Source organism: Taudactylus pleione, unplaced genomic scaffold (genome assembly GCF_031769625.1).
Source record: "Taudactylus pleione unplaced genomic scaffold, aTauple2 ptg001301l, whole genome shotgun sequence".
NCBI lineage: Eukaryota > Metazoa > Chordata > Amphibia > Anura > Myobatrachidae > Taudactylus > Taudactylus pleione.
The window spans coordinates 799,605-871,693 of record NW_028285701.1 but is presented as its reverse complement, the minus strand read 5'-3'; positions in this window follow the sequence as shown (position 1 = coordinate 871,693).

The window sequence follows — 72,089 nt, the reverse complement described above, 5'->3', positions numbered from 1 at the left end:
ATGCCCCCAATAGTAATGCCTCAGTAGTAGTACCCCTTGAGTAATGCCCTCAATAGTAATGCCCCCAGTAGTAGTGCCCCCTGAATAATGCCCCCAGTAATAGTGCCCCCAATAGTAGTGCCCTAAGTAGTAGTGCCCCGAGTAATGTCCCCAGTAGTAGTACCCCTGAGTAATGCTCCCAATAGTAATTCCTCCAGAAGTAGTGCCCCCTGAGTAGTGCCCCCAGTAGTAATGCCACCAGTAGTAGTTCCCCCAGTAGTAGTGCCCCCAGTAGTAATGCTTCCAGTAGTAGTGCCCCCTGAGTAGTGGCCCCAGTAGTAATGCCCCCAGTAGTAGTTCCCCCTGAGTGGTGCCCTCAGTAGTAGTGCTCCCAGTAGTAATGCTTCCAGTAGTAGTGCCCCCTGAGTAGTGGTCCCAGTATTAATGCCCCCAGTAGTAGTTCCCCCTGAGTAGTGCCCTCAGTAGTAGTGCCCCCAGTAGTAATGCCCCCAGTAGTAGTGCCCCCAGTAGTAATGCCAACAGTAGTAGTGCCCCCAGTAGTAGTGCCCCCAGTAGAAATGCTTCCAGTAGTAGTGGCCCCAGTAGTAGAGCCCTCGGTAGTAGTGCCCCCTGAGTGGTGCCCTCAGTAGTAGTGCCCCAGTAGTAATGCCCCCAGTAGTAGTGCCCACTGAGTAGTGCCCCCAGTAGTAATACCACTAGTAGTACCCCCTGAGTAGTGCCCCCAGTAGTATTGCCCCCAGTAGTAATGCTCCCAGTAGTAGTGCCCCCTGAGTAGTGGCCCCAGTAGTAGTAGTGCCCCAAGTAGTAGTGCCCCCTGAGTAGCGCCCTCATTAGTAGTGCCCCCAATAATAATGCACTGAGTAGTAGTGCCCCCTGAGTAGTGCCCCCAGTAGTAATTCCCCCAGTAGTAGTGCCCCCTGAATAGTACCCCAGTCAGGCCCGCCGAGAGCCGCGGTGGGCCTGGGTAAAGGGTACGCAACCTAATCACTAGAGGCGAGGCCACGCCCCCTTTGAGGAGAAAAAAATAGTTTTGCAGCACCGCGAAGGTGCTGCGCACTGGAGAGGGGGGTGCTCTGATCCCCCTTAGCCCGGCACATAACCAGTGGGGGGCGCGATCAGCTTGATCGCTCCCCCCACAGGCATAGGAGACTGCTGTGGCTGCTTCATAGCAGCCGCGAACAGTCTCCCAGTGCAGCCCAGCACACAGCAGCGTGTGCTGGACTGCTGTGATGAAAGAGGGGGGAGAGCGGTACTGGACCCGGGCCCCTCCAGCAAGCCCGGGCCTGGGTAAATTGTACCTCCTCTCAACGGGAGGTTTCTGTCCTCCCTGAGCTCGCCTTAGGACACCTGCATTATGGTTTGACAGTTGTACCGCCCTAGTCAAACTCCCCACCTGCCGCTCCCCCCCCTTTTGGCACCCCTGTCCCCAGTAGTAATGCCCCCTATAGTGAATCCGCTTAACAAAAGAAAAAACTAATACTTACCTTAAGCCCCGCTCCCGCGTCCACTGCCATCTGGTCCGCGTGGCTGCTCCTCTAACTATGAGTGGGCAAATTTACCGCACGTGTCACCACCCACACCCATTGCCCCGGACACCCCCCTCATTACCATACAAACACCCCCGCATCGGTAAGGGGGGGTATCGATAACACAATTTGTGTGGAATTGCATCATCATGGCCCCGCCCCCTGCTACACAATGCTGTTAGCACTATTGTGAAGAGGGGGTGGGGCGACAATGATGCATTTTCATGCCCTGCTCTGCCCACAATACTGCATCATCTCCCTACCACACCCTCCCCATTTGCCTTGCCAAGCCCCTTTCGCCAGCCAGAAGCCAGGCTGCCCCCTGAATGTATGAATATAAGACATGGGCATAATTCTGAAAAGTCCTACTTCACCTGTAACCCTGTGGTACTATTTGCTAAAGTGCAGGTTTTTAGAAGTAGAGATGTTGCCCATATCAACCAATCAGGTTCTAGTTAACATTTAACTAGCACCATCTAGAAGATAATAGCTAGAATCTGATTGGTTGAAATGGGCAACGACTCCACTTCTAAAAACCCACACTTTAGTAAATATACTGCAAGGAGTGGGAGACTACTGTTGCTCCGTATATGGGGTTTCGGAATGACTGGGGAGTCCTCTGCTTAGGATGTGTTCCACACAGGGACTGGGAGAAGTTAATGTAAGGAATGAAGGAACATTTTTTTAATGTTGTCTGAAGGTGTCTTCAGTGCGGAACTGTAACCAAAAACCACAATCAGTTATCCCCCAATAACTGTGAACTATTTAAATTGGAACATACTCTACATATACAAAAACAGACTTATACATACAACATGCACCATGAAAGGTGTCACGTTACATAGCTTCAGCGTAAGGAAATATTCAACAAGTATAAATTTAGATTCTGTAAGTTGTTTCATGGAAAATGCCATGGTTTGTTTTTTATCCAGTAGAACCTTCTTGAGACCTGCTGACATGGGAAATGAAGCCGCCATTTATGAAGCTCTATGTTGTCGAGTTGCAGAGCACAATCTCCTTTGGTGACATCTTGATTCGCACCTAAATTTTCACTTGTGCAAAAATAATCTAATTTCGCGTCGTAAAGAAAATTTATGAAGTGGATTGGGGGAAGTGTGATTTTTTAATGTACTGTTCCTTAGTTTGCACTACAGAAAATGCACAGCTATTTTCAAAAAAAACCTCGACTTTTGCACCAGCTCAGAGCTGGCAGGGATCAGAACTTGCCCCTATACTTATGATAAGGAAGACCGGTGAAGTAAAAATGGAAAAAGAGAAAATTAGGGGGTGCTCCTTAATATATAACCTCTGCAATGTTTCCATTTACCAAAAATAAAATAAAAATGTATTTTATGTTTTATTTCTAATAATAAATAATATATAAATTAAGTTGTCGCACATAGAAGTCTGTATCATTTTGACCACTACAAATAGACTGAAAAAAAATTACAGCAAAACTAAAATAACGACTAGATATTATTATAATTATTATTATTATTATTAATAATAATAATAATAATAATAATAATAATAATAATAAAATTACTGGCTAAATTCACAGGACACCAATAAAGACTAAAATAAAATATTTATGTTTTAGTTGGTTGAAACCACAGTAATAAAAAAACACTGATGATAAAATATATAAAAAAAAGAGAACTGTTATTTGTTTATTACCAATGACTTTTGCCAGCATATTTCATTGTGTATTACAACTGGGAAAAATATAGTAATAAAACTAAACAGGGTAGTAACATAGATAGTAACATAGAGAGATATGAGTGTCCTGCTTGCAAGCTTACAGTCTATTGAGATTCGAGGAAGAGAATCTTACAAAACAGCACCAATAGAATTAAGATATCTGTCAGTCTGGATATTAGCGGGTGTGGCCAAGTGCTTAGTGGAGTGGTCACACCCACTTGTGAATACAGTGTGAGGGCTCACTACAGAAGCTTTGCACAGCCATTTGTACCACCGCCCACAAAGTTGCACCAATGATAGAAGGATGCACTTTGCAAAATCTATTTGAAGTTCTGCGAGGAAGTGGATTTCTAAGTAGCAGAGAGGCTTCAATGACTTTTGCTAATAACAGTCCCGATGACCCCTCACTCTCTCATCGTAGTGAATATGTGGTCTTGCAATGTGGCGTGTAGGTCAGGGGCGTGCTGCATAAATTTCCTCAACTGTGTATTTGGCAGGTGCTTTATAAACAGAACAAGAGTAAAACATATTCTTTGATCTGCATTATCCTTCTGGAATTACTAAGAAAATGTTCATCAATTTGCATTTCAGTAGTTCTGCGGCCATATGGCCACGGTCGGCTGAAATTGCGTAAGAACCTCAAGTCCTGCAGTAGAACAGTGATCTCTTGTTGACCCCGATTGTTTGCAAAATGAAAACGAGCCCTTTTTTGCATTACGCAATCCACATAGTCCTGTCTTTAGAGCTCCTCCAAACTCCCAGCACACAATTATCAAACCTTCGTAGATCTTAAACAGGAGATTCAAAAAGCATTCCAGGCACTTCTCTCGTCCAGGCTCCCTGTTACATAGCTGTCAGCTCATATGGCAATGCGTCCCCTGACTATCTGCACAAAGCTGGATTACTGGACTCTGTTTCCAATATAAAAGAGACAAAATATCTCATACGTATTTTGATGTAAAACAGCACCTCGGAGCCGCCCGCGTGCAAGTCAGTATAACTAGCTCTCCGCTCGTGTCAAGGGAGCCGGCTAACCGAAGAGGTTGGCGCGGATGGCAGAGATAGCAAAATATAGATTTGTTTCAAGATGTCAAGTAGAAAAGAAACTTGGCAATACGAGACAATATGGCTGTCTAAAAATGTAAATCGAATTTCTCCCCCACCATAAAACCTTGTTTGTGAGAGAATGTAAAATACTATTAAGACTAGCGAAAACTATTTATAGATATATATATATTTAAAATCCATTATCTAGTATGGTTCTTTACAATAGAAATTATATCCTTCCACTAAACCATCCCTCCCTCTCCCCATTAACCTCTCACGGTTTCCTACCCTCAGATTTGGGGGGAGTTCTCCTGCCTCCTGGGAAAGCGTGGCACTCTTTGCTGCCCTGCCCCTCCTTCTCTGAGCTGATACAACTTGGACCTTCCCAATGACAGTTGGTAAAAGTTGGTACGTACAATGTGCACTTGCTCTGACCCTCCCTGATTATGAATTAGTTAAAGCATCGACTTTGACTCACTTCACTCAAAGGTTTTGGACTGGTGAGAGAAGTTATTAGTCTTTGTGTATCACTGTATAATTAACTTTAATAAAGATATTATTTAAAGAAATAATAAAATAGAAATTTATTTCAAATGCAGAGGTGTCCTTGCCGATTGCGCTACAAACATGCGCACGCATCGCGCCATGCGATTACCCCGCACAGCAGCGTACGCTACCGTACGCTATGTTGCGCACTGCGATCACACCATGCAATCCTATGGAGTTGTGGGTGCGGATGCAGTGCGAGTATCCACTCGCAGGTGCACGCCTCGCTCCATGCGTGGCGTGATTTGCCGTGTACGTGGCAAGGAGGGAGCAGGACACATCTGTACCCTCATAATCCTCTACTCTCTGACAGGAGAGCCTGTTGAAAACCAAGTGTCAAAGTGTCTTGCCAGCCAGTGGCTTCTGGGAAGGCCTGCTAGAACTTGTAGTTCTGCAGATGCTCCAGTTACAGTTACATAATTACTTAAACCAATAATTCAGACAATGATTTGGACAGTCAATTTTTAGACCAAATCGGCTTCAAATTGCCTTCTGTGATTTAAACATGAATCTTAATCTCGGAGCAACTGACTCTGGACCTGATTCAGACCTGCTCGCTAGATGCGATCGCTTGCACCCAGTGTATGCAAATTCAGCTAAGTGATGGCATGGCAGTCGCTCGCTCGGAAAGGCATAAGCACGCCCACTTTGTTTTGGCGAGCGATCACTTTGTCTCTATAGACGCCCTTTAGCTTATGAGGAGATGCCCACTAGTGCACGTCATCTCCAGGAAGTGTATTAAAACATTGGTACATCGAGGACAATCGGAAGGTCTCGCAGCGCTTGTGGTTGCCTTACCCTACAGCAAGTACTGCGAGGACTTCAGTGTAAAAAACAGGCATGTGACGTGTACTATGACACTGTCTGTTAATTATGTATGCCTCTGAAATGGCGTTGAAACACTCAGGCAAGCCTGCGTTCGCAACTCCACTCCCCCATTATTAGTGTCCTTCCCCTTTTACCACCCACAAACAGCCTCTCCTGTCACTCAATACACTGGGCTGTCTGTGCTTGGGTGAGCGAGCGGATTCCGATCGCTCTGAGTAGTTTGCGCACGCGCAGAGCGAAGTGTACGCATGTACGGTCGCTTACCATCGCTGGGGAGCGGCTCTGAATGAGCTCCCGTATCCAACTCTGTCACTCAAATACAGTATGTTTAAGCCCTCCTGCTACATTCACTAGTACAACGCTGATTACACTACAGTCTCTCAGGGAATATTAAAGTGCCAGTGGCCATGCACAGATTTTGCATTCAGAGAGATACCTTCTCACCGCACCAGAATAACGGTACAACCCACAACCTGAAGTGCATCAAATCAAGGGAGTTTGACAATCTAATAGTTTGAGCTCTTACATGAGCCTCTCACAATCCATCGCATCTCATGACTTTGACAACTAAACTGCGTACATAAACGTCCACTGTTCTTAATATCCTTGAGGTGTCCCCACATCCAGACATTGGCTCCTGACATGGAGGAGAAGCATCGGTTGCTGCTGTGGAGTGGATGAAATCTCATGACAAAAATTATGGGGCCTACTATATTTATTACAGTAAACTAGTATGCCCGTGGCGAACATTTAGCCAATTTGAACCCAGAACATACGTATGGAAAATTCTTCACTTTTGTAGTCCCCACCCCACACCCTAACCTTAACCCTCCCCGTTAGTGCCTAAACCTAAACCTCCCCCCTAGGGGTGACTAACCCTAACCTCCACCTCCAAAAGCTAACCCCAAACCTGCTATGCTGCCTAAACCTAACACTCCCCCCCCAGCGGCAACTAGCTAAGACGCCCCAGAGTTGCCTCATTCAGGATGGCGTCCTCCTGGACACCAGCATCGGGATTAAGATAGGTGTCGGTATTTTGCCGCCTATCTTAAGTCCCGTGTCTGGCTTCCCCCATCGGGATTTAGATCTGCTAACGATGTCACAATAAATGATGTGTCTGAAACATGACCAGCTAAGCCACGCCCTTTTGTGTGGTTTGGGGGGATTTTTTTATTGTCACATTTTGCCAATTTGTAAGTGCGATGATATATTTGGCCATGGACTCTGACGCAAAATGGAGCGTTTCCAGGGGGTATTGCAAGCTGAGCCCCTATAGATGCAAAAGATATTTGAAACTCCACTATTCATTTCTAAGGCACTCCATCACTGTGCGAGGGCTGCACATCATCGTCTGCATTGCCGCAGTGTCCGGCACTTAGTGATGTTCTCTGCATTATATGGTGTTCACTGTGATGTTGTCTGCATTATATGATGGTTACTGTGCAGTTCTCTGCATTATATGGAGGTTACTATGATGTTATCTGCATTATATGGAGGTTACTATGCTGTTATCTGCATTATTTAGCAGTCACTGTGAAGTTTTTTGCATCATATGGTGGTCAATGTGATGGTCTCTGCATTGTATGGCATTTACTGTGATGTTTCCTGCATTATACAGCAGTCATTTTATGTTCTCTGTATTATATGGTGGTTACTGTGATATGTTCTGTATTATATGGGGATCACTGTGATGTTCTCTGCATTATATAGTGGTCACTGTGATGCTCTCTGCATTATACAGCAGTCACTTAGATGTTCTCTGCATTATGACAGTCACTGTAATGTGCTCTGCATTATCTGGTGATAAGTGACACTCTGTGATACTAGGGCTAATTCATGGTGAAGTGGCCAGTGAGATAAACCTGTATGCAGATAGCATGGTGTTCATTTGCTCTAGTTTACACTGGCACACCAAAGAGAATTTATAAAGCCTCCTAAGTTTGTCCATAAAGGGATAAAGCAGTGTATATGGCAGTCACTGCAATACTCTCTGTATAGTATAGGGGTCACTGCAATGCTCATAGACATTGAGGATAGAGACAGGTGAGACTACAGGCTCTATTGAAAAGTGTAGATAGCTCAGTACCACAGAATAAATGCGGCAGATGCTGTCACCTCAATGTAATGAGACTAATTATGAATTTTGCCCTCACCATACATACATTTCAGTATTTACAATTTTGACAGTTGTACCCAAGCTAACCAAGGACGACTACTATCTACAGGTGTGGGGAGGGGAAACGGGTGGCGAGCTGTGTTCAAGGCTCGGATGACAGAATTCCCAGCTTTACTCCTGCATAAAAACACTTTCTAAGCACTGTACAGTTATTCTATATAAATGATTCAGCACAGTCATACACAGTCTGGTGCGTTACATTATCGTAAAATAGTGGCTTCAGCCTGACCTGTTTACGGTCAAGTCAGGCTGAATGGACCAGATATGCATCTCAGCCGCTATAGGTACCCAGATTCATAACACACAGGTGTTTCTAAGGCACAATGTGGGGATATATGTTTATAATATTTAGCAAATTTGTTTTTCTAGCTCCACCACCTGCTTTGCTGGTCACAACCCCATTATACAGTGAGTACTACATACAGTGTCATCATAGTTTCATAGAATCATTTTTTATAACAATTTCCATTAAAGGGGTTATAGATGGCAGTGGGTGGTTACACTGGTTATAGATGGCTGTGGGTGGGTACATTGCTTATAGATGGCAGTGGGTGGTTACTTTGCTTATAGATGGTAGTAATGATTATATTAGTAATAGATGGCAGAGTGGGAGGGGTTACACTGGTTATAGATGGCTGTGGGTGGTTAATTGGTTATAAATGTTAGTGGGGGTTACATTGGCTATAGATCGCTGTGGGGGTTACATTGAATATAGATGGCAGTTGGTGGTTAATTGGTTATAGATGGTAGTGGGGGTTACATTGGATATAGATGGCAGTGGGTGGTTAATTGGTTATAGATGGTAGTGGGGGTTACATTGGATATAAATGACAATGAAGTTACATTGGTTAAAGACGACAATGGAGATGTCAGGTTGCGGCCTAGGATCGGCCGTTACTCATCTCAGTGCCGGTTTCCCCTGATCTCTAGAGCAGTCAGATGCCAGGTGCAGTGGCGAGTGACTCACTGAGGATTATACCTGGGGTCTGCTAGAACATCCATGTGCTCACTCCATGATGTGGTTTCTGCAGTTGCCGTCATGGATGCAGCCATGACAGTCTGTTTTCACCTGACTAACCCTTTACCCAATGGTAGCATTGGTTACTGTCAGCTGACAGTGTCCTCCAATGGACTGCTACCTTAGGGTATAGAACTGGGCTCCGGACAATAGGAAGTTGCCTGTACAATGACGTTACTTCCAGTGTAAACTTGCTGTTGCAGCGTTCCAGGTTCCAAGCTCCGTTCCTTCTAGTAACTTCTTCCTACTGTCGTGTTTACCACGGTGTGTGTACTCAGAACGTCTTCTGAGTACAATCTGTTAGAGTCATCTCCTGTGCTAGCTCTGCAACTGAATCCTCAGCGTGTGTACTTAGGGCCTGATTCAGAGATGGACGCTCTGAACGAGCGCTCGCTCTGAATCAGAGCATTTTTTTGTTTGTTTGTTCGGCCTCCTGGCCGCTCGCATAGCTGTGGGTGACCACCCACAGCTATTGCAAGCGGCCAGGTTGATGATCGCGATGGTCAAGACCATCGCGACCATCGGGTTTGCGACGAGACCCTTGTGGTAGGGTTTCGATGCCGCAAGCCCCAGAGAGCTTCTGGCTCTAATAGAGCCGAAAGCTCTCCCACTGACATCACTGGTGATGTCAGTGGGGCCACCCCCAAAGGCAGGCAATCCTTCGGGAACGCCTCCATTTGGCCAGCCACACCCCCTGCCCACCTACCAAACAGGGAGAGCTGTCAATCACCATCGACAGCTCATCCCCTTTGGTGCGAGACCCGGAGCGACGGAGCACTCGTCGCTAGCCGGGTCTCGCGCATGCGCACGATGGAGCCGGCTCCGTTGGGCACATGCCCAGTGGGCAAACATCGACCTGGTTGCAAGCGCTCAGCGCTTGTGACCAGATCTGAATCAGGCCCTTAGTACCATCTTGTGATACCAATCTTCTGTGTCAGTGCTGTGTCTGAAGCCACAGTGTGCGTGCTTAGTACATCATCCATGTACCATCTACTAAAATCATTCTCCAGTGCCAGCTCTGCATCTGAAGCCATCGAGTGTGTACTCAGTATATTATCCAAATACTATCTCCTAGTGCTAATCTCCTGTGCCCGCATTGCGACTGGAACCACTAAGTGTGTACTCAATACACCACTTCAGTACAAACCTCCGATATCTATCTCCTGTGCTTTCCTTGTGATAGTGTTCTTCCATTTTTACCACTTGTGCCGGATACCTGACCAAAGGGCTGCGGCCTTCTTACTGGGTGCAGCTTAAACCCAAATCCTGCTTGGAGGGGTCACTGGTGAACACCTCCTAGTAAGTTAGACTCCATGCCTTTGGTCAGGTCTCGCCAACATCGGTTACTGGTGGATGAAGAAGTCACTAATCCAGGCCCTTCGCCTCCTGTTCCCTCCTCAACCGATTTTTAATCCTGTGGCAGAGAATCACCTTAGCCAGATCGTGACAGGGGAGTTACATTGGTTAGAGATGAAAACTGGAGGTTACATTGGTTATAGATGGATGTGGGGGGTTATATTGTATATAGATGGCTGTAGGGGGTTATATTGGATATAGTTGGAAGTGGGTGGTTACATTGGTTATAGATGACATTTGGAGGTTAAATTGGTTATAGATGGATGTGGGGGGTTACATTGGTTATGGATGACAATTGGAGGTTACATTGGTTGTAGATGGATGTGGGGGTTACATTGGTTATGGATGACAATTGGATGTTACATTGGTTATAGTTGGATGTAAGGGGTTACATTGGTAATAGATGACAATTGGAGGTTACATTGGTTACAAATTGATGTAGGGGGTTACATTGGATATAGATGGCAATTGGAGGTTACATTGGTTATAGATGGTAGTGGAGATTACATTGGTTATAGAAGACAATTAGGGTTTAATTTGGTTATAGATGGCTGCGGGGTTTACAGATGAAAATTGGATGCTACATTTTATATAGATGGCTGCAGGGAGGTTACATTGGATATAGATGGTAGTGGGTGGTCAATTGATTATAGATGGTAGTGGTGATTACATTGGTTATTGATGACAATTGGAGGCTAAATTGGTTTTAGATGGCCGTGGGAGGGGTTACATTGGTTATAGATGGTAGTGGTGGTTACATTGGTATAGATGACAATGAGGGGTTACATTGCTTATAGAGAACATTGGGAGGTTGCTTTGGATATGGATGGCAGTGAGTGGTTATATTGATTATAGATGATAGTGGTGGTTACAGTGGTTATAGATGGCAGTGGAGATTACTTTGGTTATAGATGACAATTGGAGGCTATTTTGGATATAGATGGCAGTGAGTGGTACATTGGTTATAGATGTAGTTGTGGTTACAATGGTTATAGATAGCTGTGGGGAGGTTACATTGGTTATAGATGGCAGTGAGTGGTACATTGGTTATAGATGGTAGTTGTGGTTACACTGGTTATAGATAGATGTGGGGAGGTTACATTGGTTATAGATAGCAGTGAGTGGTACATTGGTTATAAATGGCAGTGAGTGGTACATTGGTTACAGATAGTACTTGTGGTTACACTGGTTATAGATAGCTGTGGGGAGGTTACATTGGTTAAAGATGGTAGTGGTAGTTGCATTGGTTGTAGATGACAACGAGGGGTTACATTGGTTATAGACGCAGTGTTGGTTACATTGGTTATAGATGACAATGAGGGTTTACATTGGTTATAGATGCAGTGTGGATTACATATTTATAGATAACAATGGGGGGTTACATTGTATATAGATCGCTATGGGGGTTACATTGGTTATAGATGGCAGTGGATGGTACATTGGTTATAGATGCAGTGTGGGTTACATTGGTTATAGATGGCAGTGAGTGATTACATTGGTTATAGATGGTAGTGGTAGGCACATTGGTTATAGATGGCAGTGAGTGATTACATTGGTTATAGATGGTAGTGGTAGGCACATTGGTTATAGATGATAATGAGTGGTCACATTGGTTATTGATGGCAGTGATTGGTTACATTTGGTTATAGACACCAATGGGAGGTTAGATTGGTTATAGATGGTAGTAGATGGTACATTGGTTATAGATGGCAGTTAGTGATTACATTGGTTATAGATGGCAGTGGATGGTACATTGGTTATAGATGGCAGTAGATGGTACTTTGGTTATAGATGACAATGAGTGGTCACATTGGTTATAGATGGCAGTGAATGGTTACATTGGTTATAGATGGCAGTGGGCGGTTAAATTTGGTTATAGATACCAATCGGAGGTTACATTGGATGTAGATCGCTGTGGAGGGATGGCAGTGGGGGAGGTTTCATTGGTTATAGATATCCAAGAATGAGGCCCTAGAGCTCTGCAATAGCATATGTAGTAACTAAGGGCCTGAGTGAATCTGAGCTCCAAGAGGCCAGCGATGGTGGGAAGAGTTGGAGGCATTGCTGTTAGCAGAGGTGAAAGCTCCCGAGGTGCCATTAAGACAGATGCTGTCAGCCCAATTGCTGGGGGGATGACTGTTATATGTTTGGACATCCACTCTAGGCATATTCAGAGATGCAAGATGGCAGCAATGTGCACTATGAAGTAAATGCAAATATATGCAGTCACACCGCCATTGTCCATCCACTTATGAAAGTAGCCATTAACAATATCAGCATTTGCACCAGCCCAAGAACTGTTGCGAGAGGTCCATCAGAAATCAGATGGATCTTTGCATATTCCGAACTGTGAATAGCGCACAATTCCGCTTACACCCCCACAAGCACTCAGGACATTTAGCCAATGTGCAAACGCCCAGTTACACCCCTTCAGTCTCAATCAGCGAGACTGTCAGCTCTGGTGATTCATTATACCTTAAATGTGACTTTTTATGTAACAAGGGCTGTGTTGGGGAGAAGCTACAATGACTGCACACCTGCTAAGTGTTGGTGCAGGAGAGACAATTCATCCAGCGGTGGATTTCCCACCTTCCATGGATCAGGTCAGTTGGAGGGTACAGTATGTCCACCAAACACATGACTCTTCCATGCTAGATGGACCAGCTGCAGGTTTTGTGATTTTCATTGTTTCTTCTTAATCTGTATTAAGATGGGCAGCTGCACGGTACTGTATCACAACTTTCTGATTGCCCCCCTTACTTTGCTGCTTTGTACTATACAGTATATTGTTGTTCCTTTTGTGTACTTTGGGTGCATTGATGTACTCTATTGACTATAGTAAGTTTGGGTTAATGATTAGGGAAATTAAGAATTCCCACTTGAAGGAATTGGATGTGACCTGGCTGGTTTCATTTTGCACCCCATAGGCATCAGTCATTCCTGTGGGAGACAGCGGCTGACTTTCATGTAGCAGAGCAATACATAACTTGGGTGCAGCTCACACAGGATCGCATTCAGCGGTGCTCGCAAAATGCGAGCAATCGCTCTGAATGAGGGCGGCCGCATCTATTTTTGGGCCTCGGCCTCTTGACCACTCGCTAGGCTGTGGGTGACCACCCACAGGTTTAGCGAGCGGCCAGGTAGATGGTCGCAATGGTCAAGACCATCGCGACCATTGGGGCTTGCGACTAGACCCTTGTTGTAGGGTCTCGTCTGCCGCAAGCCCCAGTGAGCTTTCGGCTATATTAGAGCTGGAAGCTCACGACTGACATCATGAGTGATGCCAGTGGGGCCGCCCCCAAACGGCAGACTTTCGTTTGGCAAGCCACCCTCCCGCCCCACCTACAAAACGGTGCGAACTGTCGATCACCAATGACAGCCGCCCCTTTTGTAGTAAGCCCCAGAGCGAGAGAATTTCTCTCTCGCTCCGGGGCTTGCGCACGCACAGTGCGGCCACTGCGCGTGCGCAGGGCCTCTACATTGACCCGCTTGCGAGTGCATCGGCACTTGTGAGCGGGTGTGAATGAGACCTACAGTACACAGTTGAGATCTGTCTGTATGTATTGGGTGGGATGTACTAAGCAGTACATCCTGCCTGTCTTTGGGTACATACCGCAGTTCATTACCGCGGTATGTACCTAGAATATTCGCAAAGGACAGCTCTCCCGATAAAAGCTATCCTTTGTGATGGCTCAGTACAGAGGGACTTCTGGGTTTAAGTCCCTCTGCCATCCCTCTGCGCATGTGCAGAAGGACGCCGGCCGTGGGGGGTGATGGGAGGGATCCTATCGGATTCCTCCCAAGGGGGAGCATCCCAATAAGGAGCCCATAGACTTCTATCAGGTAACGCCACCTGAAGGTGGCATAACCCATCGGATGATGCATTCTGGTGCTTTGTACATATGGGGAATGTGATAAAACCTCATAAAACGCCATTTTCAGGGGTTTTACCGTATTTCCGCACTTAGTACATCCCACCCATTAAGTCTATCCATGATCAGCGCACCATCAGTGTGCATCTTATTATCAAGAGACACTAAGAGATTGCTAAAACGGATCTTCAGAGGGAGAGGAGGACTTATTTACTTCCTTCACATGATGCTATGGAGGAACACCTCCACGTCCATCAACATTTCACATCTTCCATGTTACTCTCTGAGAACATGAATTCAACTTTTTCCAGAGTTACAGAAAGATTCTCTGCTGGACCTAAGACTTTGGGGGGTCCGTGATCGCTGGGGGTGGGGCTTAGCACCAGCGGGTAGCAGCGGCGGCCGGTTGGCGCATGCGCGGGCACTTTTAACACAGTATTTTTTGTGAAAATACCGTGACTAGTGTGCGGAGGGGATTCGCAGGGACAGAGGGCCTGATTCAGAGCCGGACGCTCTGACAGAGCGCTCGCTCTGAATCAGGGCCGGCCTTCTGATTTTTTAGAGCGGCCTTCTGGCCGCTCGCATAGCTGTTGGTAACCACTAACCACCCACAGCTATAGCGAGCGGCCAGGAAGATGTTCGCGATGGTCAAGAACATCACGACCATCGAGCTTGCGACGAGACCCTTGTGGTAGGGTCTCGTTGCCGCAAGCCCTAGAGTACTTTCGGCTCTACCAGAGCCGAAATCTCTCCCACTGACATCACTTGTGATGTCAGTGGGGCCGGCCCCAGATGGTAGGCGTTCCCATGGGAACGCCTCCGTCTGGCCAGCCACCCCCCCGGCCCGCCCACCAAAGGGGGCGTGCTGTCACTCAACATCGACAGCACGCCCCCTTTGGTACAGGACCCGGAGCGACGGCTTGCCCGTTGTTTAACATTATCTCGCACATGCGCACGACGTAGCCGACTCCGTCGTGCGCATGCGCACTAGGCCACCATCGACCCGCTTGTGAGCGCTCAGCGCTCGCGAGCGGGTCTGAATCAGGCCCAGAGCTTTATCGCAAGCTCTGTCCCTGCAAGGGATTTGTAGTAAATCCCTGTGATATTGCCTGAATTCGCAATGCAAATTCAGTCGATAATATCACTCTACAATCTGCATTCAATATGCGGATTGTAGTAAATAGAGCTCTATGTGGTGATAAAGTCACAACTGTTTAGCATCAGGAACAGTTCTGCTTTTTAGGCTTCTACCAGAGTTTTGAGAAGTTTTTTATTTTTTTTGAGCCATCCTGCAAAGCATCTGATGTATCATAGTGATGTCCTGCCAGATCCTCAGAGAAGGGGTTATAGTAGGAATTGAGGATTAATGAACAGATGGAATGAAGAGACAGATAAACAAAGAGTCAGTAAGACCACTGGGAAAATCTTAAGCCATTTGATGTATATTCTGACACAGTATAAAGCTGAGAAGACGAACAGTTTTACAATGTGATACGAGGAATGTGTAAAGAAAAAAAAACACAGTCGTTTAAGAGTCATTACTGTCAAATATCATTATGTCCTATTCTCTCCATATTTGTATAATTTAAATGGTACTTGGAATTACATGGAGTGGCAATTAACGTTACTACCTCACGGCCCTGGGGTCATGGGTTCAGATCTGACCAAGGACCTGTATGTCTGGAGTTTATATGTTCTCTCCGTGTTTCATACGAATGCTACAATATATAGAGCGTATGTGCTTCGTGGAGTCCCCAGACCTTCTGGACTCGAGCACAGTTGAGCCGCAGCTTCTCCTGTTTATTAAGTTGATTGTTCTATTATACTTGATTATCATGAATATGCCTACACTCCACCCACTTCCCTGCAAGATAAATGATAGCTAGAATCTGCCACATTGTTGGCAGTGGGAGGAAATTAAAGAAAAGCACATGAAGGAAGAGGGCCCTGCTCGTCAGAGCTTACAATCTAAAGGGGAGTAGCAGACAGACAGGGGTGACACAGTGCTGTTCTGTTTCCTGATTATTGTTAATGACCTGGCTTGTTTCAGCATCGTTATTGTTACCTTCTGGCTTACTAACCTTGGCTCATTTCCTGGATATCCTTCTGTCAGCTGTTGGCCCATGTTGGAATGTGTGTTCAAGTGTTGATATTGCAGAGTTATGTAGGCACACACCAGCGGATAACGTACACTACGGCCCAGTTACTTAACGAGGGGGTTGGTTTATTGAAGTATAGCAGGTACAGCCGTACTCACTGTTACCTGTGCACTGGTGATGAAGCTGAGCTTGAGCGGAGCTGGGTTTATATAGCTCACCAGCCGGTGAGGGTATGCTGCAAATGGGGATCGGTGCAGGGATCCTGGAACAGCTTTATAGCAGATATTAACTGGGTCTCTCATACAGGAGCTAAGTAGGAGACTTCTGTCTCCCACCATGTCACTTTACACAGCAGGCTGCAGTCACATGTGCAGTAGCACATCAGGTTGGAGGTCGAACCTCCCTGCAGACTCAGGGTCCTAGTGCCCAGCATGCATAGACAGTGAGGAGATAGTGAGGGAGTGCACTGCATTCTAACAAATCCGCCTGCTGGATGGCCCATACTGAGCTGTGTTTGTGCCGTTGCTCTGCCTCTTACTTTAGCCAGCCAGCTCCTTTCAACCTTTGGCTAATATGGGTGAAAACAATATTGTAAGATATGAGCTAATATAAATTTGATGTTAATATAACTGTAGGAACAAAAACAGGCCAGAATTGCATGATTTCAGTTGTTTTTAACAATTTTTAAAGAAATCCGGATCCAAAATCAGAGCCAAAGCCAACACACATACAATATTTTAGAAGCAAAACACAGGGAACATCTCTACTAAAAACATGCTGAAACTAGAATTCCATCATGTGTAAGGTGTTAAATGGTTAAACGCTACAAGTTGTCACTTAACTATGTGTTATAGACTGTGCATGACTCATCAGCCACAATAACATCACTTGTCTATTGTGAATGACATGTCACATGTCTGAGTTACTAGACTTAAAGGTCAGGCTAATTAAGACAGCAGGTGCAATACTTGTTTACTTGGCCTTATAAAAGATTCTGCATGTGCCAAAACCTGTCATTGTGTTACTGGAGCATCACAGTGCTGTACAGCTGTACATTACTTAGCCCAAGAGAGAGTACATTATCATATTGACTGTTGTGTATATTCTATCACCTATATCCTGTTATCTTCAATGAAACCTTCTCTGGTTTGGAATCAACATGTGTACTAACCTCCTTGTTCACACCTGCTATGGACCTGCCAACTTGTAGGCATCTGCCAATATAAGCGATTATAAGGGTGTCACAAGCCGCCACCATGTCTTGTTGGACAACGGTGCTCCTGACAGTTCTCTTAGGCCAGTTGCTAGGAAATGGAGACACCCCACTGTCAACCTATGATTTCCTCTCTCTGGGCCTACGTCATCTCTGCCGGGACTCGATTGGTTGTTCTTCCTGTTTTCTATCCTGCTGATGCATTGCTCGGATGCCGGTGATAGCATCTCACGTGTTTCCAGTTCTGGTGTTTGAATCCTGGCAAGTCGAGTGCCTGGTACCTCAGCCTGTCTTGAGTGTCTCTGCCACCTGTGTCATCCTGATGGCACAATCCACGATCCAACATTTTCTGCCTACACAATCCAGCATCCTGCTGCTTGGGTCATCTCGGCGGCACAAGCCGCACTCCAGTACCACCTGCCGCTTGTATCATCCCGGCGGCACAGGCCACGACCCAGCATCCACTGCCGCTTGTGTCATCTCGGCGACACAGGTCGCACTCCACTGTCTCCGGCCACTTGTGTCATCTTGGCGGCACAAGTTGCACTTCTGCATCTTTCTGCCAATGCAACTCTGCGACCTGCTACCTGGCCTAGCACTAAAAGCCCTCAAGACTGATCCACGGCCAAAAGGATGCATCCTGTCTAGCACTACCAGCCTTGAAGGCTGCTCCACGGCCTAAAGGCCATATCTTGTCGAGTGCTGCCAGCCCTCAAGGCTGCTACACGGCCAATAGGCCGCATCTTGCCAAGCGCCACCAACCCATAAGGCTTCTACTCGGTCAAAGCCAAATCTTGTTTATTTTTCCATCCCTCAAGGCTGTTGCTGGACTTCATTCATGGGGGTATCCCGACAATCTTTACTATCTAATCCTCAGCACAATTGGATCCCATAGTATTCTCGTGTGAACCGCTACTACCCCGAGTACTAAGACCAGGCGGCCACCTAAGTACCGGCGATCATTTATAGATCTAAGGGAACAACGGGTGGCTGTTACTGGCGGAATACCTCGCTAGCCTAGGTTCAAGGGGGTTCACACGGAATGAGCTCTGGGATTCCTAACAAAGGGATCATGAATAGGCCTCTAAATTTCTTCTTTTTTATTTTGTAGCTTTTACAATTGCTGCATCTTCCTCACTTATAATATCTTGTTGCTCTAACAGACATTGGCCCTCATTCAAAGGTGCTCGCAAGAAGCGAGCGCTCGTTCTGAATGAGGGCGGCAGTTTCATTTTTGAAGTGCGGCCTCCAGGTCGTTAGGTAAGCTGTGGGTTAGGCGAGGGGGGTTTACACGTGCGCTCCTGTATGTGAATATATGCTGCGAGGGGAAAAAAATGGGTTATTTGGAGAAAATGTATGTATATATGATGGTGAGGGGTGAGGGGAATGGGGGGGGAAAGAAAAAAGGGGGGGGGTGGCAGGGGAGGGGAGGTGGGAAAGCGGAATTGGGGTGGTTATGTAGTATCAATGGATGGCGTGTATTGGTGTTTGTCTACTGTGTAGGTGTTTGCGGTGTGTAATGAAAAGCCAGACACTTGAGATCGAATCCAACCTGTCTATTGGTGAGTCACAGTGCTCCCCAGGCGGTTCCGTGAATGAGATTGGGGTTGAGTGGTGGGTTTGGTGATTTCTTGGTCAGGGAGTCGGTGGGCCCTTTTAGGGGGCTCCTTTCCATGCGGCCCTTACTTCTGCACGTCCCCTTTGCTGGACCTATGGTCACAGTCTTAGAGGACAAAGATGGTGATGATGTCTATGAGAAAGTCCCGTAAAGTGGCAGTGGCGGCGTCCCGCACTGATGTTGTAGTTACCTACCGGTAGGTTGCAATCTCTAGTCCTTGCACAGATGTCGTGTACTCCGGTATTGGTCCTGGTGGTCACTGGCACCCTGCGAGCCCGCAGGGTGTGCCGGACGGGCGCTCGTCACTGCTTCAAGATGGGGGATGATGCGGCGGTCCGCGTTTGTAATTCTGTGCCACCTTGCCGTGGAGTTGATGATGGGGTACAAGGTGGGGTAGTTCAGTAGTCCTGTGTGGGGGTGTGTTGCCTCCAACGCGTTTCGGCCTTAAGCCTTCTTCAAGGAGTTACCATGCACAGCTTAATGACCGACCAGGTTGATGGTCGCAATGGTGAACACCATCGCAACCATCGGGGCTTGCGATGAGACCCTAAGGTTGTGTCTCAGCAGCCGCAAGCCCCAGGGAGCTCCCTGCTCTGAAAGAGCAGTAAACTCCCCACTGACATCACTGATGATGTCAGTGCAGCCGCCCACAAAACGGAAACCACCCCCCCGGCCCGCCTACAAAAACGGGGCGAGCTGTCGATCAACATCGACAGCCGCCCCTTTTGTAGAGAGCTCCAGAGCTAGAGAGTTTCTTTCCCGCTCTGGGGCTTGCGCACGCGCAGTGCGGCCGCTGCGCGTGCGCAGGGCTAACTATCGACCCGGTTGCAAGCACATCGGTGCTTGCGACTGGGTGTGAATGAGACCCATTGTTCTGAGACTAGCGACAATGAAATAAAATTGGGCAGACTGACTCGGTCTCTGATTTTCCAAATCAAATCACTGTGAGAAAGAGTTTCTGTTTGTTATGTGTGAAACACGGCAGAGGACCACGATGAGGACCACCACACTTTGTGTAGGCTTTATGCTCGCAGCTGTGTTGAATGTCTGATGATCGTTAGGAAAACAGGTGACCATTTGCCATGTGGAGATTCTGCCAAATCAGACCTGGCAGAGATTCTGTGATAACAGAAAGGAGAAAGTAATGACGGGGGGCTTTGGTATAGCTTACATTCATGTAGCCAGAACAAAAATCCCTCTAAAACGATATTTTACACATAATCAGGCCAGGCAAGAAACCGATTTAGACACAGTTGTGTGATCTTAGGAGTCAATTTATCAACGTCACAAGACTGTGAGAGAATATGCTGGGCGCGCTACTATTTTATTTATTTATTTTAAATCGGCCACAGTCGATGCAAAGTTTCACAGATTATTTAACAATATTATTATTATTTTATTTTTCTATAAAGGTTCACTTTATGGACATAAACAGGGCCGACGAGAGCAGCGCTGGGCCCAGGTGACAGGGGGCGTGGCCTAATTGCAGGAGGCGTGGTCAGGCCCCCTTAGAAGAAACTTGGGAGGGGGGCGCTGTGTGCCCCTCACCCCAGTGCACAGCAAATGGGGGGCGCGATCAGCATGATCGCTCCCCCCATAGGCATAGGAGTCTGCTCCGGCTGCTGCTTTAGCAGCTACGAACAGTCTCCCAGTGCAGCCCAGCACACAGCAGCGTGTTCTGGGCTGCTGTGACTTAAGAGGGAGGGGGAGTGGTGCCGGACTCGGGCTCCCGTCGGGCCCCTGCAGCAAGCCCAGGCCCGGGTAATTTGTAACCACTCCCCCCCCTCTCGGCGCCCCTGGTCATAAGTCGTTGAATTATGTACCATGTACCCATTGGTATGTTATTTTTATCTCTTACCTTATCACTTGTTACTGCTTTCCCAAGTAATGTATCCTATGGAAGGTACAGTAAGTCTGTCACTGCATTTGTTGTCTCTTTATTTTTCTTATTTATGCAGCTACAGATGTGTCCTCACACAATATGGCTTTAGATGAGCGGTTCGGAGTTCTGTGGAATCTGGACCGCTCCGAACACCGGGGATCCGAGTCCACCTGAGCCGCGACTCGGGTATTCCCGCCTGACTCCGATCCCAAATGGAGGCCGAATGTCATCCTCCCGACGTGGGATTCTCGCGAGAGTTGGTTACTATATAAGTCGCCATGATCGGGACTCAGCGCCTTTTCACTTTGCCACATGGCCGGCGGTTCAAATCCAGACAGCCCAACATGGGTGAAAATCCCGATCGTCAAAACGTAAGTATTCTACCCCCTAACCCTCCCTTAGGGGTGCCTAACCCTAACCTCCCCACCCAAGTGCCTAACCCTAATCCCCCCTCTAAGTGCCTAACCCTAACCCCCCACTTCCCCTAGCCTAAACCTAATTTCCCGGCGTAGGTCTAATGACAGGCGTCGGGATTTTGACGCCTGTCATTAGTGCCTTGCCGTGATTAGACCGTCGGGAAGCCGAAGGTCGGGATTACGTCCATCGACTTCCCGACTGCATCCCGCTGTTATGGGGCACGCTGCTATATGCTGTGCTATAATCTTCTGTATTGACTGGCTGTGCTGTGTCCACACTCACAAGTGGCTGGGCTGGCAAAGTGACTGTGTATAGGGGGCACACTGCACGCTAATGTATGCTGCGCTATACTCTGCTGATTAAGTGTCTGTGTCCACACTCACAAGTGACTGTGCTGGTAAAGTGACTGTGTATAGGCAGGGCCGAAACTAGGATTTTTGTCACAAGGGGCAAGACAGTAATTTGGCGCCCCCCATGTAATTCCCCCTGCAGTAGTGCCCATATTGTAATGCCCCCATAGTAATGCCCATATGTGAATACCCCCATAGTAATGTAGTAATGCCCCTGTAGTGCCCACCATACAGTAATGCCCCTGTAGTGCCCATGCTCCCATATTAATGCCCCTGTAGTGCCCATGCTTTCATAGTAATGCCCCTGTAGTGCCCATGCTCTCATAGTAATGCCCCTGTATTGCCCATGCCCCATAGTAATATCCCTGTAGTGCCCTTACAGTAATGCCCCTGTAATGCTCATGCCCCCACAGTAATGCCCCTGTGGTAATGCCCCTGTAGTGCCCATTCCCCAATAGTAATGCCCCTGTAGTGCTCATGCCCCATTATTAATGCCCCTTATTGCCTATGCCCCCATAGTAATGCCCCTGTGGTAATGCCCCTGCCCCCATAATAATGCCCCTGTAGTGCAGCTTATTAAAAAAAAAAAATACTTACCTTGAACCCCGCTCCTGCATCCAGCGTCGCGTCCGGTCCGCCGGCTGCTCCTTGGAACTATGGGGGAGATGTCATGACGTCTCCCCCATAGTGCCCGTGGGGAGAGCCGGAAGCTGGAGTTCGGGAGAGAACTCCAGCCTCTGGCTCCGGCTACACCGCGTCGCTGCAGAGAAGGAGCCGGGCGCCCGCTGGTAATAAATATTACCAGCGGACGTCTGGCTTGGAGCCTCTCTGCAGCGCCGGGCTGGAGGTCACTGGCACCAGGTACAGCGGCTCACCCGGTGCACGTGCACCTCCAGCCCCCCCCTAGTTGCGGCCCTGGTATAGGGGGCACACTGCACACTGATGTATGCTGCACTATACTCTGCTGATTAAGTGTCTGTGTCCACACTCACAAGTGACTGTGCTGGTAATGTGACTGTGTACAGGGGGCACACTGCACGCTGATGTATGCTGCGCTATACTCTGCTGATTAAGTGTCTGTGTCCACACTCACAAGTGACTGTGCTGGTAATGTGACTGTGTACAGGGGGCACACTGCACACTGATGTATGCTGCACTATACTCTGCTGATTAAGTGTCTGTGTCCACACTCACAAGTGACTGTGCTGGTAAAGTGACTGTGTATAGGGGACACACTGCACACTGATGTATGCTGCACTATACTCTGCTGATTAAGTGTCTGTGTCCACACTCACAAGTGACTGTGCTGGTAAAGTGACTGTGTATAGGGGGCACACTGCACACTGATGTATGCTGCGCTATTCTCTGCTGATTAAGTGTCTGTGTCCACACTCACAAGTGGCTGTGCTGGTAATGTGACTGTGTATAGGGGGCACACTGCACACTGATGTATGCTGCGCTATTCTCTGCTGATTAAGTGTCTGTGTCCACACTCACAAGTGGCTGTGCTGGTAATGTGACTGTGTACAGGGGGCACACTGCACACTGATGTATGCTGCACTATACTCTGCTGATTAAAGTGGCTGTGTCCAGAGACTCACAAGTGGCTGTGCTGGCCGTAGCCCACTGTGTATACAATTACTGTGACTCTGTTGGCTGTACCCCACTGTGTATACAATTACTGTGACTCTGTTGGCTGTACCCCACTGTGTATACAAGTACTGTGACTCTGTTGGCCGTACCCCACTGTGTATACAATTACTGTGACTCTGTTGGCTGTACCCCACTGTGTATACAAGTACTGTGACTCTGTTGGCCGTACCACACTGTGTATACAAGTACTGTGACTCTGTTGGCTGTACCCCACTGTGCATACAAGCACTGTGACTCTTTGGGCCATACCACACTGTGTATACAAGCACTGTGACTCCTTTGGACTATGAATACCTAATGATCTATGTACCTTAATGTCGATATTTAGCATTGCAAGTCGCACAATAAATGTCGCTATTTAGAGTTGCAAGTCGCACAATAAATAATTGCTTTCCAAAAGTTATTACTCACATAAAAAAAATGTAGTTACACGCCTTGATCTAAATACAATTAGCGCAAAAAAAGATTATACAATCACAAGGTACAGTCGATACATATGCAGGCGCTTTGGATCCAGATTTCTCGGCATCAAAGGTGAAGCCTCGGTCAAAAGAAAGAAGATGATGACTAACTACTGGACATAGAGCGCCTGAATATATACCATATAGAGAGTTGGCAATACAATAGAAAGGGTTGGCATAATTCCATTGGTTCTTCCTCTTGGTTCTTCTGTTACGATATAGTTCATAGGTCAGTTTATACAGTGGTAGTTCAGCCCTCTTTGTGTATCTTTTCCCGCTGAAGAACTGCCTAATAAACATTACATTACAGAGTACATTTCAATACCTAACTCTCTATAATTCATAACTTGCAGACGCATGTTGCGATCTCCTTGCCGATGGAACCAGAGATCTGCAAATAAACAGTGGTTTAGAATGGCACCAAACATGGGCTGCTTATCATGTACTAAACCCTAGATATCAAATACCTGTATGTCACGACATAATTGATAACAAATAAAATCTCTAATATTAACATTAATGCTAAGGAACCTTACAGTGTCAGTGAGCACTGTGTAAGTGTGGGGATATTGATTAAAGACGCTAGTCTGCGTTGTGCGTCTACGTGTTTGTGGAGTATATTATGAAACATGCTTTGTGGGGTTGCTCTGATGTATCAATAAATGTACATATTTGTATAATGAGGACTTTTAACCTGGGGCAGTGGCAGATGCATGGTGCTAATAATCATAATATAGCTCCGTACACAGAGGTATCGTGTAGGCACCACAAGATGGCATCATGCGGACAATGCAAAATGGCGTTGTGAAGATATTATTGTTACAATTTAGGTCTCAGCCAACCATCCGGCTTCGACAGGACGTAGCCCACTGTGTATACAAGTACTATGACTTTGCTGGATGTACTCCACTGTGTGTCCACAGCACAGAAGTACTGTGACTCCACAGTGAGTGGTTATTAGTAAATACTTAATACTAGTAAATAGTTTTTGTACAACTTGAGTGCTTTCCTCAATATGGATCATGACAACTAACCGAGAGAAAAGCAGAAGCAGCAAGCAAATGCTAGCACTGCAGCTGCTGCAAACAGTCATGATGACGATACTAGTCCTTCACTATCATAAAAAATCAGGGTATCTGAAACTAAAAAATTGAGATTCTACAGGGGTAAAGACAAAAACACCTCTAAAGGTTACTGCAGAAAAAAAGAAAATTGGCAACATACCATTCAACACACGCAGTGGCAAAGAAAGGCTCAGGCCTTGGCCTTTATTTCTGAGTGGTGGTTCTGCAACTGTCAGTTAGGCATATTCTGCCTCTCATGACCATGAAAGACCTTTTCACTCAGAATTTAGAAGAACTGTAAAAAAACTGAAAACCACTAAGGCAGCAAATCAAACTGTGCATTCAGAAACACAAATGTCAGTAATCCCTGAGGAGAGTCTAAGGACCTTATTCAGAGGTGGCTGTACGGTCTACGACCGCACGGCTGCCTCGATGTTTGGCCAGTGCGCATGCGCACGAGGCAGCCGGCTCCCTCGTGCGCATCCGTGAGACCCGCTACGACCGACAGCGCTGGTCGTAGCAGGTCTCTTTCCAAAGGGGGCGAGCTGTCAATGTTGATTGACAGCTCGCCCCGTTTGGAAGGCGGGCCGGGGGGTGGCAGACCAAATGGAGGCGTTCCCATGGGAACGCCTACCGCTTGGGGGAGGCCCCACTGACATCACTAGTGATGTCAGTGGAGAGCTTCCAGCTCTGACAGAGCCAGAAGCTCTCCGGGGCTTACGACAAGTGAGTCCCTACCCTAGGGTCTCGTCGTAAGCCCCGATGGTCGCGATGGTCTCTGACCATTGCGACCATCACCCTAGCGGTCGTTAGAGCTGTGGGTGTAAACCCACAGGCTGACCGCAACAGAGGCGGGCGGTCAGGATGCAAGTGGCCGCCCAGTTTCTGAGCGACCGCTTGCATCCTCCGACCGCCTCTGAATGAGGTCCTAAGTGTGTCCAGGAGTGCTATTTGTGAGCCTGACCTTTCAGAGAAGCCGCCTTCCACAGTTTCTGCTCCCTCTGTATTTGTGGGGATGAGCAGCATAAGTATTGCTGATGACATAGCAATTGAGCATGCCAACGTGGAATTGCAAGAGGATGAGGGGGATATTTGTGTAGCTGACGCTGGCACTAATGAGGATGTTGAGGATGAGGATGTTGTTTGTGTAAGTCAGGCATCGGTGGAAGCAGCTCTTGGCCATGTCATGCCTGGACATAGGACCAACAAATCCACATCTTATGTGTGGAATTATATTTTCTCTAATCCTGACAACATTTGTCAAGCCATCTGTAGCTTTTGTGAAACCACAGTAAGTAGAGGTAGGGACGTTAAGCATCTAGGAACCTCCACGCTATTACATCTGCAGCAAGCTCATTGCAAATATATTATAACATCAGAAACTGGTGCTAAAAATAACAACAAGCAGTCCATGCACACGCTAGGGAAAAGAGGTCAGGGTATTGGAGCTATGGGTTTGAGTTACTTCTTTGTGTTCATTTGCAGGTGCTGAGGTCAGGACCATCCATCCATCAAAGGGGACAAGACTACATCCGGTGAGCGTATTCTATGTTTTGTAGGTTATCCCTCCCCCCTTCCCCTTTGGGTGTTTTCGTACAGGTTGTAGCCTTGTGCTTCGCATGAAGGTGTAACCAGTCTGAGGTCAACAGAGCCAATGATGACCACAGATCCCAATGGAGGTCATCCTGTTCATCCTTCCAGGGTCTGTGAGTAGGAGGTCTTATCATCCACGTCCTTACTCACATCTGTATATTAGGGCAACATAGCGAAACAATCGGTAACATCTGACCCATATGCACACTTGCACAAGCCCTGACCTTGCTCAGAAATTGCTACCAGCCACGCACGCTATCAGTGCTATGGCTGCTTAAGGCCACGCAGTGGATAATTTATGCATGCTCCTGCAACGGCATTGCAATGCACTGGCACGCCTGCGTTCACCCGACCACTCCCGGTCACAACCCACAAATGGCACTTCCTGTCAATCACTTTGCTCTGGGTCTGCGTAACCCCTGCAATCGCAATTCTGTTTGCAATTGTTAGTTTGCACACTTCGATGCATACACATGCGCAGAACGCAACAATCGACTGATTGCGTACGTCTTTGCAACTGCGATCCAAGATGAATCAGGCCCTCAGTACAGATCGCAACTGCGATTGCAATAGCGATTACACACGCAGTCTAACTGCGATGATATGCTATCCCTCTGCGATCGCTATGCTGACGCAGCACAACATAGGGACGTCCACCTTACCTTACACACATCCGTAATATTTAGCAAGACTGGGAACCCATTGGGAACATCAAGTACAATTTCAGTCTCATGCACAGTTGCACAAGCTCTGACCTTACTCAGGAATTGTTAACCTCATCGCACGCAGTGAGTACACAATGCACATAGCATCGCAGTGGCTAATTTATACTAGGGATAAATGCGGGACCATTTTTGCTGGATTTGGACTTGGATTTGGCTGATTCATCGTCCGGATTTGGATTTGCGAAACCTGCCGTGACTGGCTTTGGATTTGGATTTGGATTTTTTACAAAAATTTACAAAAAAAAGCTAAAATCACATAATTAGTTTTTTTTTTGTTCCTAGAGTATTATTAACCTCAATAACATCAATTTACAGTCATTTACAGTCAATTTAGACCACCTCACAGCTTATAATATTGTTTTCACCATTATTGGCCAAAAGGTTGCAGTGAGCTGACTGGTTACTAAGGAACAGAGCAGTTGCACAGATTCACAGTGCTTGTATACACAGAGGGCTAAGGCCCACAAAGTCACGATGCTTTTAATTTATTTTATACAGAGGGCTAAGGCCCACGGATTCAGGGTGCTTGTATACACAGAGGGCTAAGGCCCTCAAAGTCACGGTGCTTGTATACACAGAGGGCTAAGGCCCATGGATTCACAGTGCTTGTATACACAGAGGGCTAAGGCCCACAAAGTCACAGTGCTTGTATACACAGTGTGCTAAGGCCCACGGAGTCACGGTGCTTTTAATTTATTTTATACAGAGGGCTAAGGCCCACGGAGTCACGGTGCTTGTATACACAGAGGGCTAAGGCCCACAAAGTCACAGTGCTTGTATACACAGAAGGCTAAGGCCCATGGAGCATTGATGCTTTTAATTTAATTTATACAGAGGGCTAAGGCCCACGGAGTTATGGTGCTTGTATACACAGAGGGCTAAGGCCCACAAAGTCACAGTGCTTGTATACACAGAGAGCTAAGGTCCATGGAGTCACGGTGCTTGTATACACAGAGATCTAAGATCCACAGAGTCACGGTGCTTTTAATTTATTTTATACAGAGGGCTAAGGCCCACGGAGTCATGGTGCTTGTATACACAGAGGGCTAAGGCCCACAAAGTCATGGTGCTTGTATACACAGAGGGCTAAGGCCCACTGAGTCACGGTGCTTGTATACACAGAGGGCTAAGGCCCACAAAGTCACGGTGCTTGTATACACAGAGGGCTAAGGCCCACGGAGTCATGGTGCTTTTAATTTATTTTATACAGAGGGCTAAGGCCCACGGAGTCATGGTGCTTGTATACAGAGAGGGCTAAGGCCCACGGAGTCAAGGTGCTTGTATACACAGAGGGCTTAGGCCCACAGAGTCATGGTGCTTGTATACACAGTGGGGTGCAGCACCAACAAAATAAGTTTCCTTTTTTTTCTTTTTAAACTTTTAACTTTCTTTTTTTTCCTTTTTAAACTTTTTTTTTTTTTTTTTTTTACACACAGCAACTTGTGAGTCTCGACACTTTAATCAGTATAGCGGAGCAATGCAGCATACATCAGGGTGCAGTCAGTGTGCCCCGTTACACAGTCACTTTTGCCAGCACAGCCACTTGTGAGTCTCTGGACACAGTGCTTAATCAGCAGAGTATAGCGCAGCATCAGCGTGCCCCCTATACAGCCACTTTGCCTGGACAGCCACTGGTCCCACTCAGCCAGCCAGTGATCAGCAGAGCATTGCGCAGCATGCCCCTTATACAGCCACTTGTCCTACTCAGCTAGCCAACCCAATAGTAGAGCAGTGCGCAGTCCGGAGCGTGCAGGACTCGGCGCCTTCTGTAAAGGCGAACTCTCGCTTCTCACGAGAGTTTGGCACTCTCGTGAGGATCTGACATCAGGACGCTGACGTTCGGCTCACAGTGGGGGTCCGAGTCGGCGGGAACACCCCCATGTTCAGAGCAGTTCGGATTCCACAGAATCCATACCGCTCATCTCTAATTTATGCACGCTCCTGCAATGGCGTTCAAGCGCACTGGCACGCCTGTGTTTCGCTGACCACCACCCCGTCACCGCCCCCAGATCGTACTTCCTGTCAATCACTCTGCGAAGTGTCTGCAGAATCACTGTGATCCCAGTCCTGATCGCAGAAGAGTGTTTGCGCACGCGCACTGCAATGCAAACGCATGCACAGTACGTAACAATCGCCCAACTGCGTGCTTAATCGCAGTTGCTATCCCTGCTGAATCAGGCCCTTTAATCACAGCTGTTGTGCGTCGATATATTAGTCAACAGCACAGTGCTCCCCTGACAAACAATTATTATTTTTTATTATCTTCACAAAGCAGTAACTTTTTAAACAAAGTGTGAGATGCAGGGCCGGATTAAGGGGGGGGCGACAGGGGTGGTCGTCCCTGGTCCCCCACACCGAGGGGCCCCCACGAGCAGCGGTGTGCTGTCTGCACCCGCCGCTAGTGTCCCCTCCGCTAGTGTAGTGCAGACCGCGCAGTGAGCGCAGCCCACTCTACACAGTGACATACACACTGCCGCCGGCGGCAGCTGTGTGTATGTTACAGCAGCTGATGAGAGTCAGACAGAGTCATTGGCTGCTGCACAACAGAGGGAGCCGGCTGGAGCTCACTCATGAGCTCCGCCTTCCAGCTCCCCCGCATGACGCTGACGTCTCTCCCATACTGAAGGAGAAGAGCCGGGACCCGCAGCTGACTGTGGCAGTCGCGTCAGGAGCAGCGTTTCAGGTAAGTTGCGATTTTATTTTTTTGTGCGTGTGTGTGTAAAGGGGCCGCTACAGAGGGCACTGTATAGGGGGGGCCGCTACAGAGTGCACTGCATAGGGGGGGCCGCTACAGAGGGCACTGCATAGGGGGGGCCGCTACAGAGGGCACTGAATAGGGGGGGCCGCAACAGAGGGCACTGTAAAGGGGGGGGCGCTACAGAGGGCACTGCATAGGGGGGGCTGCTACAGAGGGCACTATATAGGAGGGGCCGCTACAGAGGTCACTGTATAGGAGGGGCCGCTACAGAGGGCACTGCATAGGGTGGGCCGCTGCAGAGGGCACTGCATGGGGAGGAGGGGCGCGCTTCATGGAGGCACTGGGGGGGGCGCTACTAGGGTCAGTGCATAGGGGGATTTCTACTGGGGGCACTACTACTGGGGGCAATGCATAGGGGGAACTACTACTTGGGGCACTATATAAGGGGCACTACATTGGGGGGGACCACTACTGGGTCTGGGGGCACTATATAAGGGACACTACTGGGGGATTGTATAGGGGGACCACTACTGGGGGCATTATATAAGGGGCACTGCATAGGGGGGAGCACTATTGGGTCTGGGACACTATATAAGGACCACTACTGGGGGTCCCCCCTATGCAGGTCTGGGGCATTATATAAGGACCACTACTAAGGGCATTATATAAGGGACACTGCATAGGGGGACCACTACTGGGTGCACTGCATAAGGGGCATTACTACAGGTGGCACTGCATAGGGGGGGACTACTACAGTGGGCACTGCATATGGGGGACCATTACTGGGGCACTGCATAAGGGGCACTGCTACTGGGCACATTACATAAGGGGCACTACTACAGTGGGCATTGCAAGAGGGGCATTACTATTGAGGTGAATAAAAAGAAAAAAAAATGTTCCTAGGGTGACGAGAAATTGTGGTATATAGGGGCCCCCACAGACCTTAATTCGACCCTGGTGAGATGCATCAAGCCTTGGCGTGAGGTAAAGTGGAGAAGTGGCTCAAAGTAACCAATCAGCTTCTAACTGTCATTTCAAATATTGTGCTATATAAATGACAGTTATGGGTGTACAGTATTTGCTAAAAACCTGCACGTTAGTTAATATACCCCTCAGTAGCTGATTGGTTGTTTTAGGCAACCTTCACTTTATCTCTCTCCAAGGCTATATACACCTCCCCCAAAGTCTCTGCAAGTCAACAAACTCCTCTAGTCCTTTTTTATTATTTATGTATTTGAATATGTATACTGTATATAGCATATACATTACAGCAAGGATTCTATTCCGCAGCATCCTTACAGAGAATTACCTTGTACATACATTTATTACAGCTGTTCCACTCTAAAATCAAACATGATTCTTCCTAATTAAGTTCCCTCTTTTCTTACAGTATGTCCATGGGGAGGATTTGTTAGAGAAAACAATCCATATTAGTGGATATAAGACTGCTCTGGGAACAAGAGCAGATTAATTAGTTGACTTGAGTTATGCCATTAATGATTTAAGCGTCTGCGATCGTTGATTCATGACATTGGGTCCTAAGCCCTAATAAAGTCTCTATTTATTTGTCCCAGTAGAGAATATACTTAATAAATGATCATGGAATCAGACTGGAAGACACAGTTTCGTGGCTGGGGATGGGTGGGGTGAAGGGGCTCTTTTATTTTCCTTCCACCTTGGATCTAATCTGTTATTCAGTTTTATAAGATAGTGACGCTAAATTGAAGCAACATGAGGGTTAAGTAAGTTAAGGAGGATGAATCTTCTCAGTTCAGAAAGTCAAATCATTTCTCATTATTTTCAGGGACAGGCATCTTTCTTGCATTCTGTTTTTGCTTGTAAAATCCAAGGTCAAACTTTGCTGGGGAGTTGGCACTTCATGAAACCATATGGATTTTATCTTGTTCTTACTTCTCTCTCCTGGTTTTTTTTTTTTTGTTGTTTAACGTGGCAGAGTTTGATAGCGTTTGCTGCCAACAGCTGCAACATGGGGATTACATTTATGTACAGTAGTATAAACACTCCGGGAACGCAGAGTGAGATTTAAACAACAAACAATAGGGAAAAAACATAAAAAACGGAATTTCAAAAAGGAAAATCCAAGTTTAGGTAAAACTGAAATGAATAACAAAAAGTCACAGCTGATATATATACAGTATATATATATATATATATATATATATATATGGATATATATATATATATATAATTTATTTTTTTAAAGAAATTCAGTAAACAAGGGTTACTCTCATCTAAACTTAAAAGTGTCTCATTTTACCATTACGTCTCTTACATTGTTAGTCTAAGAGATATGTTTCAAAAATAAAATGGGAGCAGTTTTCAATTTGTATTGCAAAAGACGCAATCGATATCAGCAAAATTAAAATTTGAGCTGTTGCCAGCAGTGATGGATTTAAGGTAGGAGTGCCCATTATGCAGTTAGCTGTGATGGCAACGCAAGAGGAGTTATAAATAGCGGCTGAGGTACCTGTTAGCAGAGGAGGACTGTGTTGGTCTGCTGGCAGGTCTAGAGCCAATCAGAGCTGTAGCTCCATGAGCTGCGGGGGCCAAACTGAAGGAGGAGCTGGGACAGCCAGGAGCCTGTGGCAGGTCAGTCAGCTGGTGGGCCCCGGGCTGATTAGAGTTGTTGCTATGGGCGAGATGCACTAACATCAGGTTACACTTACCGCCGGACGCCGCCTCCTGCTGATCACATATGCACTAACATATGCGATCAGCAGCACAAAGGACAGCTCTTCCGATAAGAGCTGTCCTTTGCGATCTGCCCTGCGCCGCGGTCTTCCGGGTTTATGACCCAGGAGTCCATCTGCACATGAGCAGAGTGACGCGGCGGCCGCGGGGCATGCTGGGAGGGATCCGATCGGATCCCTCATAGCAGCGCAATGCGGTAGAAGCACATAGGCTGCTATAGGGTAACGCCTGCAAAAGCTGGCGTTACCCTCTGCATTGGAGCCCGGCGGCCAGGAGATTGATGCATAGGGGAAATGTGGTAAACAGGGGTTTTACTGCATTTTCGTTTAGTGCATCCTGGCCAGAGTGAGGTGAGGGGACCAGACTGAAAGGTGAGCTGGGAGAGTCAGGCGACTGTGAGCCGGTCAGTCAGCAGAAAACCCAGCAGTGATGAGACAAACTTGGATACTCCTTCTTGCCCAGAGCTGGAGCCAGAAAACAAAATGACAGAGGGGGACACAATGAATGGGAAAGTGGGGGATAGAGCATACCTCCCAACATCTGGGAGGATGAAGTAGGGTAATTTGTGCAAGTGTGCCCCAAAAGGGGTTTGTTCTTGCTGTATATAGGACCTGGGGGCATGCACAGTGGTCTCTGAGCTGCTGGGCAGCCCCCTGGCTCACTACTCACTGTTTAGATGCATCTTCAATTTTATATGTCAGTATCTTTACCGCTCATCCTCTTATTAGCAGAGGGTGCAGAAATGATGGAAGGAGGCTTCTCTACATGCCCCAAAAAGGTAAGGCTCACCCATAGCACTCGTGGCACCCTTAGACTCTCCTCAGGGATTTGTGACATTTCTGAACACACAGGGCCTGGTTTTGCAAGGATCGCAATTCTGCTTATAGACACGCAATGCAGTTGCAAATATCAGTGGGGATATGTAAATGTTTGCATTGCGATCGCAGCCTGACATGAGGATGTCCACTTCCCCATACTCACATCCATACACTTGTGCAACATAGCGAAACAATCAGTAACATCCAGTGACATCGATCCATACGCACAGTTAAGGCAGGTCAGACCTAACTCAGGAATTTCTAACTTCAGTGTACGCTATGAGGCCTTAGAGTGCCTATGATTTTGCAGTGACTAATTTATGCATGCCCCTGTAATGCCGTCCCAATGCAGTGGCATGCCTGCATTCGCCAAACCATCCCCCGTCACCACCCACAAATAGTACTTCCTGTCAATCACTCTGCAATGGGTCTGCATACACACTGCACTCTCATTCCCGATCGCAGAATCTAGTTCGCGCACGTGCACAGAAGATGCCTGACTGACAGCAGTTGCAGAACCGCCACTTATAAAGGCCAAGGCCTGAGCCTTTTTTTGACACTGTGTGTGGTGTATAGCATGTTGGCAATTTTATGTTTTTTGCAGGAAACTTTTCCTTTATTAGCGGTGATATTTTTTTCAGCAATGTAGAATATGTTTTGACTTCAGATGCCCTGACTTAAACCCTTTGAGTACCAGCTTTAGTAGATGACATTGAAGGACTAGTACCTTCATGACTTGTGGTAGCAGCTGCACTGCTAGTACTTGGTTGATGCTCCAGTTGTTCTATCAATTGATCGTCATGATTCATATTGATTCACTGCTACAATTTTTAAAATGATAAAAATGTATTATACAGTGTCTTCACCTGGGGAGCGGTAGCCTTTAATCTCTTATGCATGGCCGCCGCCTCCAGAGTGCTTCCGATGACTTCAACAGGGGGGGTGGTGGCCTTTAAGCTTTATTGCATAGCTGCCACCTCCCCAGGGCTTCCGGCATCTTCAACTGGGGGGCAGCGGAATTTAAGCTTTTTTGCATGGCCGTCGCCACCCCAGAGCCTCCTGCGTCTTCTATCTTTGGGAGCTCTTGCATGCTCCTTCCCCGCCGGTGCACTGCCAGTGGCTACTCTGCACTGGCTTATATAACTCAGCCAGAGAGGGCAGGACAATGATGTGGCGAGCTGTGATTTCCTTTTGGTGGCCATCTTGAATTTCATAACATGACGCTGAGGCCTCCCATCTGATTTTAATTGTAGAGAATAATAAGAATAATGCAAAGCAGATATTTATGACACAGATACTGTGTCATAAATATCTTACTGTGTCATAAATATCTTCTTTGTATTATTTTACTCATTATGACAGAGGAGGCTCTGCCTCCCCTGACTGCACGTCCCTGCTAGAACATATATGTACACATTGGTTTCCTTGTGCACTGGATAGTGTATGTTATACAGTATTCATAATTATTCCTTAAGTGGTTTATAGTAGTGCACCCTTAACAGTGCATGTTTTCCAGATCTCCTAGCTGGTGCACATGTGTAATCATTACTGGTTGTGGTAATAATTTAATTTATGATACTGAGAACTTTAATACATGCAGCTCTGGTCAAATTTAATAATGTACTGTTATTGTGGTCTTGATGTGGGCTAGAGAGTGGGGATTTCAGGCAACCAGAAACCCAGAGCCCACCCTAGACATAGGCAAACTAAGTAAATGCCTAGGGCATTTGGAATGCCTAGGGGCATCCAAGCCCGCATGGGACCGGTGGAGGTTTGGGGCCCTGGCACCTGCTGCCGGCTGGGCAGAAACTGTGGCAGTCTGCTACTGTAGCTGCGCATCGTCCACGATCAGAACTCAGCTGACCGCTCTGATCTGCCCAGCAGCAGCAAACAGTGAGTGGGCAGTGGTGGAACAGTTTGTGGCGGTTTGTGAGGGTGGGGCACCTTGATGGCGGCTAGTGGTTAGCGCCAGGCTGGCTCTGGGGCAGCATGCACAGGGGCGTTGGATGGTGGTGGCCACTACCATGATCAGAATGAGCTTCTGCGCATGGGCAGAGGCTCATTCTGAACTATAAGTAAATGGCGGTGGAAGTGCTGCTGCACATTCAGCAGCTCCTCTCATGGGCCTTTGTGGAGCTCGGAGTAGCGAGTCACACCCCACAGCTCTGGGCTCAGATTCCAGCAGCTGTGTGTGATGATTCTAGCAGTCATCACACACAGCTGTGACCTGCCACCCTGACCCGGGAAAAGCGGGAATAAGTCTGGAACTGGGAGAGGGCCGGGGTGCCGTGATGCTCACTGCTGGGAGAGGATTGCTCTGCTGGTATAGGGTTGCTGGGAGAGGAGTGCTCTGCTGGTATAGGGTTGCTGGGAGAGGGGTGCTGCGAGCATAGCACAGTGAGACCACGCCCCTTCCATGAGGCCACACCTCTTTTCAGGATCCCACGGGGTTCGGCACCACCCAAAATCTTGCTTAGGGCACTAATTTGGCTAGTGCCAGCTCTGCAGAAACCCCCTCCTCCGTTTGCCTATGCTAACCTTGAGACCAGTGCATCTTGCCCAATCCTGCCTCCAATATTTTGCACTGTGCTGCTCCCTACCTCTGGAACTCTCTCTCTCTCTCCCAAAACTTCAGACGCCTCTCAAGACCCACTTCTATATCAAAGCCATCCAACTCTCATCCTAACCCACTGCATTATGCCCCCTGCTGTCTGTCACCCCAACTGTGTCACCCCTGTCTGTCCGCTCCTCCTTTTCAGACTGTAATCTCTCACAACCAAAGCCCTCTTCCCATACAGTATACCATCTTCTCCTCCCCACTGCCTACAGTGACACCTAACCATTGGGTGCTGCCGCCCAGCTGCCTATTGGGGTACTACAACTGCAATGCAGCAATGTTTATAAACATTGTCCGTGTTCTGCAATGTTCTGTATTGTGACAATTTTTTCTTGTTTTATTCATACAGTTCCTGTTATTTTTGTACATTGTAAAATGCTTCATATCCCTTGTGGCACTATATGAATAAAGGATAATAATAATAATAATAATAATAATAATAATAATAATAATAATAATAATAATAATAATCTTGTTCCCCTGTCTCCCTTTTCCTCACTGGAAACTTAGGACCTGATTCAGAGCCGCTCAGTAAATGCGATCGCTCGCATCCAGCGTATGCAAATTTTTCAAAGTGACGACATGGGAAGCGATCGCTCTGTGTATGCAGACACCCATAAGCGTATGTTGAGATGCCCACTAGCGCACATCATCTCCAGGAAGTGTATTAAAACATTGGTACATCAAGCACCATCGGTAGCGAATGCAGCGCTTGTGGTTGCCTTACCCTGCCGCAAGCACTGCGAGAACTTCAGTGTAAAGAACAGGCATGTGACGTGTACAATGACGCTGCCTGTTAATTATGCACACCTTAAAAACAGTGTTGAAACACAGAGGCACGCCTGTGTTTGCACCTTCACACCCACGTTATTAGTGTCCTGCCCCTGTTACCACCCACAAACGGCCTCTCCCCTCACTAATTTCACTTGGATGTCTTTGCTGGGCGAGCGAGCAGAATGCGATCGCACAGAGTAGTTCGCGCACGAGCAGAACAAAGCGCCCGCAAGAGCGTTCACAAACCATCGTGCCGCTTGCGAGCACACAGTGCTAGCGAGCTGGTCTGAATGAGGTCCTTAGATCCTTTCTGTTCACCAATTCACTGGATGCAGTGAGTTCTGTTTTGCATATCACTGTCTGACCCATCATCATTATTAATATTATTATCATCCTTTATTTATATAGTAAAGTTATTCAGGTGGTGCCATTCACAGTCAGAGTTTTATAAACAATTTTGATGCGATTTGCAAATTTTAAGATAACATTTGTCTGAGTGCCAGGGAGCAGATTCTCTGAGGCTCCCGGCAATGCTTGCCAGGATCAGGCTATGGGATAGCAGCAATAGACTGCAGCATGTAGGATAATAGAGGTAGAAGGATAAGAATAAGTGTATAATACACGGTATGGTATAGAATCCAAGGAGTAAATTTACTAAGAATCGAGTCTGGGAGAGTTTGCTTTTTTTTCAACTCGATTAGATTCACCGAAACTGTCAAATTTACCAAGAAGTGAGTTTAGCTGAGAGTGAGATGTCCGATGGTGAAGCAGAACGAGATATCTCCCCCGAGTAGCAGGTTTTGCAGGAGATTACTCACCCGAGATTGCAGTGTCTTCTTTCTGTAAAACTCTCCCAAGCAAGCAGTCCACACATATCAGTGAGATATGTGTAAGCTGCTTGTGTTGTAGCTGTAAAAAACACAGGTTAAATGTTTGTCAAAAAAATTACATAGGGTCCCCCCGTAAAGCTTAATCAGCCCGGACTTGCCAGCCAGTCCTGGTTTCTAAAATTACGGGGAACAAAATGAGTAGGGTTCCACCATAATTTAGAAACCAACACCAGGTTGCAGGGCCAGTCCTTGTTTTAAATATAGGGGGGAAAAAATTGCGTAGGGTACCCCCTACATTTAAAACCAGCACCGGACCCAAAGTGACTGGGCTGTAATGCCACAGCTTGGAGACCCTATTACTGGGGCTCCGTGGCCAAAGCATTATCAGCCCAAGCCGCTCAGGCCAAGCTGAGGATCTCAGTGGAAGTGGGGACCCCCCCAAGAAGAGGTACCCCCCCTGAAACCCCAGGCTTGGACTGAAGCCCGGGGCTCTTCCCCGCACCCCTGGAGCATTGGGTATAGGGGTAATAAAGTGAAAAATAGAATGAAACAATAATAAATAGTTAAATAAACACAAAAACACACACCGTGACTTGTAAAACTTTATTGCATACACCCACTCACACATACTTACCTGCTGCCAGATGTTTCTGTTCTCTTCTCCAATTGATTCCACAGCTGTAGCTGCAAAAAAGATTCTATACTAACCTAGATCCTGGCACTGGTCTCCGTAGGATCCCCGGGACTTGGCAAAACAAAAAAACTAATCCCGACCAGACGGACCCAGTATCTATATGTGTGCTGCCACACATACAGATAACTCGCCAATGCTAGATGACGGGAAGTCACAAGGTTTGCCACATCCCACCAGCCAATCTGAGGCCTCTAACTCTGGGAACTGTCAGTAGCCAGGGCCAATCAGCAGCCACTCTACAGTTAGTGGGCGCTGATTGGCTGGCGGAACGCGCAAACCCGTGCAGTCCCATCAGCTGGCATTCGCGAGTTATATGTATGTCTGGCAACACACATACAGATACTGGTCCGTGGCTCGGGTAAGTCATTTTTTTTTTTGGCCAAGTCCCGGGGATGCTACAGAGACCAGCGCCAGGATATAGGTTAGTATGCAATCTTTTTTGTAGGGCCATTTATTAAAGTTTCTACTGGAGAAGAGGACAGAAACATTTGGCAGCAGGTAAGTATGTGTGAGTGGGTACGGGTATGAAATAAAGTTATACTTGTCACAATGTGTGTGTGTTTTGTCTTTCTTTAACTATTTATTTTACAGTGGGGGTACGGGTGCTGGCTGCTTGCTGGCACTTGTAGTTCCACAAGTGCCAAAGGACAGGCATGCTGGCACCTGTAAATCCCACTGTAAAATACAATAGTTTCATTCTATTTTTCACTTTATTACCCCCACACTCAATACTCCAGGTGTGCGGGGAAGAGCCCCGGGCTTCAGTCCAAACCTGGGGTTTCGGGGGGGGGGTTGGGTGACCCCTTCTTGGGGCGGTCCCCACTTCCCTTGAGATCCCCGTCTTGGCCTGAGCGGCTTGGGCTGATAATGCTTTGGCCCCGGAGCCCCGTAATAGGGTGGCATTACAGCCCAGCCGTTTTGGGTACGGTGCTGGTTTTAAATATAGGAGGTACCCTACACAGTTTGTTTCCCATAATTTTAGAGACCAGGACTGGCTGGCAAGTCTGGGGCTGGTTAAGCTTTAGGGGGGGCCCTATATCATTTATTTTTTTTTACTTTTAACCTTTTTATACTATTTACAGGCAGAAACATACATGGATCGCAGTGATCTGTATCTATGAATATATACAAGCATTTGGGCAGCACAGATGGTGTAATGGTTAGCTTTACTGCCTCACAGCGCTGAGGTCATGGGTTCAATTCCCACCACGGCCCTACCTGTGCGTAGTTTGTATATTCTCCCTGTGTTTGCGTGGGTTTCCTCCAGGTACTCCAGTTTCCTCCCACACTCCAAAAATATACTGGTAGGTTAATTGGCTCCCAACACAAATTAATCCTAGTGTGTGTGCGCATGATGATAGGGAATATAGATTGTAAGCTCCACTGGGGCAGGGACTGATGTGAATGGCCAAATATTCTCTGTAAAGCGCTGCGGAATATGTGTGCGCTATATAAATAACTGGTAATAATAATAATAAAAGTTTCTGCCAAACTCGCAGATCACAGGCAGGTGTATTTATTCACAAGTTTTTACAGGAGAGTTTTTCCATCTCATGAGAGTTTAGAAACTCTCCTCTTGGTAAATTCCCGAATCCTATCTTCACTAGTGAAAAGGTTCTCGCGTTTTCCTGATGGTGAATTGAAGAGTTTGCTAACTCTCCAGTATTTTCCTGTAGCAAAGGAGATCTCTCTCCCGAGTTTTACATTAGTATATTTGCAAGTGGGAATAAATGCCCAAACTCTCCAGAGATAGCTAACTCTCCCAGACTCGATTCTTAGTAAATTTACCTCCTGGTGTGCACAAATTCAGGCAATAACCCCAATTGTGCAGACATGTGAGACATCTACACAGATATTCCTGAGCACAATGAATATATACGAGCATCAGCAATGAATACACATTTTACGTGTAGATACCTGCATACCGAGCGTTACTGCACGATTATACTGACCAAAAACTGAGGATGCAAAGGAAATGAGCAGATGTACCAACTCCGCTACAATGAGTGCCACAGTCCCTGAATGGGAGGTGTATGGAGACCCTGCCTAACATTGGAAGACCCTATAGTTGGTATAGGTAGCAGCGGTGTGTGATGGAGGTTAGTCCGCACGACAGATAACTTAACAAGGTCTTTAGTTTATCAACCAGGCAGAACAGGCTTACAGGGTGAAACTGGGTTAAAACAGCAGCAGTATGTATAACGGGTACACAGAACTTTATGTATTTACTACTTTAATGTATTTACCAGATCCAGCCAGGAATGTATAGGGGAGCGCAGGTGGTGTGCAACAGGTGGGCGCACACACCTGTGTCTGTACATACAGTAAGGGCAGTGGAGTTTGCACACACTGGGCTCTATTTATTAACAGTATTTTTACTAAAATTAAGTGAAAATGGCTGTTTTGTGTTTTCACACCCTTTTCAGATTATTTTAGTATCACCTAAAGTTATTAAAGGGCAATTGGAGTAGAATTCGTAAAATTCTACTCCAACCCCTTATTATCACTTATTTTCAGTAAGCAGATCGCATTTCCGATAATTGTAATGGGAAATGTGATCTGACCAAAGTTACTAATAATAAATTGTAAAAAAAATATCGGGGGAAGCCCTGTGATAATAATGCCACATGGAGGAGGCATTATCCAGGGTCTTCCCCAGTTACCGGACTCCTGCTCTACTCTAAGAGGCAGAGCAGAGCCCGGAGCCGGCACCAGTGATCAGCTGTGTTGTCTAAACAGACCACACGCTGATACACTGTAATGAAAAAATAATAGTTAGTAAAAAAAAAAAATTACCTGAGTCCAGGGACCGGTGATCGGGGCTCCCCTCTGGTCAGCTGGTCTCCCAGCCGGCACTGGGGCCCGGCCAGCGATGGCGTCTGCTGATCTGAGACAGGAGCTGGACTGTTCCATCTGCCTGAGCCTTTATACAGATTCTGTAACCCTGAGATGTGGGCACAACTTCTGCCGGGTCTGTATTGATCGTGTGCTGGATACACAGGAGGGGTCTGGAGTCTATACCTGTCCTGACTGCATGTATTTTCACCTTTCTAAGCAGCCATAGCTGCTCTTACCTTTCATACTTCACATTTCACTTTTCTCATTATGGCGTTACCTGGGGTGGCTCGGCTCCGCCGATTTAGGGGTGCTCTGGATTTGAACCCTAGTATGTTAGGGACCTACCATAAAGAGGTTACCTGGATATGGTGGGCAGGCCCATAACCTTGGCCATGATTATGCTAAAAACCTCTATTCATTGCAACATTTTATTGTATTTATATATAATCAGTAATTTGGAGTTGTGCACCTGAGATCTGTCTGTTTCTGTGCCTGCAATTAGTCTTATCAGGTAGCACCTCCCATTATATATATTCAGAAGCTTTCCTATACACTGTATTGATCATGTGCTGGATATACAGGAGGGGTCTGGAGTTTATACTTGTCCTGAATGCAGAGCAGAGTGTCAGGAGCGTCCTGCACTGATACGGAACATAACTCTGTGTAACATAGTGGGGAGTTTCCCGTCTACTCAGCCAGATCAGGAGGAGACTGGGATCTTCTGCACTTACTGCATTCACTCTCCTTTACCTGCTGCTAAATCCTCTCTGCTATGTGAGGCTTCTCTGTGTGATAAACATCTGAGTGTACACAGCAAGTTAGTAGAGCACGTCTTATCTGATCCCACCACTTCCATGGGGAACAGGAAATGCTCCGTCCATAATGAGCTCTTCAGATATTACTGCACTAAATATTGTACCTGTATCTGTGTGTCCTGCAGTTTGGCCGGGAAACATTGGGGACATAAAGTTGAGATGCTGGATGAGGCCTCTGAGAAGAAGAAGGAAAAGCTGAGAAATGTTCTGCAGAAACTGAGCACAAAGAGAGAGGAGACTGAGAAAAGCGTCCAGAGTCTTCAGAAGTGCCATAGGAAAGATCAGGGAAAAGCAGCTGGTGTAACTAGAGAGAGTCGCTGCCCTGTTTAGAGACATCACGAGACAGCTGGAAGACCTGGAGAAGAGAGTCCTGAGTGAGATCTCCAGGCAGGAACAGCGCTTTATACTCTCAGTCTCTGCTCTGATCCAGCAGCTGGAAATTAAGAAGGATGAGCTGTCCAGGAAGATGCGTCACATTGAGGAGCTGTGTAACATGTCTGATCCAGTGACTGTCTTACAGGAACCAGACACAGGTGACTTGTGTGATACTGAGGACACAGAGAGACATGATAACCAGGTCCATGGTGCAGGAGATCTGGATGTGGGTCTCATTGTAGGCACATTACACACACTATCTGATATAATAACAGGTATAAATACAGGGATCTATGTGTAGGAGGCTACAGACCTATTACTGGATGTAACCACAGCTGGTAATTATATACATATATCAGGTGACAGAAAAACTGCATCCAGGTCAGATATAAACCAGAATTGTCCAGTAACACAAGAGAGATTTCAGTATTATCAGGTAATAAGCCCCAAGGGATTCTCCTCAGGGAGACATTACTGGGAAGTGGATGTGAGTAAATCATTGGTATGGAGGGAGGGGATGTGTTATCCCAGTATAGACAGGAGAGGACGTCAGTCATACATTGGTAATAATAACAAGTCCTGGTGAGCAGGTGCATCTTAAGAGAGGAGGGGGCCCATGTGCACTCCCCGTGCGGGGCCCCCTCCTCTCTCCCCGGTGGCCGGCAGCCAACTGATGCAACTGGCCAGCCACCAGAGCATTACTAGACTCCGGGCGCTAGAGTGTGCCCGAAGTCTACTGCACATGCGCAGAACACCAGAAAAATGGCCACGGCGGCCATTTTTCAGTGTTCTGAGCAGCGCTGACATCCGCCGTGGGACCACGGACAGGTAAGTTTAAAATAATATGGGTGCAGGGTGTATGGTGCAGGGCCCCCCTGGACCAGGGGGCCCGTGTGCCCCACACACTGCACGCATTATAGATATGCCATTGCTGGTGTGTGTATAGGTGGTGTAATCAGTACTCAGTGATACATGACAGTGAAGAGATCTGAGTAGCTGACAATATCCCCTGTGACAGAGTGAGGATATACCTGGATTATGAGGCAGGACAGCTGTCCTTTTATTCTCTGTGTGACCCCATCAGACACTTACAGTCACTGCCACCCTCACTGAGCCCCTTCATGCTGCATTATGGGTAGTGTTTGATTGTATAACTATATCTAGGGGAGTCAGAAGCCGGGAGAAATTACTATACGAAATACACCAAAAGACTTAGGACATCAAAGTGAGGGGAATGTGATTGGAGAATCATTCAGTACTGCACTTACAATAGTATAAAATAACATAATATAAAAAAAATAATATAAATAAATATTAGAATAGCAATAAACAGTGATGTTGTCAACATACATTGAAAGGACATGCTACCCAATGTTGGGAGATCTCATGGCTAATATATAGACCAACATGCATCTTGCCAAAAATAATAACAACATACCAGAATTGAATCCAATAATATAAAATATAAAACAATAATAGTAAAAATATATTTGAAAACGTGTGCAAACATCCATGATCCATGACACTAACAAAGCAGAGAATTAAAAGTAATAAGGCGAGGGCCCGAAGGCGCCATTCTAGCCCAGGCCACTCAACCTGGGTCCAGGATACATCCACAAATACTAGTAGCACACAGGAGGGTCACATCAGAACTAGAATTTATACCCCAAAGTACCTTCAGAAACATGTGGGAAAAGTCTAATAATCCACCCAAAGAAGGGAAACAATATTTGAGACAAACATACAACCTCAGGGTACACTACATACAGTGGGGGTCATTCAGACCCGCTCGCGAGCAAAGGACGCTCGCAAGCGGGTCGATGTTGCCCCACTGCGCATGCGCACGATGGAGGGAGCTCCGTCGTGCGCATGCGCGAGACCCGGACAGCGACGGGCTCTCCGTCGCTCCGGGTCTCGCACCAAAGGGGGCGTGCTGTCAATGTTGATTGACGGCACGCCCACCAAAGGGGCGTGCCTGCCAGACGGAGGCGTTCAAATGGGAACGCCTACCGTCTGAAGCCGGCCCCACTGACATCACTAGTGATGTCAGTGGGAGTGATTTTGGCTCTGATAGAGCCAAAATCTCTCTTGGGCTTGCGGCAGCGAGACCCTACCGCAGGGTCTCGTCGCAAGCCCGATGGTCGCGATGGTCAAAGACCATCGCGACCATCTTTTTGGCTGCTCGCATATGCTGTGGGTGGTCACCCACAGCTATGCGAGCGGCCAGGAGGCCGCTCCATTTTCAGGTAGGAGGGCCCTGATTCAGAGCGAGCGCTCTGGTCAGAGCGTTCAGCTCTGAATCAGGCCCAGTATACCAACCTAAATCTAAATACACCCAGTATAAATGCTGTGCCATAAACAAAAAAAATATAAAAAAAAAAATAAAGTCGAATTTAGAAAAAAAAATGTACATAACAACCGAACTAAACCCACCCCCACCTGTATACCTATACACAACTGTGGCATACCTTAGAATCCTTAAACAACCATCCTCTCCCCTCTACCTTGGCAAATCCACCCCCCACCCCTCCTCACCGCCCCTCTAACATACACAAAGACATGTAAATAACAAAACAGAACTAAAAGAAAAAAAACCACACTCACACACATTCAGACACAAATTAAACAAAGAAAGAGAGAAAAAAATTTTAAAATACACACACACAGTGGGGGGAAAAATTTCCATGTAAAACAAGTCAATAGAAATACAGGATATCACAAACCGGCCAATAAACAAGAAGCTCCCCAGCCACCACAAGGCAAGGCAGTGATTATACAAAATAAATTGTCAAACTACCACAAGGGCATAGCATATAGAATAACATAAAAGGCATAGATGTCCAGAATATAAGATAACCCTAAAAAAGAAATATATAGAAATGACACATTACTATGTTTTTTTCCAGTTTTTGGGCCCACAAACACATTTAAAGCAGTTTCCACATTACACATAGTAAAGGTATATTACATACTGTAGTAAAGAAAGAAAAAAAAATTGCAAAATGGGCAACACTATCAATGTGCAAGGCATTAACACGTTATCAGAAAAATAATAAACAGAAGAAGACGAAAACCATCAGGTGTTCAACTGTATACGACAAGGCCCGTCTGTGGTCCAGTCACGGTGCAGCCTGGCTAGATGATACATTGAGCAGTCCCACCACTAGCCATCATCGGTTCAAGCATAAGGCAGTTGTAACTCTCCCAGACGCCACCTTATAGGAATGAAGTGCACACGACCCTTTCGTACCGCATAAATATAACCAGGAAATTCGAAAATGTTCTGATTGTGTCTCTCAATGGGGTCCTCAGGAGATATCAGTCGGAAAAGGGCATCTCTGACCTGATACTGAGGCAATTTCGCAGTATACGTTTGGGAGGGACCCCCAGGAGGGCAGACAGGCACCTTGTGGACATATGTAATCACAGAATGTGCACTGGAGGCATTTCTTCCATTGGCATTGATTGGTCAGTGTTCAAAAAAGACCTTGGGAGTGACGTCCTCTTCCATTATTTGCAGCTCAATGAAGTGCACAATATTACCAAGTAACCGGCCACCAATATGAGGCAATTGACTCTGCATTGTGGACCTATGAGTCACTAAATTGTCAAACTGGAGCGGCATCAGGGATTGGGTATCTCCCAGAATACAGATACTGGACTCCGTATCCCCAAGATGCTACGCCACCTGGCATAAATCGTGTGATAATAAAGACACCTCCGCCTGCACCACGTCCAGTATAGCAGTAACTCATTTTTGATATGTTCCCACAGCCTCCAAAATTTGTTGCAGTGAAACCTCCAAATTAGTAGCCATGGTCACACCAACCGTGGACGAGGTAACTTGCCCAGGTAATCCCGGAGGGTCAGAGTTAAACATATTATGGGTATAACAATCAAGTGTGCTAGAGGCACTTTCCTGACACCATGGTGATAAGAATACAGAAGAGATCAGTCAGAGACAGGCTATTGTATATCAAGGGTATAATTAAAGGTCCAAGTTCAGGTTGAATTGCACAAGGTCAGGATATAATATCACCCAGGAGTACTACCCTAGGAACCTGAGTCCAAGGAATGGAGCAGCGAGTCACCAGAGGATCCAGGAAGGTCAGGACCACTAATGGCCTTCACCCACCAGGAAGAAAGATGGCGTCCGGAAGAACTGCGGGAACAGGAGAATTCGTGCAGCACCTTCACCGAGAGGAAGTGGAAGCTGTAGAAGCCGCCGGACAGGAGAGCACCGGAACCACCGCAAGCCGAAGAGTGGAGACCACAGAAAGTCAGGATCCAAGAGGCAGCACTGCAAGACCTCCACTCAAGACGCCAGGGACAGGATGCACGAGGCCACACAGAATCCAGCAGCCTTATCTCAGCTGCTGATGCCCCGAACCAGCAGGAAATCACCGCAGTACATACACCAGCCACTCCGGAAAGGGTAAGTAGCCACCCGACTTCAATGGCTGGCCTCAGGAGGTCCAAATCGGATATTAGGGCTGGAGAGCTTGCAGACCTGTTTGCTACTCCACGCCCGGCTTGGCTACGCACCGTCAGATCCATCATATTAAGTAATTGCTATTATTAATAATGAAAAAGTTGATTTATAACCCCCAGCACTTTGAGCAGAATATATGGGTTAACACAGTGGTTCCCAAACTTTCTCGATTCACGGAGCCCTTTGTGTCTCAGACTTTTTTTTTAGGCACCCCTAGTTTAGGCTTTTTGTAGTTCGGTATATAGGGGTCAGACCATAGTCCCCATTGATAATAATGGGAACTGCGGCCTGCAGCGCTAATTAGCCCTTCTGCAGGATATTTCACTCCCGCATTAGGATGTTAGTACATTGCAACAATTAATAACATTATGTAGAAACTGCTGTCTCTACATAATTTTATTATTATTATTTTTATACATAGGCCCCTAAACCTGACTCACAACCCTCAGAGCTGTCACTCAGTATAAACACAAGAAACAAATAATTGCCCTGGACTGATATGATTTACCCATTTAACCTATATATAAATCAAAGTACGTGATGGTACACTGTTAGTATAGCGATGTGACGTGGTGACGTCACTAGTCTGCGCCGCCGGGCGGGTGTGTGATCCCGCTCCGGGGAGGCAGTTTAGTCACGGGGTGAGCACATATAAGGTAAGACACTTGTATTGTGTTTGTATGTCCTGATGAAAATGCCGATATTATAGGTGTTGAAACGTTGATTTCTAAGACATGTCTGCAGTGTATTCATTTGCTTGGAGTGACGCATCTTGGAGGGATGGATATATATATATGCACACACACAGGTGTATATATATTTATATATATATATATATAGCATTATACATGTCTAGATTAATGGTAAATATTTTTTAAAAGAACAGACTACAGCCGCCACTCTTACCTTCTTGTAGTTCTCCATTCACATATACACTCCCGTGCTCTCCAAAAACTTGGTGACCGGGCCTTCCTCGAGCTCAGTGTGGCACCCAGTTCATCATGCTGCTCCTGAGTTTGGCTGCTATGATTTACTGCCCCACATCCTCTTCCTCCTCCTTTTTGTCCTCCTTCTCGGGACCATACTTGCCAACGTTCCCTCATTGTGGTGTGTAGGGCGGTCTGGAGGATGTAGCTGTACAAAGGAGGAGAGCAGAGGGGGCGGAGCCAGAGTCTGCAGCTCTGTGTAAATAGCCGCGTGCTGTATCTGTGGTTACAACAGGGCGCAACACGCCCTAAGATCTTGCCGGCCCAAATCATTTGATTTGGAACCTTACTAGAACTCCCGGCGGTGGCACCCTTGTAAGTGCACGCTGTGGCAACGCTCACAGTTTGGGAAACACTGGGTTATCATGAAAACACGTAGCTTTTCCCCGTGCTGCAAATCCAGAGAATAATTGAATATCCCCAAAGATGATAACTCGAGTCGGGGGTATAGGGAAATGGTGGTGGGAGGAGAGGAGCTGATCAGAAAATTCAAAATATATTCCAAAACTTAAAAGTTAGTCTGATAGTAGTGAATTCAAAAAAAGTTCCAACATCAGGTACATAACATTGGGGAATCTCTTTAGAAGGAATCTGTACACTGTTGATAACGAGTGGTCACCTATACAGCTCTGCAATAGCTCACAGGGACTTTTCTGCACAGCGGCCTGACCTTTGTGGGGGAGAGGGGGGTGGTCTAATCGTGACTGTGACCACTAGCTGCACCTGCGGCTGGTGCAGTGTTGACAGCTACAGTCTCATGCGGGCAACTTCACTGATACACAGCAGGGAATAACACAGCAGCAGGTGCACCTCCAGCACTCATAGGAGGAGCCGGCACACAGAAGCACTTTGGCACTTGTAGTGCTGTTAGGCTCTGTTTCCCTAGTGCTAGGAGATGGCTGGTTAGTCTGGGGAGACACAGCAGTCCCTATGTGAGCGTACCGCTGGGGAGTAGGAGGGGATGGCACAGGGAGGAGGAGGTGGGCTGGTAAGTTGGAGCGTGAGAGCAGGGGGACGAGGAGGCCGGACAAAGTAAGTGAGGCTGGACAGAGCTGAGATGAGATGGGCTGGCTGACGGGAATCCCAGACTCACCAGTGACCAGAGTCCGCAAGTGAGAATGGTTAAAACAGCAAATTGACAGGTGCCGCAGAACAGCACCCCCTGCATTGCTGCGCTCTGTCCCGTGGCACGTCGCACCACCCAAGTTATGACCCTGCATACGATCCATCATCATTTGTCTGAGTACTTGCATCAGCCTCAAGGCTCTATTTACTACAATCCGCATATTGAATGCGGATTGTAGTGTGATATTACCGAGTGAATTCGCATTGCGAATTCAGGCAATATCACAGGGATTTACTATAAATCCCTTGCAGGGACAGAGCTTGTGATAAAGCTCTGTCCCTGCGGATCCCATCCGCACTCTAGTCACGGTATTTTCGAAAAAAAATACCGCGACTAAGAGCCCGCGCATGCGCTGACCCACCATCAATGCTAAGCCCCGCCCCCCATGATCGTGGACCCCCGCGACCCCCCCCCTCCCTTCATTACACTTACCTGCATCCTCCTGGCCTCCGGTGATCTTCTCCGGGCTTCCCGATCAGGTGATCTCCCATACTGCACTGGTAGCCGATCACCTGATGACCGGGCTGCAGTGCACTATGGGAGACCAGCTGACCGGAGAGGAGCCATCACCGGAGGCCCGATCACCGGTCCCTGGATTCAGGTAAGTAAAAATAAAATGTTTCAATTTTTTTTACAGCAATCAGCTTGCGGTCTGCTTAGACCACATAGCTGATTACTGGTACCAGCTCCCGCCTCTGCTCTCCCCGTTAGAGCAGAGTGGGAGCCCGGTAACCAGGGGAGACCCTGGATAACGCCACCTCCAGGTGGCGTTATTATCACAGGGCTTCCCCCGGTATTTTTATACAATTTATTTTTAGTAACTCTGGTCGGATCACATTTCCCATTACAATTATGCGATCTGCTTTACTAAAAATAAGTGATACTAAGGGTTGGAGTAGAATTTTACTAATTCTACTCCAATTGCCCTGTAATAACTACAGGTGAAACTAAAATAATGTGAAAAGGGTGTGAAAACACCCTTTTTCACTTCACTTTAGTAAAAATAATGTTAATAAATGAGGGACTTAGTGAGGCACAGTGAATCGCCTAAGATGCCGTCATGTGACAGCGCGAGCGCAGCTAGAAGAAGATATTTTTTCGGTGTGAATGCCCAGGTTCTGCCCATGACTAGAGAAGGCTAGCGAGTGAGGGTCTCAACACAATGACTCGAATCGTTCAGATGTTCTAATGATTCGAGTCACTCAGCATTTGGTGTGTTGAGACACCCACCACTCTCTCTCTAGACTCTCTGTCACCTCCCCTAGCCTCTCTGTCACCTCCCCTATCCTCTCTGTCAGTGGGAGCCAGAGTGAGTGACAGATCCGCCCCCTACACTGGTGATCCGTCCTGATCATACTTCTGCATTGAGTCAGATCAGCAGTGTAGGGGGCGGAGCTGTAGCGACTCACTCTGAGTGGCGCTGCTACTGCCAGGCCTCAGGGGAGTGCATGGACTCAGGAGAGTCAGTGCAGAACCCTGAGCTGTAGTGCTGGGCTGCGGGGGGCAGAGCTGTCAGCGACTCACTCAGAGTCGCTGACACCTCTGCTTCCTATAACTCTAAAGAGCCATGTCTCGACACACCACTGAGCCATGTGGCTCAACTCAGTACAGTAAGTCGATCTGCCCATCCCTAATCGCCAGTGCTGATGGAGAGTTGGGGGTGGGCACAGTGATGCATTGTGCCCATCATCTTTAGCCCTGCCCCAAGCCCAAAGGTACAGTGGAAAATGACAGGGCAACTTCCTTGAAGACCCACGACTGGCCACACAGTGGCGTCCCTCCCCACGGGATGACCCAGCGCGAGGAGGGACGCTGTGTGCATGCCGCCACAAAAAAGGCATGGCCTCGTGTGAAGGGCGTGGCCACTCTGGAAGGAGCGTGGTCTCAGGGAGTGTGAGGTGTGGTTATAGGAGGGGCGTGCGGAGTGCAGTGCTGGCCGGCTTCCTCACAGTGACAGGAGCCGGGTGCTGCACTAATTATACAGTGCAGCACCCATCTCTTGTTGCTGAGGGGGAGTCTGCACCTCGGTGTCACCCCCCTTGTGACGCCACTGTGGCCACACACTGTAATATAAGTGTGACTGTACTGTGCTGTGCTCCTTCTCTCCTCTGTACTTTCTGTCTGAGCACATCTACCCCTGCCCTGCCCCCCATCCTTCACATTATATGCCTGCCTATAGTCATCAGTGTGTATGTCTCCATGTCCCCCACTAACAGTATGTCTCCATGTCCCCCACTCCACCACTAACAGTATGTCTCCATGTCCCCCACTCCACCACTAACAGTATGTCTCCATGTCCCCCACTAACAGCATGTCTCCGTGTCCCCCACTAACAGTGTGTATGTCTCCATGTCCCCCACCAGCATGATGCTGTTTGGGCCTGTCATTTTCCTGTTTACTATCATTCTCACTTGTCACTTTCTCTTCTTTTATCGCCAGCATCTCCTGGCCTCCCCTATCTCTTCCCTGGCCCTTCCCCATGAGGCCATGACCCTCTCTCAGGTGCACTATATTATGTCCCTATTTATCCCCAGCATCTCCTGGCCTCCCCTATCTCTTCCCTGGCCCTTCCCCATGAGGCCATGACCCTCTCTCAGGTGCACTATATTATGTCCCTATTTATCCCCAGCATCTCCTGGCCTCCCCTATCTCTTCCCTGGCCCTTCCCCATGAGGCCATGACCCTCTCTCAGGTGCACTATATTATGTCCCTATTTATCCCCAGCATCTCCTGGCCTCCCCTATCTCTTCCCTGGCCCTTCCCCATGAGGCCATGACCCTCTCTCAGGTACACTATATTATGTCCCTATTTATCCCCAGCATCTCCTGGCCTCCCCTATCTCTTCCCTGCCCTTCCCCATGAGGCCGTGGCCCTCTCTCAGGTGCACTATATTATGTTCCTATTTATCCCCAGCATCTCCTGGCCTCCCCTATCTCTTCCCTGGCCCTTCCCAATGAGGCCATGGCCCTCTCTCAGGTGCACTATATTATGTCCCTATTTATCCCCAGCATCTCCTGGTCTCTCCTATCTCTTCCCTGGCCCTTCCCCATGAGGCCATGGCCTTTTTCAGGTGCACTATCTTATGTCTATATTTAAAAAATAGGGGAGGGGGGAATGCCAATGCTCTCTCTGGCAAAGAGCACCAAAAAGTCTAGTTACGGCTCTGAAAATACTGCTTAATGCTATTTTTCACCACTTGAGTAAAGGTGCTAATTGGGACCAATTATCACAACTTAAGTACTCCAAATACCTTCATTAGGGCTAACCGGGGGCATCTATAGTGATCCCCAATGTTAGTGCATGTTTTTGGGGGTGTCAGGCTGAGTTCCCCATTTTTGACATGACATTTCTGGTGCTGTTTTCGTTTCCTTTGGAATTGAATACGGCGAATAGTGGGGACGATAAGTTTTGACGTCCAAAACACGCAAAGTCGAAACTAATTGAATATGGCGCTGTGTATAACCATAGTCAGGCCTACATCTGCATGAGGGCTTGGGTATAAGTTCCAAGTGGTCAGGATGCCGACAGTCAGAATACCGACAGCGGCATTCCGACATAATCCCGATACCACAAGGTAAGCTCCCTAACGCTAACCTTTACCCCTAACCCTCCCTCCCTGGTGCCTAAACCTACCCTTCCCCTAGTGCCTAACCCTAAACCTAACCTCTCCCTCCCCGCAAACCTAACTTAATCCTCCCCCCTTGGTGCCTAGTCATAAACCCTCCCCTAACCCCTGATACTTACCTTGGGGAAGCTTGCAGTCAGGATGCTGGAGCCAGGATCCCGACGCTGTCATGATTTCCGGTTTGGGTACTTTGACAGTCGGCATCCCACACACCGAGATACTGACTACATCCTCAGCATGAGAGCCTGCACTGACTGCCATCTGTGTATATATATATATATATAGTAAAACCGTGAACTTGGATGATAGCACCTACAAGTGTATTTAAGTGTATAAATAAATTAATATGATGTCATAAACAAGTGTATTTAAGTGTATAATTAAATAAATATGATGCCATATATAGTGAACCAATGTATAATATCACATATTTGGAAAAGTGCTAAGTGCCTGTGCAAGAAATGATTAAAATTTGCAAATAAATTAAAAATGTTGAGTATTTATAAAGTGCAAAATGCCTGTGCAACAATTGAAAACAATAGTTACCATGAACAATGGATTCACCAGAAGGTACTATTCCAGTTTCAATTACACACAATTAAGGTGCTCAATGCTTTTGCTAAGAAAATATTTTTCCAATAGAATGACAAATAAAATTTAAAACATTTATTTTTTTACGCAAAAGAGCCAATTTCATTTTACAAATATAAATGTTAAAAACACACAATGCAAAATAATTGATAATGTCTATATTTAGATCTTGCAGAAATATAGATGACAAATATTTGGATAAATAATTTTGTGTAAAAAGAGCATATCTTGATCTCCTAAAGTAAAGTTCATCAAGGCAGGTAAGTTCAGCCCCCAACGCGTTTCGCCACTCTCTCGACTTCATCAAGGGGATTCTGACCAATTATGACCAATTATGATGTCACTTCCAGGTTTCGTCAGTCAGCAATGTTTTTTATTGTAATAATTTCATCCCACCTATATGTACTTAATTAGTTCTATTTGTAGTTTTCCATATCTTGCTGTTATTTGTTTTTTTATTTTAAAGTGTTTCATCACTTCAGATAGATGGTCAGGAACCAGAGCACTCCCGTTTCCGGTCCCCCGGCAGTTATGTCACATCCGCCCCACTTCCGGCATCCGTCTAGATTGACTGCATGGGCACCATCTAGGGGTTCCTTTCGTTTAATAGCTGTATTGTGCGTGCCTCACCTCCGGCATTCACCTGGGTTGACTGCGCATGTGTGGACGCTATCCTGGGTTTTCCTCCATTTAATAACTAAGCCTCACTGTGTCATCGTCTTAGGGGATTTCACTTGGAACGCACTTATCACTTCCGGTGTTTGGAACGTGGAAGTCAGTTATGTACTTTTTAAAGCCACATATAATTTGATTCTAATGATCATGTATTTTAGATGTAGATCATTCAGGGTTCGTATCCAAGCACTTCAGTTACAGAAATTCCTATATGTCCAATAAGTAAGAATAATTAATAAATTTGCAGTGCCTCCAAATATTTATTGTAATGAATTATTCTTGGATTTTAGAGAGCATATATATATATATATATATATATATATATATATATATACACACAGTATATATCATTTTGAACACTCATGCATAAGTTTATGTAACATGGGAACAATAAAATGTTATATATATAGCCGATTAGTGCCAAACAGATTATGCGTAAAGTTATTTAAAATGACCTGTAGATTCATTCTAAAGACAAAAAGCATATTTTATGAAATGGTGCTGAATATAATTCCCGAAGTTTGTTATATTTGGTATAATACTTAATTGCAGCTGTATACGGATATTCCATATAACCAGTCTATTCAAAATTTTACTGATCCGCTGGGTTAACCACTATAAACCATATATAAAACAAAGTTCAATCAGCGGCAGTCACGGACCATATAAGAAAAGGATCACAGAGACCTCAAATCAACTCTACATTTCGGATTTATCAAACTTTCATCAGGAGAATAAAAATACATAAAAATACCTTACCTTACATAAACGTAATTATCACCCCTGAAGTGCAAGCAGCTTGTGTGCTCAGGAGGAAAGGCTGACGTCATCATCAGTGTCAGTGGCAGCAGCAGAGACTTCACCGGGACCTCAAGCACCATGTGACCATTACCAAAACCACTATCACCATGACAATGGAGATCTGAAGGGAATAAGGGCCTGATTCAGAGCCAAACACTCTGACCAGAGCGCTCGCTCTGAATCAGTGCCGTCCTCCATGAAAATGGAGCTGCCTCCTGGCCACTCGCATAGCTGTGGGTGACCACCCACAGCATATGCGAGCATCCATGATGATGGTCACGATGGTCTTGACCATCACGACCATCGGGCTTGCGACGGAGACCTTGCGGTAGGGTCTCGCTGCCGCAAGCCCAGGAGTGATTTTGGCTCTACCAGAGCCAAAATCACTCCCACTGACATCACTAGTGACATCACATCCTATGGAGCACCATCCTCTCCTTACACATGTGAGTTGTCTTGCCTATGTATAGAAGTCCGCACGGACGTCTAATAAAATAAATGACAAATTTAGATGTGCATGTCAAAAGGAACTTAATATTTTTATTTTTTTACCTGAATGCAGATGTGGAAAAAAAAAAATCACCTGTTTGGAGATAACTACAGGTGATACAACCTAAACATATAAAGTGGCCATTTTTTCTACTTCAAAAATGTTGTTTTACTGGAACTGATTTAGATTCACTGACATCTGAGTGGACTACCCAATCCCGGATATTCTTACCCCGTCGATAACAGGGTAATAGTTTTTTATTTACTTAATGAAGGTAAATCGGGATCGACATTAATAAATGGCCAGTATTTACAATATTTTGACCAGCTGTCGTGTAGTTGTTCAACCAAACTAATGAAGTGTCCATTTTTTTTAGTAGTAGATGGTTTTTTGAATGTTTCTTTTGGTGGAATGGATAGAGCCCTGGCTTTAGCAGAATCAAGAAGTTCCTTGGAATATCCACGTTGCTGGAAACTTTTAGTCATAATGTTCAGATGATTTGCTTCTTCTTCTTTAGTATTACATATTCGGTGGACTCTTAAAAATTGGGAAAAAGGTAAACATTTTTAAGTGGAGTCCGATGATGGCTTGAAGCCAATAGGAGGTTATTACAGTCAGTTGACTTGTAGTATAAAGAAGTAGATATTTTGTTGTTCTATACCGAGACATTCACGTCCAAAAAATTTATATTTTGTTTCTGGATATCAAATGTGAATTTTTATATTATTATCCAAGATGTTGATTTGTGGCATCATCCATTCAAAACTCTCCTTTGTGTCCATCCAAATTAAAAAACACGTCATCTACAGTATGTAACGTGTAAAAAAAGCTATATGTTTGGCATATTCATCCTTAAAAAATAAATTCTACTCAACTTCAAACATAAAAGCATTACTAAATGCGGGGGCCACTCAGGACCCCATCGCACATCCAAACATTGATGAAAGAAGGTGTCATTCAAAACAAAATAATTACAAGTAAAAACCAGTGTCAACAATTTGATGAAAAATGAAACATTGGGACCATCAAAGTTGGGATTATTCTCAATCAAATGTTTAGTGGCCTCTATCCCCCTATCATTCAGGATGTTAGTATATAGAAAAACCACGTCCACAGTGCAGAGCCAAAAAGAGTCAGGTATATTTGTCAGCCCTCTAATTTGTATTTAAAAAACTCCTAGTGTCTCTTAAATTGGTGGTTCTCTCCTGTATGACCAGCTGTGGGTAATGATCGCGAAAGACTGAAATATTATAGAATAATGAGCCTCGAGCAGAATTGGCCTACCAGGAGGTTTAGACCCATTTTTGTGCAATTTAGGTAATGTATAGAACCCAGGAATTTTAGGATTATCCATCATTAATGCTGAGACCGTTCTCTCTGTAATATATCCATCTTCCTGTGCTTTATAAAGTACTGTAGACAATTCTTTCATATAATCCTGTGTAGGGTCATGATCCAACTTCTGATATACAGTAGGGTCTAGGAGTTGTCTGTTTGCTTCACAAATGTAGTCAGATATATTTTGGATCACTATCCCGCCCCCCTTATCGCCAGGGCGGATAATTCTATCTTTATAGGCAGATAGATTTTTAAGTGCCTGAAATTCGGATCTTGATAGATTATTATTGGTTGTAGGACATTGTACATTTTCATCCTTAGCTTTCTCATTTAACATCCTCGTAAATTAAGTTGTTATGGTGCATACACACGATCAGATTTTTCCTTCAGATATGAACGATAACGATTTAAAAATCGTTCAGTCGTTCATATCTGATGGAAAATCGTTCATATCTGACATGCCTGAACGATGGACGATCAACGATGCGCGTTCCCGTTTGTCAGATAACGATATCTGACATCTGATGGGTTTGCAGTCAGACTTGGACGATTCCATTCATTTTAATGTAGTCAAAAATCGTTCAATCGTTCAAATCGGTCAAATCGTTCAAAACTTTGGTAAAATCGTTCAAATCGTTCAGATCGTTTAATCGTTCAATCGTTCATCTGACAAATCTGACAAGTCTGACAAATCTGACCGTGTGTACGCTCCATTAGATGAAATTGGATGAAATGAGGATGTCTTTGTTATAGCGCAGTCCTTCGTAGATGATATCAGAGGAGGACCATCTGTAGCACAAATATTTTTGAAAGCCGTAACGATCTATTGAGACGACTAACATCCACCTTACTATTAAACTTGTTATAATTATTCGTAGGTACAAAGCTCAGACCTCTCTTTAAAACATTAGTCTCATCCCCAGTGAGTACTCTTGAGGAGAGGTTATAAATGAGGTTTTCGTCTTTATATTCCATTTTCCTCTGCCTTTTGAATTGCCCGCCTCTGCTGGTAAATCTTCTATGATTTCTTTTTGCCTGCTGGTAGTCATCCCTGCTGGAGGGCGTTTAGATAAAAAAGTGCCACTGGTACTTGCGTCTACTGATTTACTGTTAGTAGAACCAGGTCCACTTGAGGTCTCTGTTTCCAGAGTAAAACGTTTGGGTTTGGTGTAAGATCTTCTTGTTTTTTTAAATCTGCCCTTATTCAAGAAATTATTAACCCAGTTATATACACGTCTCTCCTTATAATCACCATTTACTGCACTAAATTTATCCTGTTTGAATTATGTAAGATCCTTTTTATATTTAGCAATTTAAGTGTATAAGTTTATGCAACCAGTCAACTATGGTATCTGCCTTAATATCAGTCATATACAAATCCTCATAAGTTTTAATTTTAGTTTTAGCAAGTGACAACCCTATAGAGGACTCCTCTATGACCAGGAGTATTACATCAAAAGAGTCTTTGTTAAATATTGCCGCCCATTTACGGCAAAAATCTAGGTTATTGCTCCCGATGGTGGGAATATTTCTGATGCTGAAGCCTTGGGATGTTTTTTTCTCCCCATAATAGTCGGATAAGGAGACCCCATGTAAATAGAAATCTATTTCACGTTTCTTAAGCTATTGCAGAAATAGTCTCTCCACAGAAGGGGCAATTCAGACCCGGAACGCTAGGCTGTGTTCGATTGCAGCCAGCCGATTGTTGCCAACTGCGCAGGCGTATAAGCCGCAGTGCGTGTGCGCGAACCAGTCACTGCGATCAGGAGACGATTGCTCCCAGCATATTTCTAGAGCGCTAGTTTGAGTGGCAGAACAGGGCGTGTGTGGATGGTGGCTGGGGCAGGTCTGTGTAAATGGGGTGTGTTTGCACCAGCACAGGTGTGGCTGGACGTCTTTACACCAATTTGAGGGCATGCATAAGTACACCGCAGCATCAGCATACGCGTCACTGAGCAATTTTACACACAGTGGTGATCGCAGTGCTTGCAGTAGGCTAGGGTCTACCTCAAGCACTGCGGGCTGGTTTGATGTCGCCAGACTGATGTACTGATGTTTTCATACACTTCCTGAAGCTGACATCTGAAAGTGGGCGTCTTTACTCTAGCCTGGTGGGCGTCTAACTTCACCCGGAAATCGCATGTTAAGACATAGAGGGCGTCCTATGCCTTAGCGTGCGCAAGCGGCATTTGCATACTGGCTGTCATTACGGCTGCGAGAGCACACAGCCTAGCGAGCGGGTCTGAATCAGGCCAAGAATCCTTCCCTGCTGCTGTCTCTAAGTTATATATGTAATAAGATTTTATCGATGTCTGTATCCGTAAAATAGTGGGTTTCCCCCAGAGGTGGTTCACGTTTTGGAGACCAGGTATATCCATCCCAGCTGTTTTAGTCATGTCACCAAAAAAGGGCTCACGTGCAAAAAAGTAAATAGAGTCACTCTTGTAAATATGATCCCCTTTCCATGTAACCCCCAGGCCCAGGCTGAAAACCTGGGGCCATTATCTGCACCGCTGGTGGAGGAGGGTGCAGGGTTAATGGTAAATAATAGAAAGTGATATTGTTCTTTACAGGCCCCAGCCATGTCTGCAGTGGAGGCAGCCATTTTGGAGACTGAAATAATATCCATGAGAATGCAGCCAATCAATTCAAGAAACTGCAGGTATGGGGTCTATTTTCCAGAATCATTATTGTACATAAGACAACCTACATAGACATCCTACTATGTGTGGTTCCAGCATGTCTGCTAAAGCAGGATCAGCAACTCAGTGGTATGTCTACTGACTGTGTATAGACACAGCTGCCAGGAGGCCTAATACACAACTAACGATACACAAACACAAAGTATGCCTACACAATAGTAGCAGTGTGTGCAGTGTGTCAATCTGGTTAAATCCCTATTTTCAATATCCTGACATCCCCATCTTGTCACAGTTTGTGCAAATGACAAAACCATTGAACACCAGTAAAATATCAGAATGTTCTTTTCTGGAACACCCTACAATTCTGGATACTGTGATTCTGGATAAAATATGTTATACCTGTAGCCCCCAGTGACGTCATAGGCCGAATGTTGGCCCAGATCAAATCCAAATCTTTACATCAACTGTGTCTTTGCCATTAGCTGTCATATGAGTTAGTACCTTTATGTGTGTTTCTCCCACCAGTGGTGAAGGTGATGCCGCCACTGGTGGAGCAGCTGATGAGGCCCCGGCTGTTTCCATTGGCTGTGCTGCTGCTGCCGCCGCTTCCGCCTGCAGGGCTGCCACAGTCTCCTACAAAGAGAAGCAGATACTGTGTCACCAGCTCTCAGTCACATCATGGCATCCAGGGAGGGGTGTAGAATGACAGCTGTGACTCTCATATAATCTGTAATATGAGAAATCCCTATAGCTAAGCACAGCTACAATACTAGCTTCTCCTTGTACAAAGTACACTGTAATATACTGTGGCCTATGTGGCCCCTAACTAGTCATTTGTCTTACAGATGCTCATCACCTTTACAGTCAGATGTATAAGGATTACAGGGCACCCGGCAACCACATACCAACCTAAATAACTACTCCCAGACTGGTACTGGTGCCAGGATTGGTCACACACTCAGTACATGTAAGGGAAAGCCATAAAACAAGACATTTACCAAAGTACCAACCAGAGTGTGTTCAGCCCACCATGTGACCACCACCACAGCCACGCCCCCGGCATCAGCTCCTGGCACACACAACACTGAAACCTTTATACTTGGCAGGGGTGTATCTATAATGGGTGCAGGCTGTGTGGGGAACATGGGCCCCTGGGTCCAGGGGGGCCCCACACCACACACCCTGCACCCATAATATTACTTACCTCTCCGGAGTCCCACGTCCGCACGGGGGTTTGGCGCTGTAAAACGACTGGAAAATGGCAGCGCAGCCATTTTCCCGATGACCTGTGCATACACTATAGACTCTGGGCACACTCTAGTGCCCAGAGTCTATAACTCCGGTGCTGGCCGTGCACAACTCAGTGCGCTGCCGGCCACTGGGCGGAGAGAAGGGGGGCCGTGTCAGAGACTGCACATGGGCCCCTTCCTCTCTAGAAACACCCCTGATACTTGGCAAAGGTCATGGGTGGCTATACCCATACATTACAGTGACCTGAAAGTGTATAACCCTGCAGAGGACTGTTTTGAGTTTTCCTTGTATTGCAGCTGAGAAACGCCCTGACTATGCTATAATAGGTGTAACACAGAAGCTGTGTACCTGCTGGGAGCAGCCATGTTGGAGGGTCATGTTCCTGGTCATTTATTATAATACAGCTGACTTATATAGCCTTCTGACTGGTCTATAATACCTATTGGTATGCATAGGTGCCAAGCAGCTGTAATGACAATGATGGCGTTCGATAGTACTGTCCAGATGGGACAATTAATGCTCTGGGGTCTATTGATAATAGGGACAAAATGTTTTTTTTCCGGGTATTAGCTGAAGAGAACAATGAGATTGTTTCCTCCATATATATATTGGGCAGAAAAGTGCTCCCAGATCACAGGCTCTCAGGGAAATGATAGCAAGGGAAATATTACTCAGCAATCCCAGATCACACGTCACCTCTATCTGGCAGATTCCATCTACACCCACCAGACATCTCCATATTATCTCCTTACCTGCACATCTCCTCTCCACCGCTGTGGCCTGGTCTTGTATAGCCTGCAATACACATAGTACATAGCAGTTATATTATTATTACACAATAACATCTATAATTACATTTCTTGCCACCCCCCCCAGAAGTATAGTTATGTGAGGACTCATCTGTACCTGAGGGTTAATTGTATAAAAAGGTTTTAGGGGCACAAATGATCCATAGGGCTTATGGTGCATACACATGGTCAGATTTGATGAACAATTGAACGATTTTTACAACGATTTGAACGATTTCATCAACGATGAACGATTGAATGATTTCTGACAGTATTAAAATGAATGAAATCATTTAAATATGAATGCAAACACATTAGATTTCAGATATCGTTATCTGAATTACATTGTTCGACGATGCATGCCCTACCTGTCAAAGATATGAACCTGTGAACGATTTTTACAATCGTTATCGTTCATTTCTGAAACAAAATCTGACCGTGTGTATGCAGCATTATACTATTGCAAAGAAGCTCTCGGGGGAAATGAAGAAGGCACCTGGGACCAGGCTTGCCTACCCTCCCGATTAGGCCCCCAGGGAAGGCAGGCAAGCCTCCCGGCAACCAGCAACCCTCCCGACCTCGCCCCAGAATAAACTAAAAAAACCCGCAGCGGGGGGGCAGGTGATGCGATTCACGCTGAATCGAGTCACCGGTGCCCTGCCCCCGCTTCACAATGCTGAAAATAACAGCATTGTGAAGAGGGGGCGGGGCCATGATAATGCAATCATATGGCCCCACCCCCGGCTCTGCCCCCAATATGACATCAATGGCCAGGCACGCCCCCACTGTTAGCCGACAATCAGTTCCCTCCTGGAAGGGGGGAACTGATTGTCGGCAAGTATGCCTGGGACCAATGTAATTCAGCATCTACTATTCCAGCCCTGTTCTACCTACAGAGAAAATATCATGTATAGATTAGGGATGAGCGGGTTCAGATTTCTGAAATCCGAACCCCCCCGAGCCCTCCCGATCCGAGTCGTATCCGAGTCAGGCTCGACTTTTCCAGCCTGACTCGGAACTGAAATCGAAGCAAAACGTCATCATCCCGCCTTCCGGATCTCGCGGGTTTTGGATTCTATAAAAGATACCCCTGTCGGCGTCATTTCTTACTCCGGCTGTGGAAAGTGAAGAGGGAGGGTGGGAGCTAGGGCTGGCTGGGCTGTGTTGTGCTGCTGTTGTCCATAGGGGCTGTGATCACTCAGTCCATAGGGGCTGGCTGGGCTATGTTGTGCTGCTGTTGTCCATAGGGGCTGGCTGGGCTGTGTTGTGCTGCTGTCATAGGGGCTGGTTGGGCTGTGTTGTGCTGCTGTCATAGGGGCTGGCTGGCTGGGCTGTGTTGTGCAGTCAGTTGTCCATAGGGGCTGTGTCCACTCCAAAGTCTATAGGGGCTGGCTGGACAACCAGCCCCCTGGTTGTGCAGTGTCCCATAAAGGCTGTAGTCCTAGAGTGGTGCTGTAGTGTTGTCCAGGGGGTGATCTGTGCATCAGGGGTGCTCCCCCAAAGCGCACTCCAAAAAAAAAATATTTTTTTTTCTGTGTTTGTGAATTGTGGGCCTGATTCAGAGCCGAACGCTCTGACTAGAGCGCTCGCTTTGAATCAGGGCCCTCCTCCATGAAAATGGAGAGTCCTCCTGGACGCTCGCATAGATGTGGGTGACCACCCACAGCTTATGTGAGCGTCCATGATGATGGTCGCGATGGTCAAGACCATCGCGATCATCGGGCTTGCGACAGAGACCCTGCGATAGGGTCTCGCTGCCACAAGCCCTGGAGTGATTTTGGCTCTATCAGAGCCAAAATCACTCCCACTGACATCATTAGTGATGTCAGTGGGGCCGGTTCAGACGGTAGGCGTTCCCATGGGAACCCCTCCGTCTGGCAGCCACGCCCTCGGCACGCCCACCAAAGGGGGCGTGCTGTCAATCAACATCGACAGCACGCCCCCTTTGGTGCGAGACCCGGAGCGATGGAGAGCCCATCGCTATCCTGGTCTCGCGCATGCACACGACGGAGCTCCCTCCATCGTGCGCATGCGCATTGGGGCAACATCGACCCGCTTGCGAGCGACCTGCACTCGCTAGCGGGTCTGAATGACCCCCTGTGTGTGCAGTAGCCACACGTGCATCAACAAAGTAACGCCAAGCGTGCGCCTGTGTCATAAGTAAAGGGCAGGCTGCCTTGACCATTAAAGGGTGCTGTAACCCCCAAAGTGCACTCCAAACAAAATAAAAAATTATTTTCTGTGTTTGTGAATTGTGTGCACTGTGGCTGCACGTGCATCAACAAAGGAGCAGCGCCACGCGTGCGCCTGTGTCATAAGTAAAGGGCCGGATGGCTTGTCCATTAAAGGGTGCTGTAACCCCCAAAGTGCACTCCAAAGAAAATAAAAAATTATTTTTTTTTCTGTCTTTGTGAATTGTGTGGGCTTACCCGCACCTACATCCTCAAAGCAGCAGCGACAAACGTGCATCTGTCTGTTAAAGGGTGGTGTAACCCTCAAAGTGCACTCTACAAAAAATAAAAAATTCTTCTTTTTTTTCTCTTTGTGAATTGTGTGGGCTGTAGCTGCACCTGCATCCTCAAAGCAGCAGTGACAAACGTGTGTCTGTCTGTTAAACGGTGGTGTAACCCCCAAAGTACGCTCCAACCAAAATGAAATAATCTTTTTTTCTGTGTTTGTGTGTGAAATGTAAGCGCAGTAGCCGCACCTGCATCCTCAAAGCAGCAGCGACAAGCGTGCGTCTGTCTTTTAAAGGGTGGTGTAACCCCCAAAGTGCACTCCAACAAAAATAAAAATTTTCTTCTGTGTTTGTGAATTGTGTGCACTGTACGTGCATCAACAAAGGAGCAGCGCCAGGCGTGCGCCTGTGTCCCATAAGTCTGTTAAAGGGTGGTGTAACCCCCAAAGTGCACTCCACAAAAAATAAACAATTCTTTTTTTCTGTGTTTGTGTGCGAAGTGTATGCGCAGTAGCCGCATGTGCATCAACACAGCAGCAGCGCCAAGCGTGCACCTGTGTCATAAGTCAAGCGCCGATTTGGACATCTGGTCTGGACTGAAGGATGTGCCAACAATTTCTGACATGTCTACTGTCACTGCATATGATACTGTCACCATTGACAGAATGGTGGAGGATTACATCGGTGATAGCATCCAAGTAGGCATGTCAGACAGTCCGTACCTGTACTGGCAGGAAAAAGAGGCAATTTGGAGGCCCCTGTACAAACTGGCTCTATTTTACCTGAGTTTCCCCCCCTCCAGTGTGTACTCCAAAAGAATGTTTAGTGCAACCGAGAACCTTGTCAGCGAAAGGTGTAGGAGGTTGCTTCCACAAAATGTGGAGAAGATGATGTTCATAAAAATGAATTATCAACTCTTCCAGGGAGACCAGCCTCCAGAACGTACAGAGGGACCTGTGGTGGTGGATTCCAGCCGGGACGAATTAATACTCTGTGAGGATGAGGATGTACACAACACTGAAGAGGGTGAGGAATCGGAGGATGAGGACGACATCTTGCCTCAGTAGAGCCAGTTTGTGCAGGGACAGATTAATTGCCAGCTTGTTTTGTGGGGGCCCAAACGAACCAATCATTTCAGCCACAGTCGTGTGGCAGACCCTGGCGCTGAAATGGTTGGTTTGTTAAAGTGTGCATGTCCTGTTTATACAATATAAGGGTGGGTGGGAGGGCCCAAGGACAATTCCATCTTGCACCTCATTTTTTTCTTTGCATTATGTACAGTTTGGGGCCTTGTTTTTCAAACTGCCATCCTGTCTGCCACTGCAGTATCATTCCTAGATGGGCCACGTGTTTGTGCTGCCCACTCGTGTCGCTTAGCATAGTCATCCAGCTACCTCGGTGCAACCTTTTGGCCATAAAAACCACTATTGTGAGGTGTGAGGTGTTCAGAATAGACTGGAAATGAGTGGAAATTAAGGTTATTGAGGTTAATAATAGCATAGGAGCAGAAAAACCCACAAATTCTGTGATTTTAGCTGTTTTTATGCTTTTTTTTTTTTAAAATACAGATCAAAAACACAAAACCCAGAACCCAAAACACGGAAGGGTGGTTTTGGCAAAACCAATCCAGATCCAAAACACAAAGAAAGATCCAGATCCAAAACCAAAACACAAAATACAAAAAGTGGCCGGTGCACACCCCTAGTATAGATAAATCCGTATCTGACCTGTTCTCGCAGCTGCTCTATCTCAGCTTTTATAAGTTGGAGCCGCAGCTGATTGTTCTCTTCAATACATCGCATCTTCTCCCGGTGTTGCTGCAGGATATAAACCAACTCCTCCTTCTGTAGTGTGATCTTATCTGTGTATAAGGACAAGACAATATCAGATTGAGCGATCTTCATATTATGATTCATTCTTTTCTAACCTAATACTACCAGCTACATAGCCCTACAAAGAACAGGGACAATGATTTTTTAGATGCAGTAAAGATCAAATTTCACCTCACTTTATGTTAGTTGTGTAGTCAGAATAGTGGTATTTATATAAGCTAACAGTGCTTATTGTGCTACTCACTGCACGATATATCACATGTGCAGCTGAGGCGCAGATTGCAAAACATTGGTCAGTTGAGACCAAATCTAAACCTGTGTCCACCTCTGAAATAGGCCCATAGATTGTAAGCTCCACTGGTGCAGGGACTGATGTGATTGGGTAAATATTTGCGGAATATGTATGCACTATATAAATGACCGGTAATAAATAATAATAATAATAAAATATATACTTACAAAGAAAGAGTATAGCTAGTACAATTGGTTACAGGCTATGCAGTAACATTATACAGATGTACATCACCTTATCACATGCATAAACCATGTTCTATGTGCTATACAGTGATTTATTACACGCTGGGGGCTGTTTGTGTAAGTACTGTGATTTGCTTGCCTACATGCAATAGTGATAGGATGATTGAGCATATTATGTCCCATTGGGTTGGGAATAAGGAGTGTGATGGAATTAGGTGGAGGCGCAACTTTGCTTTTTAATCTACTAGAATGCTGCTGAATCTGCCTCCTCCTTGTATCACTAGCTAACCAGGAAATGCCAACCAGATGGGTACAAAGCAAGCATGGCAAACACCACACACGCATCTGTCCGTGTCACATGCCTGGCATCTACTGCTCCTCACACAACACAGAAGGTAAGATGAGTTCTTACAGGTCAGTCTCTGTATCGTCTCCTGCTGCTCAGCTAGCTGGGCTTTATGTTGTCTCTAAGAGAGAGACAGAGAACAATGTACTTACAGCAATAATTATATAACAGAGTCATTACACAGTAACACCAAGGTCTCAGCTTTTGCTATTCCCATGGGCACCTGCTTCTGTGTGTCTGGTCCATCATTACACAGTGACACAGGTCTAGTCACAGCGAGAAGCACTAGGTGACACAATATACTGTAGGCAATTCTATAATGACTGTACTAATAATGGGCCTGATTCAGACCCACTCGCGAGCGGCTGTCCGCTCGCAAGTGGGTCGATGCTCTGCACTGAGCATGCACCAGACGCAACGAGCGAAGGACTTTCCTTCGCTCGTTGTGTCTGATCAAAGGGGGCGTGCTGTCGATGTTGATTGACAGCACGCCCCCTTTGGTGGGCGTGCCAGGGGCGTGCCTCCCTGACGGGGGCGTTCCCAGGGGAACTCCTACCGTCAGAAGCCGCCAAAATCACTCCGGGCCTTGCGGTTGAAAACCTCAACCGCAGGCTCCGGCTCACAGTGGCGATGGTCGCGATGGTCAAGACCATCGCGGCCATCAAACTGCACGCTCGTATAGGCTGTGGGTGGTGACCCACAGCTATACGAGCGTCCAGGAGGACGCTCCATAATTATGGAGGGCGGCCCTCATTCAGAGCGTGCACTCTGCTCAGAGCGTACGGCTCTGAATGAGGGCCAATGTCCTTATTTTCTAAGTGCCAAATAGAGTAACAGGACAGGAAATCTATTTATGTACCAGCAGAAATGAAGGAATAAATGGTGGAACACTGTAACACTAACACGTTCTCTTTATTTTATTTTTTGGAGAATGTACGTAAGAAATATTGTATATATACTAATATAACATTTATATGCGAGCAATTGGTTCGCCTACTTATGTCAGTGTGTAACTTGTATAATCCATGTGCACAACTGAATATGACCCTGTTACCTGAGCAGTCACTGGCTGTATACACCTGATGCAGGACAGTGGGGGACAGAAATCCACATCACCGTCATGTGACTAATGGTCACAGAATCTGCCCTCTGTCCCTGTCACCCACCCAATCAGCTCATATGTAACGCCTACGATTTGCCACCATTGGGAACCAGCAATACTATAAGTAATAATAAATAGCCCCTTAGCTTAGTCAGATTCGGACACAGACACCACTCTACATTTAGGCCTACTAAAGTGGGACAACCCCCGCCTCCTATGTCCAGAAACGCCCACTTTCAGGTGAGCTCCACCCCTTCTTCAAAAATCCCAATTGTGCAAACAAAGTACAAGAAATAAAAATAACAGCGCACTTACCTTTTTCTTGGAGCATGGCCAGCGAATCCTGAAGGGAAAGCAGCCCATGGCTGCCCCCTAACTCCTACTCCCTACTCCCTACTCCCTACTCCCTCCTCTCCTACTACTATACTAACTACTAAACTATACTAAATACTAAAATACTAATCTAACTATACTAAATACTATAACTATACTAAATACTATAACTATACTAAATACTATAACTATACTAAATGCTAAAATACTAATCTAACTATACTAAATACTATAACTATACTAAATGCTAAAATACTAATCTAACTATACTAAATACTATAACTATACTAAATGCTAAAATACTAATCTAACTATACTAAATACTATAACTATACTAAATGCTAAAATACTAATCTAACTATACTAAATGCTAAAATACTAATCTAACTATACTAAATACTATAACTATACTAAATGCTAAAATACTAATCTAACTATACTAAATACTATAACTATACTAAATGCTAAAATACTAATCTAACTATACTAAATACTAAATATACTAAAAACTAAAAAACTTATAAACTAAAGAAATATAACCTAAACTTAACACTAAGAAAAACTAAATAAAAACTCAAACCTATCACTACCAAAACTACACAACCACCAGCTCCAGACAACGCTTCTCACACTAGGGGGGACCACACAACAGGATAAGCTGTAGTGTTCTTACCACTTAAGGGGGTAGATGTATTATAGCGGCACTTAACGTGCTGCTATAACGCTTCCCGCTTCGCCTCTTTACCGAGGCGAAGCAGGAAGCACTACCGATGAGATGTATAAGTATAAGTACAAGTATCGCGAGATCCCCGCGTGGAGCCTTGGAGTCGGCAGCCGCAGCAGCAGGGATAGCGCTGTCCCTGCTGTGGGGATAGGCTGACGCCAGGCTGTAGCTGTCGATAACGACAGCTACAGCCGGCTGAACGGTCATACGTTATGACCGTTTGTACATGGCCCTGCCGTCGGCGCTGCTTTCCCCAAAAAGGGCAATTCTTTTAAACACAATGGGTGGAGTTTTGCAGATTGGGGCGGGGTTATGTTTTCCCAGTGTCACATGTCTGAATGCTGTGCAGTGCATCAGCCATTGCCAGTCACCATAGTAACGTTTGGGTAGGGAAGACAATATGGATGTTGAACCATAAAAGATGGTTCAGCAAAGGGAACGTTCCCTTTTGTGGCGCACTCTCCTTTGTAAATAAATTCCCTTAAAACTTAACTTGTAATTATATATCTACATTTTCTTAAAAATGAGCGGGTTTTAGGATATAACATACATGTAACGTGTCACACATGAGTGTAAACATATCATTTATTGGGGTAATCCCTGTTCTTAGGAGCAGGATAATGAAGAACAATAAGTGAATTATCTGATTACAACCAGAGATAATGAGATCGGTAATATTTTCTCACAAAGGAAAATAAAACAAAACATAGGGGCCTATTCATCAACACTAAAATAACAGTTTTAAAGGACATTTTCCTTAATTACTGTTTTGTTAGTATTCATACAGGAGATATCACTGATCTCTCCTGGTTAAGTCCGCCTGCGTTAATTTCCACACTCCCCATACATTAGTACATTAGTATGGGTACATTAGTACATTAGTACATTAGTATGGGTACATTAGTACATTAGTACATTAGTACATTAGTACATTAGTATGGGTACATTAGTACATTAGTACATTAGTACATTAGTATGGGTACATTAGTACATTAGTACATTAGTACATTAGTACATTAGTATGGGTACATTAGTACATTAGTACATTAGTACATTAGTATGGGTACATTAGTACATTAGTACATTAGTACATTAGTACATTAGTATGGGTACATTAGTACATTAGTACATTAGTATGGGTACATTAGTACATTAGTACATTAGTATGGGTACATTAGTACATTAGTACATTAGTATGGGAACATTAGTACATTAGTATGGGAACATTAGTACATTAGTACATTAGTATGGGTACATTAGTACATTAGTATGGGAACATTAGTACATTAGTATGGGAACATTAGTACATTAGTACATTAGTATGGGTACATTAGTACATTAGTATGGGAACATTAGTACATTAGTACATTAGTATGGGTACATTAGTACATTAGTATGTGAACATTAGTACATTAGTATGGGAACATTAGTACATTAGTGCGGGTACATTAGTACATTAGTACATTAGTATGGGTACATTAGTACATTAGTACATTAGTATGGGTACATTAGTATGGGGACATTAGTACATTAGTATGGGTACATTAGTACATTAGTATGGGTACATTAGTACATTAGTACATTAGTATGGGTACATTAGTACATTAGTACATTAGTATGGGTACATTAGTATGGGGACATTAGTACATTAGTATGGGAACATTAGTACATTAGTGCGGGTACATTAGTACATTAGTACATTAGTATGGGTACATTAGTACATTAGTACATTAGTATGGGTACATTAGTACATTAGTATGGGTACATTAGTACATTAGTATGGGAACATTAGTACATTAGTGCGGGTACATTAGTACATTAGTACATTAGTATGGGTACATTAGTACATTAGTACATTAGTATGGGTACATTAGTACATTAGTATGGGAACATTAGTACATTAGTACATTAGTATGGGTACATTAGTACATTAGTATGGGAACATTAGTACATTAGTATGGGAACATTAGTACATTAGTACATTAGTATGGGTACATTAGTACATTAGTACATTAGTATGGGTACATTAGTACATTAGTACATTAGTATGGGTACATTAGTACATTAGTACATTAGTATGGGAACATTAGTACATTAGTATGGGAACATTAGTACATTAGTACATTAGTATGGGTACATTAGTACATTAGTATGGGAACATTAGTACATTAGTATGGGAACATTAGTACATTAGTACATTAGTATGGGTACATTAGTACATTAGTATGGGAACATTAGTACATTAGTACATTAGTATGGGTACATTAGTACATTAGTATGTGAACATTAGTACATTAGTATGGGAACATTAGTACATTAGTGCGGGTACATTAGTACATTAGTACATTAGTATGGGTACATTAGTACATTAGTACATTAGTATGGGTACATTAGTATGGGGACATTAGTACATTAGTATGGGTACATTAGTACATTAGTATGGGTACATTAGTACATTAGTACATTAGTATGGGTACATTAGTACATTAGTACATTAGTATGGGTACATTAGTATGGGGACATTAGTACATTAGTATGGGAACATTAGTACATTAGTGCGGGTACATTAGTACATTAGTACATTAGTATGGGTACATTAGTACATTAGTACATTAGTATGGGTACATTAGTACATTAGTATGGGTACATTAGTACATTAGTATGGGAACATTAGTACATTAGTGCGGGTACATTAGTACATTAGTACATTAGTATGGGTACATTAGTACATTAGTACATTAGTATGGGTACATTAGTACATTAGTATGGGAACATTAGTACATTAGTACATTAGTATGGGTACATTAGTACATTAGTATGGGAACATTAGTACATTAGTACATTAGTATGGGTACATTAGTACATTAGTATGGGAACATTAGTACATTAGTACATTAGTATGGGTACATTAGTACATTAGTATGTGAACATTAGTACATTAGTATGGGAACATTAGTACATTAGTGCGGGTACATTAGTACATTAGTACATTAGTATGGGTACATTAGTACATTAGTACATTAGTATGGGTACATTAGTATGGGGACATTAGTACATTAGTATGGGTACATTAGTACATTAGTATGGGTACATTAGTACATTAGTACATTAGTATGGGTACATTAGTACATTAGTACATTAGTATGGGTACATTAGTATGGGGACATTAGTACATTAGTATGGGAACATTAGTACATTAGTGCGGGTACATTAGTACATTAGTACATTAGTATGGGTACATTAGTACATTAGTACATTAGTATGGGTACATTAGTACATTAGTATGGGTACATTAGTACATTAGTATGGGAACATTAGTACATTAGTGCGGGTACATTAGTACATTAGTACATTAGTATGGGTACATTAGTACATTAGTACATTAGTATGGGTACATTAGTACATTAGTATGGGTACATTAGTACATTAGTATGGGAACATTAGTACATTAGTGCGGGTACATTAGTACATTAGTACATTAGTATGGGTACATTAGTACATTAGTACATTAGTATGGGTACATTAGTACATTAGTACATTAGTATGGGTACATTAGTACATTAGTATGGGTACATTAGTATTGGGTACATTAGTACATTAGTATGGGAACATTAGTACATTAGTACATTAGTATGGGAACATTAGTACATTAGTATGGGTACATTAGTATTGGGTACATTAGTACATTAGTATGGG